Below are 72,089 nucleotides of genomic sequence, written 5' to 3'. Positions count from 1 at the left end.
AACAGCGCCAACGCGAGGTGGTGCATCGCGGAATTCCAATTAGCATGCTTCCTGCGGTGGACTTCTGTTTTGCAATTATTTTAATTGACACAATCGTTTCAAGGTCAATGATTCTAGGGGCTGTCATATTACTTAAAATTATATAAGTCAAGTAAATGGATTTAAAGGTTGTACAGTTTTAAAATCCATTTCGAGTCTTTCTTGTGAACTGATGAACCTTTACCAACGCAGGAAATGGATTGCTTATTCAAAACCTAACAAGAATTACTTACTGCCTTTAGAAAACATTACATTGTAAAAACCAACATAGTTTTTTATATGTTGAATCATAAAATAAAAGGTTCCTGTCCATCGGTTAGAGAGAATAAATGGTTTTTGTGACGAAAGCCTACATTAAACCGTAGATATAGATGGATATATTTAATTCCTGTAAGTCGGGATATAATCTGAGCTATTCAATGATAGTTATAACAATAATTTATTGAGATCAAGCTCTATTTAATAAAGAACGTTTACATTCACCATTCCTAATTGTTCTGCATCTTTCAGGCAATAATATGTTTATAGTTTTATCTGTTTGAAAGCATCTAAATCTTAAGGGATTTTGTAGAAGTTCACAGTCTTTTGCATGAAAACAAAGATCGTTAAAGCCAGTTTGGAGCTACAAATATTGAATTGCAAAACTTTATATGAAAATTTCCAAATACTTTAAAAATGGGTGGAACAACTAGGATTTGTTAAGTTCCATGGGAAATATTACATTAAACACAGCAAGAACGTGTATGTTCATGGCTTCAGAACTGAAGCCAAACTGGTACCTAAAACTTGTCTAGGACAGACCATAAACCCTATTCTTTATTTTATTTACTCTAAAACATCATTATACTATAAACTTATACAATGTTTAATCTCCAATTAGAACACAAGCCAGAAAATTACGTACTTAAAAGAAAGTTGTATGAAGGCAATTTCCACTAGGACAGTGGATGAGGCTTTGTTTGTTTTATATGAAAATACAATATTGGAGGGGAGCTAATTTCCTAGGGCGAGGTGTGCGGCTGTCTACAGTTAATATCAAAGTGTTTATGTCCCAACCGAGCTCAATTTATGGCCTTATTACGTCTCAACAAATAAGGCCTGTGAAAAACACCTCACTGCGGGTCTGAATTTCCCGGTTTTAATTTTCCCTCCTTTTGCGTAACACGGCAAAGTTTTATCTAGCCTTTTAGTATTTAAGATAGTTTTCTATGCGTATTCGAGTATATACTAGACACAAATTTTTTTTTTTAATACAGTAGACTGTTTACGTTTATACCCGGAGAGTATTTGATATTCTGTTTTATTGATATGGGTTAAAATTTATTTCAAAGCTGAATATGATGATGAGGTCAGATTATCATAGATGGAAAATAGGAATAACATTTTTATAAAGTACATTTACATAGCTGGGTTTATCAAGGGAATTTCATCGCTTTGATGCAAAAATAAACAGTATATTGAATATAATTATCGTATTGGGTATAATAATTAGTTTCTTAAAGTTTATTATTGGTGAAGGCAAGTTTATGTTTTTTTAAAGGATTATTAAGGACATTGTATATTAAATTGATTAGTAAAATACCAGTTTGATTACGTTTTGAAATTTGTAAGCTAACCTCATCTTCATATAGTGAAAGAATGCCATTTATCATGTTAACATTAACAATATTGATGATGTTTAAAGGCAAAACAGAATAGATTGGAACTAAATTATGTTCTATACTCACATGACCTTCATGGGGGGGGGGGGTAGCTTCATTTTATACCATGATTTTACCACCCAATCGCCTCCAAGTTCAGTTACCTAAACATAAACGGAAGAGTTTATGCAATCAATTTGGCATTCCACGTGCGACGGTGTTTGGTGGATGAAAGTGGTCTGGGGTGGAGTTACTAGAGCACGCATGAGCCATAACTCCTGAACGCACCGCTTCACTTGCGCTTAACTTAGTTAGGTCACGCCGCCACTTAGCCAAAACTGCTGAGTATTTCCTCAACTCATGCCTCCCGCTCTGCTCCAGAAAACTGCACGACTTGCGGCGGTTGCGAAATTGGCGTTGGCTAGGTGCTGCCATTGTTCTAGAGGATGAGGAAATCAGAACGTGTAAGAGTACGTAGAGGATAGTAGTTCACTTGTATAAATGTTTCATTTGCATGTACGAGAGCTCTATGAAAATAATCAATGTACAGGACAGGTTGTACAGATATGGTGTCTATTGGGCAGGTATACGGTAGGCTGTCTACAAACTGTTTCTCTTTGTGCCTCTTGGGTTTCAAATTGACGTATTTATACAGGTAGATCATTTTACTAGCAAAACATGGTGATACTAGAACCCATGAATGTTCTTAAAATCCCATCGGGCTACGCCCCGTTGTCGTCTAAAGTTCCCAAGTGACGCTTTTGGAAGTAAATATTGATTGGTCTCAATGAATAAGTCATCATAATTATAGAAAACCCGTTTTATTAAGCCTGCATGTTTTGCGGGTTTAAAGTAGATATTTTTCCCTAGTCATCAGTCAGTTATTCGCAAAAGACTTTAAGTTTAGTTTTTTAGAAAAAATGTTCAAAATTGATCATAAAATTAAATGTCGCTCTGAACTCTTTTACGAAATACCGTGTGTCTAGTTTGTTATTAAATGTAATGAACCGGTATTTCTTATTATATCAACGAGCTGATTTAAATCAGTACACGTTTTGCCTATGACTGCTGTTTATTAGTATGTTTTGGGGTTTTCGCTACTACTTTAGTATTATAGTGTTAGATTTTACAATACTCTATAGTTCGTAAACAACGTTTCTTCTACTAGCTTCTTACTTTCAAATGTACTTTTGCTATTGACAAAGATAATTGCCTTAAATATTGCAGAAAAGCCATTGACCCCGATTGGACCTCACGCTTACAACTGGATCAAGTTGTTCAAACGTAATAAGCTATAAATTAAGCTGGGTTCGGACGCAAACACGCTGCAACACCTTTAAATTAACTCGTCGACACCAGTGAAATCTTCCGCCTCTAGGAAATTAGCTCTTGCGCATATTTTGCAATTTTTATATTCCTTTTCCAAGTGTAAAAGATTGTTGTGACATAAAGGAGTTGCTGATCAAGAAGTCATATAAGAGTTGTGTATAGTTGTTTTTCATACCGTTCGCTAAATGATTAGTTTTAGCTTGGATGAAACAAATTTTAAAATTAATTAATACTTATTTGAGTATTTATATAGCTAGCTGGATTAACCTTAAGCCAATAGCTGTTTTTAACAGGGTTTATTATTATATGACATGTTTTGTGGTAAAAAATGTGAATACTTACTAGGCTCTAGACCAAGATTATTTTTCACATTACTTCAGGCTCCTATACGTTGCGTTATTATCACTCAGATAAAATCAATTGGTGTTTGGCATGATCTGAACCCTGGACCTCGCGACCGAAGTCCCGCGCTCTACCTCTACCACTAGATGACCTCGCTCCTAGGAAAAGATGTGATATAAGTACAAATTGAATGAGTTTCCCTTCAGATAGTTAATCCGTTACGTTATTGGTCATTTGCGATTATGCTTGTAGAGATTAATCTGTAACTGATTTAAAAAACTAAATCTAATGTTGCTATTCGCTGGGATGGCAATGCGGAATTGAAGCTCTATTTTCATCTTTTTTCCCGTCCACATGGGCATTTGCCTGAGTGAAAGATTGGCTATCAAGGTAAGGTGGCATATAGTCTGCATGACTGAACATGTTTCCTGATCATCGATATACCTGGGTCTGGGCTCGGGCCTTAAGGCACTAGCCATACCTCAGGTATTCGGAAGGTCAGGAGACATGTTTCATCATACAGACTATCTAAGTTATCAAATAGTGACATCACTGGGTTACCAACACCCAATATCGCTGCCTCGGATTCGTATTCGCACTACCAACCTATCGATTTGCTTTGTCCAAGTTCATGAAGAATAATCGTTAGTAAACCTAATACCCAATCCATACTTTCCAAAACTCAATAACGGAACAGGTCCACAAATCACTCCTACAAATCGTCTCTTCGACATTCACCGATGAATTTCCCAAGAGCCAAGTCGCACTCGAGGCTACACATTATCTCTCGGGCCGTATTTCACAAAATGTCTTCGTGAAGCATTCACCAGGAAGATTGCAGAATGACACAGACGGAAGGCCACGATCGGGATTTCTCACGACTGTTGGCTGTTGGCACGGCGAATAAATTATCTGAAACAGCGAAACATTTGTATAATAATGGTTTACCAAGGACGAGACAAGGTGGTTGGGTTAGGTTGTGTAATAATGCACCCACATCGGTGATGCAACTGGGTACCGGTCTAGTGACCTTGCCGAGGTGGCCTATGGGGTTCCCCAGGGCTCTAGGGTCGAGCCTTCACACCTTAACGTATCTGTTGGCCGTGATATCGGTAATGCGATAGTGCTGTGCTACATTCACTGTGTTTATTGTAATGCACTTTACGATCGTGTTGTGTGGCTATTGTTGATTGGAATGTGTGGTAGTTTTGAGCTTAGATGTATAGGTGATTGATTTGATTTTAACTGAATTAACCACTTACGAAGTGTGTGTCATACAATTGGTGGGGAATAACTATTCTTGATTTGTTCACATTAGTATTTTACTCTCATAAAATGATTGTTGCAAATAATCACAAATTATCAATGGCCATTTATTTTTTTATTTTTTTCTTGAATATGTTTGATTATAATATTTAAATATAGAACAAAAAAACGGAGGACTAAAACGAAGGGCCCCTAATCACTTACTTACATTGTATTTATATCAAAATATCATAATTACCTAAAAAATTAGACGAACAGTTCGAACAAACGATAAATAAATGAATATTGGTTTAATCTACTATCACTATCAGAATTTCAGAAATGTATTAATACCTTTAACTCAATCGGGGTTTGATTCGGTGATACAAGTTGGCATTCGTCTTTGGCAAATCCAATCAAAATATAATTATTTAGAAATAAAACTGCTCGAAGTCAAATTACTACTCCTACGATCGCTGATGAAACATCAATGAACACAAATAAAGCCCGATCAGAACATCGGATCCAATACTGATGATCAAACCAAGGCGCATGTAAGCCCGCGACTTTGATTACTAAGCGAATAATTAATCGTGTGTAATCAAAGCGAAAGCGAATCTCGTCTCTGACTTCCCGCGTCCCATCTAATGTGATCGCAATTGAGACGAATATTTAAAATGTCGGTGAAAATTTCCCAGGATTTGTGACGGAAAGATTCAGGTAAAAATAACTACCTTCAAAAAAATACAGCTAAATTTTAACTTTTCACTAAAAGACATGTTCGTGAATTTTCAAGCTTTTTTGCGTCGGATTTTTACACAAGAAAGTTGTAGGCCAATAAGATGATTCAAGCCATCGATAAAGAACTTTAAACACTTCCTTCTAAACAGATTTTCCTGTGTAAAATCCCCATTATATGACTATAGGATTGTGAACTAAAGTTTTTCTTGTAAAACTATACTGAAACGCTATAAGTATTAAAGTTTTCTCTTATGTGAATATCGCATTTCTATTCAAAATAAAGATGATTTGGATTCGAAATTAAATTGTATATCTTTTATTATTAAGGTTACATAGATTTCGTCTATAAAACTGTACTTTTATCTTAAAATACTATAGGATTTTGGATTGAATTTTTTGTATTGGGATTCAAACATAACCGGTAAGTTTAAACTGAACATACTATTTTACCTTCCCTCAATATAAAGCCACAACAAACAAAACAATTTCTCAATTTTATATCACAAAACGTTGCACCACGCCATTCGAACCCACTGAATCTGTATATTCAGTTAGTACAAACTTATACAATCATTGCGTATTCGGTAGCATATTATCAAAAAGAAACAACAACAAATTTGAACATGTAGTCAATATCTTTTTATTTTTTTTATAGGGATATAGCAAGGCCCCACTAGAAAAAACATAGACCAGTCTTAAATGCATTATAAATGCAGTTGGTCTATTAAAGATTATTAATGATAAAACTCCTCTTATATTATAAATGTAGGAATATTCTTGCAAATACTGAACACTGGGGAGTCATATTTTACTAAGCAGCAACCAAGAGTATACTATGTATTCTATGTATGATAAAACGTGTCTCCTCGCCCTTCTTTTACCTTTGGCCTGGCCAATGGTTAAACCGGACCAGCCCCAGGTAGACGGACCAGGAGACAGGTCCCATTATACAGACTATAGTGCAGCGGCTAATGTAAGGGTTTCCCAACCTCAATTGACTAGCAGTGAACCCGATCACGATACTGCCGTTACATGCAATTGAACCGGGATAGTAACATTAACATGGCGATAACATTACTAGGGCATGACTGCAACATAACTGTAAGTTCACGATAACGACTACGAAAAAACAATTGATTTAAATAATCTCATTTAGCCACATAGGATAACTCCAATTTGTATATATTAACACATGTATTGGCCTACGTTAGTTGCTGTTAAAACAGTTCGAATAAATATCAATTATGTTTGAAATACGAAAAAAATATTGGTAAGAATAACTTGTATATTTAAAAGGTTCTACGTTGAAACTTTGAAATGCGTTAATTTACCTGTTGTACTTTAAGACTTTCCTTGAAATGGATTTCTAACTAACCACCCCCTTACTTATGATTTACGACCCGTCCCTGTTGTCCAGGTTACTTCAATTCTGTTTAGCTATTTTAAAGTAAATTCTATTTTTTGGACTCTCACTGGCTACTACAGAGTAGCGTAAACATTTTTTTAGCTAACTTAACGAGAACAAAAATGTTGTGAAAATAAATATCGTCTCTCACGTATTCTTAATCTTCATATGCTAACAATTACTTAGGTATAATTGCATGTTTTTTATCTCTCCCAAACGTCTTCTAATTGCACACTTTTCGAGAATATATATCTACTTTATAGTTTGTAAAAAATCATATATAATGAACTATGTTCATCGTTTCGCCTTATTGCAACATTTCATATAAAGAAAGGTAAAAGAATATATAGGTCATTTCATATAAAGAAAGGATCTAATGAATTAATTTACTACATTAGTTTCATTTTTAATTTTATATTTGTTACTTCTATACATTTGTTTCAAACACATTTTGTATTTATTCAGTTAGGTATTTCTTTGACGCCTGTATACTAAAGTATAATGCCAGGGTGTATTTTTGCCACATTCATATTTCATATTTTATTTTAATATTTTATATTGATTCCTATAACTTGAGGGTTACTATAATAATTTTTACTATAATAAACTGAATCTCTATCATAAGCAGTCTGCTGAAAACATTAAGATGTACAAATAGGAAAATCTTCCTTTTTTGCCACTAATCTATATATATAATTCCGTAAGTCAAATTTTTGTAAAGAAATTGTGAGTGACTGGATGGCCGTAGAAGGATGGGAGGGGTCTTATTTTAAAGATCTTGACGTGAATTTTGAGGGAAAACTATTCATTTTTCTTATTTTTTACCATAAATTCGCAACAGAATAAAACTTTTCCCATTAAAACAACATGGGGTTTAATTTGTTTACATCTTTTGAAATTAAAACAGCTGTGCCACAGATTTGAAAACAGTGATCAATACACGCATTTGGTTTACTTTTAGCCAGTCAACTATGAAATGTATACTATAATAAAACTGAAATATTGAAGATTAGTCGGAAAAACGTCTGCATTCTTTGTTTATATTTAAATCATATACTCAAGTTTCATTTTTTCATGCTTTTACGTTATTGTCGTGTTAAAGGAATAAACGATATAGAATAAATATTCTGTATAAATAATCAAAGAGTCGAAATTAAATCTAACTTCTGTTTTGTTTTTATTTTTAAATCATATGTTCAAGTTTATTTTAAATGATGTTGTTTTCTTTATATTTCTACACATTTTAAGGTTAAGGTTGTGTAAATATATACAACTAAAATAACCTATAAATGTTATTGGTTCTAAAATGGTGTATTTGCATTCCTTCGTTAGCTGAAATTCTATTAGAAAATCCATTTGCACAAATTTACAAAAGAGCTTCGGAAGAAATGGTTGTACAAGGTGACAGTGAATTAGAACTTATGTTTGTAGACAGGATAAATATGGATCGTCGTAGGTATAATAAGCCTACTGCAGATGAAATTGCAGGCGTCTTCAATTCATCTGAAGGCGAACCTCCAATGAATTTTTAAAATTCCAAACAGGGAAGCTTTTATTTATCCTCATTAACCACAAGACCAAAGCTACCTTAGTAAACCAGTATTTATTCACAAACAATGATATGTTTGCTGCCTTTTCATGTTAAACCACTGGAGTGATTCAAATTATTTATTGAAAATGACATCAACAAAAGCAAACAAAGAAGAACAACAAACTGGTTTTTACACAAAAGATATGGTGTAAGGATGCCTATTCTGACACATAGATAATGTTATCCTGAGTTGGTTTAAATACCGGCATTGCAAAAAGTTGTTTTACATTTGAGCTTTTTAGGGACTTATGTCCCTACAAGCCACTAGTTAAACATTATATACTCAAAACCTTTTGTTTCAAATTGTTGACAATTTACATTAGCTCATATCTTTTACCTTGTGTAAGACATATAGTTCAATGATGGCCAAAGCCAACGGTGAATAGACGTATAATCAAGCGGGGTCCGAGCTAGCCATGAGATGAATATAAAGAGCTACGCAGTGGAGCTACGTTCGTTACCATCTATTGTGAGGTAAGAGTGGTCCTAACGATACAGCCGCAACCCTTCCTTTATCTGCGCCTTCCGAAGCTGACCATTCCTTGGAAAATATTTTTGAATTTCCATTGAAAGTATCTTTTACTATTGAAAAGGGTTTTGTAAGTTAGGAATATTGAAATATCTATTATAATAGGGAATGTGTATTTATATTTATTTTTGCAGATTGTTTGTACAGTTATAAATATGTAATTTATATTGACATTTCATCATATAACCACAAAGAGTAAGATCTAAGTTATGCTCACAATAACTAGACACAACAAGTATTTTTTCCAAGGGGTTGTAAGAATACGAATAATATAGAGTGATATTTCTTGCACTCAGTTGATTTGTTTAAAATACAGTATATGTATGATAATGCTTAAATAAAACGAACAACTAACTACATTTATAATAAACAATCTGCTATACCCGTGCTTTGTAACGGAAAGAAAATGTGACCTAGAGAGCTATTAAAGTGGTGCTGATGTGTGTTTTAAAATACAGCAACTCTATGATTTATTTTGAAAATATAAACTGATTTAAAAGCATAAACCTACTTACTTTCAAACCCCTACTTTTGATGTTAATATAGATCCATAAGAATATGACAACATACCTTATTGTAGCAATAGCATTAATTGATTCATATTGATGCTTCATGAATGACATATTTTACCATAATTATTCAGTTTCAGCCAAGCCTCTTCACATGTAGCTTACTATATAAATTAAAAAATGAAACTTTGAGCAATACTTTACAAAACGTATACAACCTCACTTTAAAACCAAACATAATCCTCCTCAATAATAGTATCACAAACATATTTTTTTGAGTAAAAAAAACAAACACCAGTTCATTGTACGGACCAGCTGTTTCATTAACTAAATTAAATTAAATCATTTAAACATTGGAAGCATGTCAGGCGTAGCCCTTTGGAAATCAGCCTGTGTGGCAGAGCCCTTAGAAAATTCGTCCATATCAATACTTTTCGGCAAATCTACACACTCTAAGCTTCATTTTGATGTGCCATATGCCTATAATTTTATTTGGTAAATGACCTTAACCGTTTACATAAAATTGGATTGTATCACTTTAATCCTACTAATATTATAAATGAGAAAGTTTGGATGTATGGATGTATGGATGTATGTTTGTGACAAGTGAACGCGAAAAATACTGGTCGGATTGGGCTGAAATTTGGCATGATGATAGCTCACATTCCCGATTAACATATAAGCATATTCTTATTTCAAAAATCCTTTCGGGCTCCGCCCCAGTGGCTCTGGAGTTTCCCATGTTAACCTTATGAGAAATGGAATTATTGAATCTTAACAGCTGTTTCAATTAAATAAGTTGGTTCTGTTCTATGATGTTCAATAGCATTAAAGTTACAAGGATTACCAACAGGATGCAGCACTATTATTTCTTTTACATTTATGACAACAGCTAATTTGCAACCTAAAGGTGAGTGAGCGTAGCGAACGAACTTCAACCTGGATGCGAGTTAGCGTAGCGAACGAGCTAACCTGAAGGCAAGTGAGCGCAGCGAACGAGCTCCAACCTTAAGGTGAGTGAGCGTAGCGAACAAACTTCAACCAGGACGTGATTGAGCCATGCGAACGAGATAATCTTGAAAATTAAGAAGTTAAACGGGGCAAAGCCCGCGGGTTACAGCTAGTAATATAATAAATGTAGGTACAAAGTTCGGTAATAAATAAAGTGCTATTATGCAAAATTAACTAATTGTGAAAGGTGAATAGTGATAGAAAAAAACAAAACTTAGTAACACTATTAACTGCAAAACGTAGAAAAGGTTTTAGTTATTGAAAGTTTTAATATTCTTAAAACATATAGTTAGACAGATGGTATCTAAAATGTATCTTTAAAACCCTATTTCTATATAAAAATCAAAGTCATACTCCTTTGACAATTTTATGAATAATTTTAAAGCATACTTTATAACATAGATCATATTCACTCAAAGTCATAATCCTTTGATGATTATGAATCATTTTAAAGTAGATTTTAAACCATAGATTGCATCACGAGTAAATAGAGTTACACAATCAAACATGATTATCAATTAGCAATACAACAAGTTATCGTGTAAAGGTAAAAACAGTACTTTGATAGGAAAATCCAGCAGAGGTGTCAATTTATATGGAATATTAAAACACAGGATCTATCATGGATTCTGTTTATGCTTGTTCAACTGACCATTACTGTCCAATCAGAGTAAAGCTTGGATTATAATATGCACTCTGTACTTGCTAATGAGGCTAGAGATGTAAACAGATTAACATGTAAGCAGATTAACATCCTCTCAGTAATTGACATAGCTTTAATGTATAGAGGCTAGAATTTATTCTTGGGAGATATATTAAAAGGCTACATTGATTTCATAGTAAATTGAATTTTAATGCAACTAGACTAATTGAATATGGTTTTTTAGGTTCGATTAACGTACTAAAAACATTTTTTAGGTCATAAATATGGTTAATAATGTGTAATAAGGTAAATTTTGAAATGTAACGAAATGTTTTTGTTAAATGAGTAGTATTTAAAATATGAACAAGTATTAAGTTAACTTTTTTAAACAAAAAATTAATTGAAATATGATTTTAAACTTATAAATCAACAGTGGCTACCAATGTTTAAATATATAATTTTCGAGATTTTATTGCTTCTAAATTGTCTCAAGTAAATAAACCATGTTACATGAGCTTAATTGAAGGCTAAACGAATTTCAAAACATCGGTTTTAGCAACGTTATAGCTAGAAAACGTAATTAATTTTAGTCTGAAAATGCAATGGACCTCCTTAAATGTTTAAGACATATTTGATATGTTTAAGTGCAAATATTCTGAAGTAAGCGTAGTACTTGAAATATAATCCCAATAGAAGGTGTATGTTAGAAAATAGTTGAAAATAGAATTTCCCTTCCTACAACAATAGACTTCTTTAACGAGTGAAAAATTGTACATATACAAAAACACTGAAAATGTATAATCAATAAACATTAAAACTATTTTTAGGGTTGCGTTTTTCAAAATTAGTATGCTGAAGATAAAGTAAAGTCTAGAGAAGAGGTTAAAACTGCGTATTCAGCGCTGACAATGAGAATGAGGCTTACAATACAGCTACGCTGAAGTGAACGTTGTACAATGTCAGGGCTGCAGAAAAAGTTACAGGTTTCACTCTGAAATACTCATAACAACAGTTTCCACTCTGAAATAGTTACAGTTCATACTCTGAAATAGTTGCAGTTTTCAATCTGAAATATTTAGTTACAGCCCCGCACTCTGAAAAAGTTACAGTTTCAGTTTTTAATAGTTATAGCCTTCACTCAGAAACCTTCACACCAACAGTTTCCACTCTAAAATATTTACTACTTTTATTCTGATAAAGTAAGAGTAGTTGTCACTCAACTGTTTTCATTAATTCTCATTTATTAACAGCTTGAAACAACAAAATAAATTCGCAACATAAGTAAATATTTATTTAGGAAAGCCAAAATCTCCGCACTCACCCTTCACTGGCTGATTATAATAGTTTTGGATCATCATGAGATCACAAACATTTCAATAGGTACTTCTACCATTGATTATCGTTATTTTCTAAAATACATGCATCTATTATAAAAATTAATTTATGATCTGCACTACTATGTTTATGGAAAGTTATTTCACCGAAGCACCATGGGGTTGAACCCGTAAAAATAATTAGTTTGCAGTTTTCATCATTTCCCGCAATGCATCTTTTTTTAAGACAAAGTAACCTAAATATTTTATTGGTTATCTTCTATTTATAAAATGTATTTTTATCAATTTGAAGACAATTTTTTTCATCAAATAGTCAATTGTTAGAGTTTACTTTAGAAATAATGTCCTCTAGGGATATTTCCACATAGTAATTTGGCAAGTTGTGTTAAAAAAGTTTAATTTTTTTAACGTTGTTGGCCATTCTGGTCCGTCTCTCAAAACTTCTTTAGGTAAATCTATTTTTCTTTTTTTATATATAAAAAAAATTGTTTGACCAATGTTAAATTTTGAAATAATTAATATTTGGTACGATTTCCCAAATTTTTTCCAGGTTTAGAACCTCAACCAGTAACCCCAGCCTTTTCTGGCTTGCTGTATGATGTAGAAGTTGTGAGATTCTTTCATACTTCTAACTTTTTTCGAGGCAAATCTTGATTCTTTTATTTAGCTAGGTCCTTGAAATATTTCGTATTTATTTTAATTTAAGAGCGAGGTATATTTCAGCATTTAAGTATACTCTTTAACCACCTCAATGATATCTAATTCTCTATATCTCCTTAAACGTTTGGGACAAAATTCCAGCATATTTCTCAATTATAATTTATTTTTTTACTTTTCAATTAAATGGCGACCTTACAAAGTAGATATTTTATGCCAAGGTTATTTTATGACCTTCAAATTAGTTATGAAGAGTTATGTGTATATTTCAGACGTAGAGTAATTGCAACCCCTTTATCATTATTTGTACAATTTTTAGTAAACACACAGTCAACCGACAACAATTCAAAATCATAGTAAGCTTTACTTTATTTTCCAGTCTAATAGATTTAGCTGTAGTAAGGTGAAATTAGCTAGGTCTTTGTTAAGGAACCTAGTGAAGGCGAACATACCTGGTTGAGATTCAAGTCTGGTCTACGTAAGCTTATTGAATCTTGCACGGCAATACTGTCTGTAAGGCTTTAATGAACACTTCACCGTCTTGATTGTATATTGTACCTTGAACCGATTCTAGGCGATGCCAACGCTATTGCAATTTAATAGAATTGCGACAATGAAATCGGTTAAGTTTTTTGAATTGTTTGAAAGGATCAACTTAATTGCGTTTCAAAATCCCTTGTTAAATTCGTGTAGGTTCAGTTACGTTCTAGCAAAACAATTTCTTTTTAGTTTTTAACTGTTTATGAGTACTTTGAAAATATCTATATGTATAGTTACTATTGGAGACATGTTACTAGAGTGTTTTAATTGTTATATCCTTGTTTTATGAGAACTTTAAGCTTCATTCAATCAGAATTCATATATATAGATGTTCTTGTCTAGGGTAGTATAGGGTGAATAGTTATGATATGAAAGGATTTTGTAGAAAATTTAAACTCATTTTGAAATTTTAAAAGTTGATGTGTCCTGTGATGTTTTCCTATTGCTTTTGGAATAGAACTATGCAAACATCTTTTGTTGGGAATGGGATCTGTTATATTTTCCACGTATAATAACAAACATATCTTAATTTTCTTTGAATATAGAGCGATGTTGTTATGATCACACGGTGAAGGTTAACTAATTATCTTCAAAAAGTTGGTTCCTACATCATTCTAAGAGTTGTTAGTTATACATTTTACACATTTAGATCATTACAGTATTGACATTTAATAATATTATTAATTAATTGACTTCCTTCTCTAATAAAACACACAAAAACCTTTACAAATGTTATTAAATTTACTTAGCAATGCCTTGAAGATTGAAGTGTGTAGGTTGTAAAAGGAAATTCATAAAAATACAAACCGATTCTTTAGTATCCTCCCCTAAACAATGGCTGTTAAATCGGCTGTTAAGCCATACAAGAAAACTGTTACCGGAAGTGGTTCTTCTAAGCTGTTCTCTTCCGGATGTCGATAAACGTTTTACAGTGTCTTACACACGGGCAACGCTTCTGCGTGGACGACTTCAGCGATTTTGGGGGAAATGTGGTGGAAACCACACAATATCTTACGAGTACATTCTTAAAATAGTGCAAACACTAAGAATTCATTTTATACCGTTAATAAACGCTGGGAAATTTAAACCCAAGCTAAAAAGTATAGTTAAACTAATTATGATTAGCTTAATTTAAAAATATATCTTTACAATTATCTTTAAATTATCTGTGTGTACAAACACAGCATACCATTCGTATTTTCCGCTATACCATAATCTAAAAAATACACTTAAATCATAAAACTTCGTTAATTAGGACGTAAAATTGATGTTACAGAGTAAACCTTTATAGTATTAGGTATATTTGACAATTTAAAGTTTTTTTCTTTTTTAAATATAGTCTTTTAAAAGAGAAGACGTTTGTTTTTATAAATACAGGAAACAAGCAAGTGACATAGTGATTTTATTTGTTTTCTGTACATTTTCTAATGAATCTAATGTGACAGACTGGTTAGCATGCAGGAATACATTTTAAATGAACTTATTATCAATGCAAGCCTTACGTTGACTTTGTATTGACCAATAATTTCACATAATTCATGGAGAAAAAGAAAGACGATTTCGTATTGATTTAGTAGATTCTCGAAAACATAGTGAGTTCTCTTTAGTGTGACCTATCATTGTTGTATATTCTAAATGTACAGCACCACACACTACAACTTAACACAACTACCACAACCACAACCACAACTTATAGTTATCTCATAGCTAAAACGTCTTTTTTATGTGATTATCGGGCTCTGAACCCGTCAAGGTTTCGGTCTCAAGGACGAAAGTTACGCTCTTCCAACCACATTGCTCAATTGAATAAAAAAAATCAGCATTGAATAATCGTGTATTCAAACTATTAATAAACATAAATTTTCAGTTTGTTTTTAGGTAAACTAATTCAGTTAATAAAATCAGCTCGTATTTAAAACAGTTAAACACAAGTTTACTCATAATTTAACAGCCATTGCTGTAGTAGGTGCGATATAACTTTGTTGGAAAGTAACTTAGTTAGTTGAGAACCTTTTTAAAATGCAGTAAAGTGCAATAAAGTGTGCCTCTGGAGAGGAAGCTATAAAACGCCTCTTTAGTGCTGATGTTTGCGTTTTAGGTTCATTTGGTCTCCTTCTTATGATACAGCCTTCTACTCGTTCTTCCATAAATATAGAAGAAACGATTTTTAACTCTTAAAACATTTTGCCGGGTTAATACGCTACAATTTTAATATTGTTTTGTAAAGATTTTATAAATTTGTTCTAACTGATTGTATAATTATGTGCTCGTTATAGGAAGTTTAACGATAAATGTGATGGGTTCTCTAAACATGAGTTTGAAATACTTGCTTTATAATTAAATTACTTGGGAACAACAAATGTAAATATTAGACTACTCACACAGTATTTATATTAGAAAATATATTTCTTTTACTTCGTTAATGGGATTTCCTCTCTTCTGGGTTATCAAACTTAGAAAGATGGAGCCGTTAAAATCAAAATTATAGCCAAGTACTTAGAAGGAAGCATATGATAAAAAGCCAAAGTAGTTTCAATTTGACTTTTCTGTCCACCGTAGACATTTAATAAAACTTTTTCAATTTTTTATGGTTTCTTATGAAGTATTCTTGTAGGATTATTTCATAACAGATTGATGGTTTAGTAGTTAATTTCATAGATTAATAATCGACCTAGTCTTGTAAATTGCAGCCTGGTGTGATTTATACCACTATTTAGAGCGAGCATTTACATCGTTTTACGATACACTTGTCAGATTCAAGGCCTTTCTACGTGTAGAGATTGATAGACCAGGTGATTAATCTAAATAAAATATGATACCATAAATTATTTTAATACTTAAGCTCAGTGAGTGGAGCTCTTACTTGCAAAACGCTATAAAATAGCGCACTATATTGTCTTCTATCAGAGCGTTACATGAACTACTCAATGATCGCCTAGGTAAAAATAATTATATTATGTATGATGGAACCTGTCTCCTTGCCCTTCATCTATCTGGTTCTAATCAGGATCTAATATAATTGGCCAGTTTTCAAGTAGGCTGAGGGTCAGAAGACAGGTTACATCATACAGACTATAGTTTAATGTTTTGCTCTATTGTCACTGAAACTTAAACTAAAAAAATCCAATATGAAATAGTTTTACAACTTTTAATGCCAATAAGAGGTAGAATAAACTATAATACATGATACAGTACTTTGAAAGTTAACATAATTTGGTATAAGACTGGCAAACACTTAATTTAATAGATCAAACCGCAGACAATAGACATAGTCTGTGATCAAACCCAGGCAAGATGGATAACAAAAACGATTACAAGAAATTTGTTAGTTATTTTATTTTTGCGTAGTTTCAAATTACTTAAACATATAAATTAACCTTGATTATGCCCAGTGGTTTCTTTACCTTCTCTAAGGGTGGATGGTTTCTGTGTCTATGTTGATATCCTTGACAGGATCTGAAGAAGACGATATAGTCATCGGAACGATCGCTATCTACTCTCAGACAAGGTTATGGAATTACTTGACAATATTAAGATGAAATAAAAGCTTACATTTTGTTAATTTTAAAAATCTATAATTGTTTCTTTCTTTCCCTATACATAGTGTATGTAGAAAGTATTGGTTTCGTCAAAACTTTCGAGTGATTTAGTTTAGATGGAATTTGGTAGGAAGGTACTATCCACGATCTCTAGGAGTTTTTTTCAGTGCAGATTGTAAAGATTATGTTCGATTTTCATACAGTAGACCTACTAGAGAGCACATTTGATAACGAAGTAGAGTTAAGGGTGGTTGTTGAATTACTATTTTGTGATGGTAGGTTTCTTTAATTTCTATTCATGTTTTGTTGTTGTGGTTTTACTTAAGGTTTAACTTTTAAAATCACAAGTGTACGTGCAAGGTTTGCTTGAGATCGCAATCTCGCCCTGCTAGGTCAGCAATGGTTGGGTAACTGATGGGGATTTATCCATAAACGCAGGCGCAGGTCCGTTCCCTTCCAGAGTGGTATATTGCTCGTTTACGTGGTACAACGGAGCTGCAATTATGAGGGGGAAATTGCACTTTATTGTTTATCGTTACCATGCAGCCCGGTGCGGAGGAATGCCTTGTGGGAAAAGTTTCCAATCTGGAAAGAATTTCTAACTGGATTCAGTAATATTATGTAAGGTATCGGTTGAACAACGTTAAAACAAGATTTAAACTATTATTTGCGCAGGGTTAATGAGGCTTATATGTTGAGGTTTTCAAGCCAATCCCAGCCTTTGAAAAGAAACCACTCAACAATTAAGTATGAATAAAGATATTAACTGAATAATATCTACCATACCATTAAGATCTGGTGTATTTCAAAGAACAATAATTACAGTATATATCACTGAAATCCTTCTATTGTAGTGTTTAGCTGAATTTAAGCTTAAGCTGTTTCTAGAAAAAGTTCATTAGTTCTTGAAAAGTATTTCAAAATTATCGCATGACATGAACATATAGTTTTTCAACTACGAGTCAAGTTTTAGTTATTTTCCTGTATAATCATCAATATTATAAAACACGACGAGATTAAATGAAACCAGAATTTTATGTATACAGGCATGAGAGTAAAATGTGTCATTGTATTAATTTAGTTAACATGTACTCATTTGTTTCTTACAATTTTATTGCAATAGTTAAGCGCCAAATCATGTTATAAGATACTCCAACTATACAGAATAAACAACACCTACATTTTTAACTCGCCTTTCCTACAGATACTATCTATCAAAAATGCCTAGACACCTTATAATTGAAAATAACCACGATAAATTCAATTCACATTCCCACAATTTCCCGTTAGAGTCCCCCTGTATAGATGTTATCTATTTCCAATCACCGCACACAATCGCATATAACAGCACTATTCTAACATCCGTGGGCTTCCTACGCTACTTACTTGTTTACTCTACAACTATCCCTCCATAGATAACCCGAGTGTGCCGCAGGTGGGTATATTCCCGCTGATTATACGTCATTAACTTTTACAGCTGTGTGTTAGCCTCCCTCGCGGTCACATTTTGGCGCGAACGCCTCCGAGAGATACAACGGTGTTTTATGGCTTCTGTTGATCCTTGCGTTGATCTATGTTCCAGTGGACGAGAGACACTATCTTTAATGGAGGCTGTGAACTACTACTACTACGTCATCTTCTTGGATGATGAAGTAGATTTCGGTTTTGTTAAAATATGTTACAGATAATAATCAGTAACGGTTATACTGTAGTCGAATGAAAAAATACTCTTTGGTCTGTGGTTTAGAGTCAGTGTTCCTACATTCCTCACAAGTTAATATGTTTGAACATAGGATGGAGTTACTCAATAAAAAAATTATAATTCTCCAAAGAGTTCTGGTATTTTTCTTTTGAACTTCACTCAAAAAATGTATTGTTCAATTAGATGAACGTATCAACATTGTAATTCTTTGTTACTAGAACATCTTTGTCTAGAGTGTAAAACGCTTTAGATAGAACCAGCAAGCTTTACATTTTAAAGAAATAACCATACAATTTTATTCTGCACTTACATACAGACATTATAAATACCGTTCTTCATTGGTAATTACAGTTTACTAGGAGTGAAATGCCTTTATACCTATCAAAACAACTAATGGAACCCTTTTTGATAGTTATTTTCCAATATTAATACTCATCACCCTCCAAGTATTCAGAATATTTTCCCAAATCAATTAAAATCTTTCAAAATCCATCGACAGCGATTCTCACGGTGTCCAGAGGCGAGTATGACGCTTTGTTTCCACTTCGTGCTTTATCAATAATACTCCGGCGAGCGACAGCAGCTTTTTAACATACAAAGCACAATATTATTTAGCCGTGGAAAGGGCAAGTGGGTATAATGGCGTTCGCATCACGACCGAGGTGTTCCGAGGCAGGTTACTTAACTGTTCCAGATCTGCTGGGGCTTCCTGGAGCGTTGGCAACTTGGTTGGATGTCGCGGGAGTGGAAATATTCATTTCATGAGCCGGAGATATTGTAGCGAGATATTTGAGGTTTTGTACGTTACTGTAGATTACTTTGAGGTTCACTTTTATTTCTGAACACACAGGGTCTCCAAGAGGTAACCAGCTAGAAATAAAAAAGAAAATCAAGAATGAAACTGTTTCCATAATTGGTTTGTTAACTAGATATCCAAAATTTTGTATTTTTACATAACATTTTTATCCTTTGATTGTTCTAACTGACATTTATTGACACTTTGCTGTAGAATTGACTCATGTTGGAAAAATACTTACTTGGTGCAATTTAAAATTTCTAAATAGTGACTATAATTATTATAATTTAAATTGATAAACAGTAACTAATCTTATGGAAAACACTTTTATTTAGAATTTTAAAGCCCCTATCAAACGATATCAAGCTAAAAAAGTCAATGAAAATAGCTTAAATATTAAAATTTTTAGAAAATATTTTTTACTCTCTCTTTTTGAATCATAGAACCGTTTCCCGGAGTTTGGCTGTTCACTTACTGGATACCCTGTATATCAGTGTTATACGGGGGCCAGTTTTATGAGTGTAGAATCATTGGAAACAGACATCCCATTCATTTTAAGCTAGCTGTGATGATTTGTTTAATTCAAAGAGAACCTAGTTGAACAAGTAACTCATAGAGTGCAATAATGTCGAAATTCTATTTTCCTTAACTTTCGATACTTTGATAGTTGGATATGACGAAAATTCTATAGTTTACATTAAACAGAATTTTCATTTAGGCTCGATAAAAATAATTAAAACTGTCGTATTTGATACAGAAAGGCAACTGACATACTCCCATACTACACTTTCTATCTATATACCTCACTTCCTAAATTTGATTAACATAATATAATTATAAACACTTGATTTAACTTTGCAACGTTTCCTGTATAGTTAAGTTTCACCAAAATTCATTATTGTCTAAAGTACATATAGAACATCTCAGAGGTTTCAGAACGTAGAATGATTTTCAATAAAGTCTGTTCATGTTGAACACATTCCTCAGTTTCCACTCTAATTGCGAAGGAGAATCATTCATGATTGTCGTCTCATCTACAAACAGACTAGCTGAGTTGCTTGCATTACTTTGCGCTAGTTTTGCCTTTGTTTTTGATTTCCAAACGGAATAACACTTTATTAAAGATAGTTCTTGAGCATGATTCTCTCATGATTTAGTCCTGCGTGTTTGATTTAGTCGACTAGAAAGTAATTGATTGGTCAACCATTAAAACCTTTGAGTAACCCATCTAAAGATATTAGCCAACTATATCAAACGTCTGATTTATTTCACCGTTTTTGGTTGTCTGAATTCAAATTTTTTTTCAAAAGGACAAATGCTTGCTGCCTGTATTTTTTGCCTGGAAGCCAGATCTTAATTCCTACTAAACAATTTAACTTTATTCAATGTGTAAATCGAGCGAAGTCATGTTTTAGATAGAGCCCATACCGTATATTTTTTGCGTAACATAAACACTTTGGGAAAATACATTAACAAATTTAGCCACTAAAAGCCGTACAATTGTTAGTACAGTATTTGGTTTCCTCAATTAAATGATAGGTTTATTTCGGTCAATGTATTGTCAACGCGATGTACACATAGCGTACAGTAGGGCAATCAATGTAATGAATTACATAAATTGACTCCTGGAAGTGCTAAGTCTGAAACATTAGCCTAATTTGCTTGATGGACAAGATCATTATTGAGTCACCTTACTTACTTCTGTGTCTTTGGGACGTTATTTCCCATTTATTATTGAAGTACTTTTTATCAACCTAAATAACACATTGCATGCATAAATATGGTATAATAATATTAATAGTAGTTGTTAAAATATGTATACAAATAAACTTAATACATGACCAACATTTGTGTAAATGATAACAGTTACTTTATGTGGTTACGTTAATCTTGGTGATTTCGTATTTTACGATGAAATGGTGTTGCTGGTGGTTAAATATCTTTTTATGATTTTAAAACTTTTACCACTTTTGACAAATGAAGTAAATTAAAAGTGCTGAATAAAACCTACTACCAATAAAAAAAATATACAATTTCAAATGATGCCATTTGAAATCTGAAATATTTATTTTTTTCAAATTGCAATAACTGAAGGAGTATTAATCATAATATTCTTCCTGGTAGTAATTGGTCGTAAATAACAGTAAACTAGCAATTCAAGGAGGCATGTTAGATCATGTACCGTATTAAAGTTCAAGGATCTGCTTACGTGCTAAATCTTACTCCTAACTATCCAATGGCAGGGTATGTTTAATTTGAACTCGAACATACATCTATTGCATGAGGTAAGAACATAATCGTCCTTGAATGAACTGGTACACAATTGACTTTGGAAACTGTAATAGACATACCATGGTATTTTTCTTGGAACTGGTGTAGTTTTTCCTCAAAGAGATTATTCTTTGAACCGTTAATAGAGTGTGCTCATGTTAAAGTTCTGTTTGATATTCTTGTTTATTTTTCAAATAAACTAGGTTTTAAGAGTTTCTGGTTCGGTGTAGGAAAAGCAAGTAATGTGGCTATAAGTTTGCATTGTTAAACTAATAGTTTTTCACTATACAATGTCATATATTCTGCTTGAAGATATTGCTTTTACAAATTTTAAATTTTTTCATCGCCTTATTTTTTAGAGTGTACGACAGTGACATTTTCCCCCTCTCGTACGTAAGAATGAGACCCTATTTACTAGACCTCCACCAAAACCAAAATCAATCTTTATTTAGTCAAGTTACCTAATCTTTAACATCAGGTCTTGATAATGATAAAACTTTGAAGAGAGTAGATAAATCTATAACATCATAGTACTGGTTAGGTTAGTGGATGTAGTTACAGGTTTAGAGTTGTCCTTACGATAACATATTTTCTAATTGTTCACATACTACCCTAGATTTACCTCATTACATGGAAGAAATGATGCAGTCTATAACTTAAAACAAAATAATGTTCTACCTCAGAATTCGTTCCAGAGCGGAGAGCGCCCCTCCCATACTCATCTAAGGCAGTTTCTCATTCAATACAAGGCGCCTATAGATTACCCATACATAGTGGCCTGTCATACTTATAACTACCAAGACAGATGAAGGCGTCAACACAATAAAGCAATGGCAGCAATATATCTGGCGGTGATCTGGTACTACCAGCTCTATCTGGTACAACGCCTACTGCACGATAAATAACATCAATAAGGCAGCCTCTCTATCAGATAGCCGCTGATCAATGTGTTAATGTAAATGTGAGTGCCTCCGACCCTACAAGGCGGGGTTTATGAATATTGGACCTGTATATCCTGCCAAACGCAATTATCATTGCTGCCATTAACCGCTGAATATTTACATCATTGTTTACAGACCCAGATGCGCATGATGGGATAAATTGCTAATTGCGCAAGGCAGGATTAAATTGCAAATTTCTTCTAGGTTATCGGTTGTTCTCAAATGCGCCTACGCAATCTGATAGGTTGTGAGTTAGATGAAGAACTGTGGGAGATGAGATAATGGGTTGGAGATGGCTTGCTTCACACGGTCTACTAGTAGTCCAGTACTAGTATTATGGTAGTAGGTGGTAGTGTCTCTCATAGGACGGTAGAGAGGTAGGCATGCGTTTCTAGTCGGACTCTAAAAACTGTAAACGAAATTAAAAATCATTATTAATCAAGTTGGTAGAATGAGGACCTGCACGTTTTGGTTTGCTTGCCAAATAAAAATTAAAATAGTAAAATATCAATAAAGTGATGTAAATTTCATCTATTTATTTACGGTAATTATTTACCATTAGAGGTGGTTCGAGACATATAAAGATCCTTAAGATGTCTTGCCAAAGATGGTTTCGTTCTTGTTGACACTTCCTATAAATGAATTTAAACTGTACAGAGAGGGACAATGACAGAGTAACCAGACATATTACTAATAAAAAATATATATATTCTAATAAAAGTTGAAGAAATAACACAGCTTCCAACTAGCTTCCACAGCTACTCAACAGATTAATACTTACAGATTAACACAAATATCCTTTTTCACGTACTACGTTTACACAGCTATATGGACGTAAAACAGATACTACTCATGTGAAAAGCAATAAGCTCTTCAACCTTGCAATATCCACCCACTTAACTTCCTAAACAGCAATGCTGCAATCCTTTGTACAAACAAACTCATAATTCATACCACTCCGTTGTTCCAACGTATCTCGATTGCAAATTAGTGTTGAAACAGTAGCGTCACGACACACGACACTACAAGTGCAGAACGCAACAAACCTTTCCCAACGGAAAGTTCACTGGGATCACGCTTATTTCACATTCTCCAAACTCTCCGTGCAGAATGCGGGGAAGAGTGTGCAGAATCATCTGGCTGGTGTAGTGTTTACCCAGTTAACTAGTAAGGCACGGTCGGACGATTTACATAGTCCAACCTATACTTGTCTCGGCTTGATAGTTTCATCATGAACTGACGTCAGAGATTTATAGGGATATCACGAAGACTTTCTCCAGGTGAGGGAGTACACCACATGAGCGCGAGCGTGCGCAAGTTGCCCCACATGTTACACAACAGTCGCAGATTAAATCGACACCTATTCAACAAGTCGCCGCTTTAATTAATCAGATCTTTGGATCTGAGATAAAGAACTCATTCCCGGGTTTCGTCACTTCAATTGGCTCGTTTAACTGTTCTCCTTTGAGGAACGGTTATTGCACTTTGTTTCACCGCTGTTAAGTTGTAATTGAATAGGCTAATTGATTAATATTGGTTCAGAGAATTCGAGTGGAACAATGATAAATTTTGAATGGAAACAGTGATAGAGACTTGTGCGGATACATAATGCCAAATACATTTCAATTGGGCCCATATGGAACACAGGTAGGAAATACCTATTACTTTTAGCTTAGTGGTGGTTTCAGCGCTCACCGAAAAATATATTTTATGATTGAAAAACAAAAGAATACATCTCTCTGACTCTTTTCTTTGGAACACCCTTTAGTTAAAGTCACGTATGTATTATTACAGTACAATCAAGATTCATTATCTAATTTACAACAGCAACAGCAGTTCTTTAAACACCGCTACATAACAATGCCTTGGACCTGTTGCTCATCAGCTGTTACGTTATTAGTCGCCCTTCACCAGGCATTTCCTGATACAACTCTCTTGTGATGCTGAGACAGTAGCTCTGCTTATGCAATGACAGTCAGCGCCCCTGGCGGCCAAGCTGTACAGTACACCCTGTACTATGTAGCTGGTACGTGCTCGGAGTATACACCAGTGTGCTCAAACATACATGCAGCCCCTGCTGGCTGAGCTGTGGTTTATGAGTGCTATAAAAGGGACTTGAATTTGGATTGTATACTTTACTCACTTTTATGAAACGATACGTATAACTTTATCTTTTAACATTATAGTGGCTTAGAGTTTCTTAAATGAATTTCATAACTTCCAAATTAATAAGTCAAAGTATTGTAAGCATTGTTCCAACCAATCAACATAGTTCACAGGTTTTGATAATAAAATATGACAATCAACATAGTTTGTGTACTAATTTAACATATGTAGTTAGCGAAATCCAATAGAGAAGTCACATTTGATTAAATTGGGTATATTTAGAGGTAAGCAATATAAAAAATAACTGAAAATATAATTTACTTGGTTTTTTAGTTCATTACTGAACTGTTAATTACTGAGTCGTAATCAAAGGGTGAACTGATTACATGATATACCTTTTACTTCTAATTAACTGTCCAAGTTAACTCCGGATTATTCCGTTTTGGTATATAAATAACTATCTCACAACAGGAAACTTGTCATTTTAATACACTCTAGTCACTTTCTGTAATAAATCCTACAATAACTTTTGGTTTAAATCGCACACAATCAAGTCGGTTAGGTTTCTCACATCGAGAATGATTTTAATTAGAGTTTAGAGGTATAAGTTTAATTTCGAACCAGTTCTCGGAACTAGTGGAAAATTTATATCTTCATTCGATTCCCAACTAATAATTGAGATAATCACTAGATCTGATCACGTGTATAAGTTATCGCAAATGTATAAATGTTCACAACAGGGGTTTGACAACGCAGTTGCGCACTGCAGTCATAACCCGTGGCCTAATGCGCGGTTACCTGACATGCGCAGTGACATGCCCAGTCGCGTGTCTGCCACAAATTGGCGGGAAACGTCAACCAGAACGCAACCGTATGTTTAATCGCATCAAATGTTTCTCAATCCCAGCCAGCCTCGCCAGCGGGCTTGCAGCAAGGCGTGCTGAATATCATTATAATTTGATTAAATTAGACCGGTTCGAACGTAAAACTGTTTCCTCTAAACAGTATCCGGCGGCAAATACTTCGGTAACTGGCCGTAATGGTGGGATTGTGTGATATCGAGGAAAATAAAATAAAATATTTAAAAAAAAACCTTTCAATTGCTACCATTCTCAGAACTTGTGCATATTTTTTACTCGGCGTGTTAGTGGAACAATAATGTGGATTTCTTTTGGATAAAATATTTTAATATACACATTTTATTAGGGAAATATAATATATACATTTTTAATATAGGTTCTAGAGGGTTGAATTATCTACTACAGTTATGAATGTGATTGTATAATTACTGAAAGGATACCGCCTAATTGTCAAATTACTGATTTCGGTGGGAATCGTTACACCAATCAACTTTTACAACATCAATATTATCACTAAGTTTATGACGTTGACCAGGTGTAATTTAAACCTATAAAATGAATATTTAACATCCGACCCTAATAACAATTATTGCCTGATCGTTAAAACAGTTACTATTTATGAAATATTCATGGAGCATTGTCGTTAGTAACAATAATGAATAATTGTTATAGGAGACATAGGAGACTCAAATTAACCTATTGTTTATAGATCGTGTGGATCAGGAGACGAATAGATTGTGGCAAGTGATAGTATTGCTCAATGTTAAAGGTGTGGGGATGACAGACAAATTATAACAAACTATCACGAGGATAGAGGTATTAACACACATCGCTTTGCTGTAGCTATGAAGTCTTAGCTCTGACAATTAGTTTAAAATAATTAGTTATTTTGATGCAACAATAATTATTTTAATGCTACTTGTTGTCTACTTGTAGTTACATAGTAGCTTAAACCATTACACCTATAAACCCAAAAACGTAAATATCCAATAGGCCTATGTGAAACTCGAGTCACAAGTATCTTTTTAAATATTTATTCATTGCATAATATTATAACCTAATAACACAATATTACACATTAATATGGTTTTAACAATCATGCACCAATACAAATACAAAAGGAACACAACTGATTAAATTGAATGAAATCATTAAGAATGGGAATGGTAACGTAGTTTTGCTCACGATAAATTCTTATCAAAACCTTTCTGATATGCAATAATAGTGCCTGAAATATGCGTTATTATATCCTCGATATTCAGCTAAACAATTGTTCTATCGGTAAGGAAAATGTAATGTAAACATAGCGTGGATGTGTACAGACAATTGCTCGGTGGAGATGATTCAAAACGTAAATATCTAAGTGTGTAGATAGTCTAGTGGTTAGTGTGTCAGACTTTGGTGCTGGAGTAACGAGTTTGACCCCCAAAATGAAAATAAAAACATTTTGCAGGCTTACACAGATTTTTCTTAAAAGAATTAATCTTCCTAAAACAATCACTGGAGGAGACCAGAAAAATCTTTCCTTAATGCAAAAATCCAACTTAGAATATAATATTTCCTTGTTACGACGTTTTTGCCTCAAACCTTGAGTCACGTGACAGTCCTGACCACTGTGTGCGCGTGTAAGTGTGTGAGTGAGTGTGTAAGTGAGTGAGTGACGGGTTACGGAGGTTACAACTCCAGGTTAGTGTCGGCTGAAGCACGTCCAGATGATTTACTGCCCACTGGTCAGACCGTCTAGACTCCAGCTGTTCCTAGCTTTAGCATATGTTGGCCTCTGTACCGAGGACCGCGAAAATGCCAACCTGACATTTCACGGGGAGTTATTAAGTATGAAAATGTTATGGATACACCACACGATGAATATAAATCTATGGTAAATGTTCAGAAAATTATACTTGAATTTGAAGTATGTTTCAGAACGTCAACATCTCTTAAACGTAGATTCGTATTGTTAAAAGTAATGATTTGGTTCACAGAGAATTAAGGTACAGAGGACACACTAGAATGTATACCTTGCTTTAAGCCAAGTTTACGTAGGAAATTAATAGAAATACACGAGTGAATCCATCCGTATACCTTATTGTATGTTTAAATGTGTACAATTCAACCAAATACTAATGCCTTATCACCATCAGGTCTAGTAACATACTAGTGTAGTTTTGGACGCATACACGTTGCATCGCTGCATTCCTTTCATGCACACGCGTGGTTATATCCTACTAGCTGTGCGAATACCATAGTTTATGCCAAATTCATCGGTTACTGTAATCGTGTAACCATACATAATTAATCTCATGAATGGTTTTTGTCTAGCAAAACTGTCTAGCCTAATTAAGTTAATTCAATGTTTGTATTGTTAACGTATTAAAACCTAATGAATATAGAGAGAATCTTGAAATGCCATTCACACTTTTGGTCTAAGGCCAATTTTAGAGTTTTGTTGTTGAAATATAATTTCCATTTTGATTTTAAAACTCGAAGATTTTGGCTCGCCGGACTGTGGCTCACAAAACGGTACATTACTAATGTTTGTAAGCATTCCCCTACTAAGTAATTGACACACGTAAGATTAACCTATTCATTAGCTGTTCACCAATGCATAAAACTACTTAAACCAACACAAGTACAAAGAGGCCTTGGACTAAAGCTCTTCCAAAAAGATCATGTCTTTTAAACACCATACACTGACGAAAAAACTGACATCCAAATCTATTATGCAATACCAATTGAATAGCAAAAACATTCTATAGGCCTGCCAAACAATTATTGTGAAAAATTACATACTTTTACATCATTTCCAAACCCCCCCATTCCAATATGAACCTCCCCTTTTCTGCAGTAATACTGTATTCATTAACACGAGGATGACATAAAACAAAAAATAATTATAATTTGGTCACACATGGTGATACAGTGACTCACGCAGCTAATAACTACCAAACTGTCACTGCTGGCTCCCTGACCCATATCAACATAATCTATATCACTGTTATTGAATTCGGGTTTTAATTGGTATTTCAACACCTCAGATGTATAAGGCCCGAGTTACGTCATCAAGGACCTCGGCTGAGGCAACAAGTAGTCCAGCCTCAACTTCACTGTCTCCCAATCAACACAATATACAGCTGTGTTATTTATTGGCGAAGAAAGTGAGAGGTTCATTATACGGGTGGGAGGTGCTGCTAAATCACTGCTAGAAGCTGATAGTGCTGCTGCTGGTGTATTCTAATGTCTGCGTGCCTCTGCCTACTCATGCTCGTGTTTCACTTGCCTAGTTGCCTACTTGGAATAGCTAATTTAAACTGTTTCTTAGAATTATCTGATTTTTTCGGGAAAGGTTGGTGTTGTGATACATCTTTACATTACACACAATTTTTTTACAAAGAGATTTGATTACAAAGTCTGATATGATACTTAATAAGTTGAAACATCAGATTTTGCTCATAAACACACATGTCGTCAAGGAAGGCAGCTTTAAATCGTCCTTTTGCACGTGCTTGTGCACTGTTTCAATACACTTTATAATTACGGAAAGTAAATAAAATAAACGTCTTAAAACATATATTGACGCTTATACTGTTACTCACAAGATGGTAAATATACAAAAAAGATGGTAAGTGGTGATCGATTTCGATTAGACACTCCAATCATCATTATCCAATCGTCTTGTGAGTAACAGTATAAGCGTAAATATATGTTTTAAGTGTTATAAAACGTTTCTTTTACTTACTTTCCGTAAATTTAATAACACTTACAATGCTGATCAAAAGTTATTTTATAATTAATATTATACCAGCTTTTCCAGTGTTAACACCTTTGAATTTGGATTCAGTAAATACTTTATTTTACCAATATATCACAAATACATATACATTTCTTCATAACAGAATATGTTATGGCAATCGGTTAAAATATTTTATCCAAAAGGAATCCTACTGGAGAAAAATCAAAATGATATTCCCCAGTTATTCTCTTTAACCGAGTACAAAATTTGCACAACTTCTGAGGAGGGTAGCAATTGAGTGTATTTTTTTAATATCTGTGGGAAACTGTTAATTATTGATCTGTTACCTAGTTAGTATGAGATATTTTGACATTTTATCCCAATAATTCGTGTGTACATTTTAATAATAACATAATACACCATCAGATATTTTGATTTCTAAACAATGCATCCTAAATATTAACATATCCCAATCAGTCGTTACGTAACACCAGTAAATCAACACTTTTTGGTCACCGTCAGATGACCTTTGATGCTAATTTGCGCCAGTAAGTCACAGATGTGATCTGTGGAAGTGGCGGGTGATAATTACAAATGTAAATGTTGTAGGCAAATTAGGAGTTATGTCGACACAACGGCTACCAAAGTAGGGCAGAGCTACCATGACAATCGTAGGATAGGTCGGTTACCTAACTGGGCTTGTGTTGGACTGGTTTTGGATTGGAATTGTGACACCATGGAAGAACACATGTGATTCAACAAATCTTCACTAATTTACAATATGAATGAATTGGCTTAAATGACCCCTGTAAAAAGTCCTTGTGTGTTAGTGTTATTACATATAATTTCGTTAATACTGCTTTAAATCAATTTATAAAGAAACCTCTTTGTGATGACAATTGCATCATCATAAAGGGGTTTCTTTATAAATAGATTTTCTTCAAAATTCTCTAAAATGGGTTATATTAACCTATTTTATTATAAGGGGTTTTGCAGATGATTTAAAGTTTGCAGGTGTATTTTTGCAGATATATTAACGCGTCTGAAACTGATAGTAAGTTAATGATTTCTTCTTAAAATAATCAAACGAAAAGCGTCTTAAGATTTTCTTAAGAAAACCCATTGTAATACGTTAATCGGTTGGTAAACCCTCTTTATTTTATTTGAATTTTCGCTAAGCTTTAAAATAGGCCTTGTATGTTTTATTTTTGCATACGAACATACAGATATTGAAAGGTCTATGAGCTCATTGAGAATATTAGTAATGTTGTGTACTTCTTGAATAGACCCAATGATAAAGTATATAAATGACTACAAATTATTGCATTTTAAAGTGATTCAAACAGCATTCATAATACACGTGTTGTGGGAAGAGATAAATGAAAAACATTTGAAAACAATTTTTTCCAGCGTGGCACTAATTCCATAATGTTATATCACAGATTTAGGGGTTGAAGATTTCTAAAATCTTACAATGATTTAAATTTGCAAAATATTTATGTTCGTTATCTCCCCTCCTTCTCTACAAAAATCTCAATTTTGCCAAGTTTTTTACTGCGATTTAAAATTTTTCTCAGCCATTATTCCCAGAAAAGCGTCATCGGTTTAATCCTCTACACTCTAAACCTTAAAACCCTTCTAAGCCTCAAGTGATCACAGTCTTATCACATTACAACGCTGGACCATGTCAGTGAAGTGACGTAGTTGATGGATATCACTTTACGTTTCACACTAGACAAGTGACGTTGTCCAGCTAATGGCCCTCTCAAGAGGTAAACATTTGTAGAGAGTTGCAACAACTTAGGTCATCATGATCCATTTGCCTCCTAAACTGTCTGTGTACTTTCACGTTGATTATCTTGGGAACGTTGTGTAAGGGTAAAGTGTTGTCTGTATTGTTTCATAATGAAGTTAGGTACACGTAGGTAATACAAGATTAGTAATGTGATCTGTCTAGTTGGGAAATGTGTTTACTGGCTGGTGTAAGTTAAGGTTCATAAACTTAAATGTCTCAACAGTAAACTTAAACATGTTCAGGAAAAACTAGCAGCTTTAATTGTATGACCAGTACTAAGAAATCACCATTCTTTCACCGATTGGGTTTTATTGCTGGTATGGTACTAGTTGTCTAGTAATGCTGCTCTAGTTGTAGAGCTCGAGGCTTCGGAGCCCGAGGTCTCGGGTTCAAATCCCACCAACCATCAATAGATTTTATCCATATGAAATGCCGCGACCCTTAAGAACTAGCCTACAGTTATGTTATAACAGTTTCTGGCTACAGTCTATGCCCTAGGGGGTGAAGGTAAGACAAAACAAACTATTTTACCGATTAGTTTGACTGAGCACAGATTATTTTATTTAATTAAGTCATTAAGTTTACTGAATACAATTATTAAGCTTATTTATCTTGACGATTATCCATCCACCCCTTTAAACATGACTGAGGGCAGAAGTAGTTTAAGGTAAGAGAGCCATTACTATTATAGCTGTGATAAAGTATTAAGGATCGCACCCAAAAAACCTATACGCTCTTCATAATCTTGTAGTAAATATTTCCCCTGTATTTCTTTGTTGAGTTAAGTAATTATTTTGCACATTAAAATTAGGCCTACCTTTGATTCCAAGTTTCTTTTTATCAGTACCCACTGAACATCCTTTCAAAAGCACCCACGTATGTTACAAGCTCATCAAGATAAAACTTGTTCAAAATTCAAATTCACCAAACAATGGCCAATCTCAGTAGGTGTAAAAATAAACAAAACGTTGTATTATCTTTGATCCTGCGAGGCTATCAAATTTCACACTATTGTCTATGATTGCGACCACTGGGAATTTGCATAGAAATTGAATCCGGCATCGCTTCCATCAATTTCTGTCATTTAAAAACAGCGGAGTAAAAATGATTTCATTATAAATAATTAATACCCTAAACTACCGTGAGTAAGACCGACATAACGCTAATAACACTTATTTAGATTGAATCTTCGCTATTCAAATTTTGTTGATGGTCCCGAGCGAAAGTGCTTTTCCATCGGGAGATTACATCTTCTTCGGTGGTTATCGTCTTAATTCATATCCCGTGTCTGTCCTTCCAATTATTTCATTGACAGGGTTTAAATATTCCCCAGTCCGCGCCTGGGGCTAGGGTCGATGTTTGGGTAATTGGGTCAAACCATCTGTTTACCCCGGTCAGGTGGGTTATTATCCCTGACGGCTCACTGGGACACGCACCCCTGCCGAGGGCGGTGACGGGGAAACTGGGTAAAACTGTTTTGATTAGGGTCTGGAGTAATATTTATTCAATGATGCAATTTTACAATTTAAGGGAACTGTCTCCGCTATGTTAAGGAATGCTATGGCTATCAGGATATACATAAAGGAACATTAAAATTTTTTGAGTAAAGTCGACCCAAAATCCTTTGCTACTTGATCGGTGATTTTACCTCAAAGTTTGGTCATCGGTGTTTGTTAATGGTTCTTGATAAACAACAGCTTTCACACGTTGTACTGACGAGACATCCGGGGTTTCAGCGTTTCAGGCGTTACAATATTGGTATAAATAGGCTACTTTCACGAACACGAAAATATTTAACAATAAGCGGTTACAGCAAAGACAGACATTCTCCCGTTAGGCCCCTATTACACGAGGTAGCCTGGCGACGTCGCCAGCGGCAGTAGCTGGCGACGCACTGGCCACCAAACCTATAACCAGTTGAGTAGCCAGAATTTTACCGCCGTGGCGCCGTTGTTGTGAGTGCTTGTCTTGCACTTGTACTTGTTATGAGCGGTGTTTACAGTGAATAATGAGTGATTATAAGTATCTTCTCCTTCTGTTACTTCTGAAGAAAAGGAAGCAAAGGAAGAGAAAAATGTACGTTCATCCAATGCTTAGTGCAAGAGAATCAAAGGGTTATATTACACCCTTTTTGATGAGCTCTGTGCGGACAATAAAAAATGTTTAAACTATTTTCGTATGTCACAATCCAGTTTCTTCGAGTCATAAAGGATGATATAGACATTTTATCAACTGAAGTGAACAATTCACACACTCACAACACAACAGAACGCAACACAACAGTGTGCAAGTACCCCCGTGATATGAACTAACCGAGTGGCGACGTGATACTGGCGACCTAGTGTAATAAGCTCCATATGCTACAACGCAGCGTCGCCAATATGGGTAGCCAGTGGCTACCACAGTGGCGACGGGGCTCGGTAGCCAGTCGGTCGCCAAAGTGTGGCTGCGTCGCTGGCTACCCTCGTGTAATAACATCCATAAGAATCAATGCCCCATGACAAGCTGAGTAGCCAGTTTGGTCGCTGGCGACGTCGCCAGGCTACCTCGTGTAATAGGGGCCTTAGATTAAGCGGTGGGAGTGACTGTGATATTTTATTGGGAAAATTCCAACTACAATTGCAATATCTTTTAAACAGGACATTATATAGTATTGTTAGTTGTACAGTTTAGGGTGGGTGAAAAATATTAAAACATACCAAATTGTAATTAATTAACATGTTCAAGGTAATTTTTGTAGACATTTGATTTTTCGATTTTTTATGTGAAAATTACTATTAAACTAAAAAAATATAAAAAACCTGGAGATACCATTGATTAGTAAACTTTTACCAGATTTTTTAAAAATGGAACGAAAGGTAGAGTCTGTAGCTCTGTGTACATATCAACACACACAGACATCCCAGAAACCTCGTTTTGGGTTCAGAGTGGCAGAAAACTGAAATTTCCACTCAAACTCAAAAATATTTCCGAAAACAATACTTTCTCCATATAATACGTGGGCTAGTAAATAGGGAAAGTTTACAAACGTTTTCCAAATTGTGTTAAGTAATGTATATAAACGTTAGGAGGCTAAAAATGTTTAGATGTAGGTAAATATCCCAAAGCTTTGATCAACTACTATAGTCTAAACTCATTCTGTTATCTGCTTAAATCACACAGAGCGCTTTGTGAATTAATATGAATAACTCCGTTGCAGCAAACCTATTGACAAGTCATGACATTATTTCTACAAGATTTCAACATGTTTTTAGCATCTTTTACCATTTTACAGAATGCCACACACGTTAAAGCTGAATTTCAACAAGGCACAGCGTTAATATTAACATGCCATTTACATTATGTAAAACATATTACAACATGCTCTTGAGCCATGGCTTTGTTCTAAACCAGGTCAATGGTTGTAGGTGGGCTGTAGACAAATAGTAAAGATAAATTTGATACTCAAAACCACGGTATGACATGAAGGTTATCGGTTTCGTTCTTGATTTATTTCATTTTTGATCCCTTTGTCTTATAAGCTAAACCTTGTTTTAACGTAGTCTTTCCCTCAACAGGAGGTTTTATTCCACATATTTTATGATAGAAATTGTCCAAAAATATCAGAAGGATGGCATAGAATAATATAACATAAAAAAGTCTTCTATATTATTATAAAATTGACGTGGTGTCTGTCTCTCTGTCTGTGCGGCTACCACGACTAAAATACCAAACTAATACAGCCAAAACTAAGCCAAAAGATGGTTCACATGCCATATGCCTATTCATTCTCTGTGTTCCTCCCAGGCTACGCCCCTCTGATGTCCAAAGTTTTGAGGTGCGACTTTCAAAAGTAAATATTGCTTGTTCTAAATGGAAACATGAGATAATTGACAATCTTTGTTTACCTTTGCGTTGACATTTCAATGTTAAACGTGTGCTAAATGCTTTTTTCACAATTTCAGAAAGCTAATCCAAACAAATTAAATATAATATTTTACACAACTATGTGATAGCTTTGTCTATTCTAAAACTTTGTCATTGTTTATTTATTCTAAAACTATTTAGTTTATTATGGAAACACAAAAATAATCTATAACCGTTGCTGTTTATACCCGTAGATAGTTTTAACCATCAATATACATTATGATGGTAAAGGGACCCTCCATTTTCTGAATCTGAATTCTCTCCCCGTTGTGGAGTACGGGTACAGCAGCTAGTATTATGATAAAATAATCAATATAATGAAGTTATGAGTTTCAGGCCGAAGAAATAAACACAAAACTTGTAACTGTTATTTAAAATTAAGGTTTGTGGAAGTAGCAAAGACGAAACTATAACTGTGCGTCTTCCAGGCATAATGTTTTACTGTCCTTTGCTGATAGTTTCAAAAGAAAATGTTACTTACATCATCGTTTTTTTATTTTTATTTGTAAAACAAACCCAAATAAAACCAATACTCATTCAACCCACAGAATGGAGTAATCAACTTTACCGATAAACTATTCGATATAATCGCAACTATCGAAAGCATCCATTCAACTGAATGTCATAACTAACATGCTTCATGGTTACGCGCCGCTGTTAATTGTATTATAAAGTAGTCGATACAAACGAGTAGTTCAATCCGGTCATTCCAGCAGATATACGATCCGGGATAATTCCAATCTATATGTAACATCCAATGACCAATGCATGGCATCATCGCTTCAGAACACCTTGTTGACTTAGCCCTGTTGTGCTGCATTCCATATACAGTACTCGAATTGGCCTGTTGAAGAATGTATTGGTAGATTTTATGTAGCGAGAAATATGCTGTAATATTATTCTTCTTAATTAGCTACTTAATCACTAGTTTGGTCAAGTGAAACTTCAGAAAACTTGATATTGAAATGGATAAGAATACAAAGTGAAAGGGGCTTAAATTTAAAATAAAATTTCCTACAACTGTTTTTAATTTTTTAGTGATAAAACGTCATTTTAATTCGTTTTTCGTACGGCAACTGTCTGTACAGTAGTTGAAATAATAGTAAAAATGCCGTCTAATATTGGATTTATTAATAGCATGATTAAACTTTAGACAAATTACAGATTAAAGCTAGATTCAGCATCGATTCCACTGGGGTTGGACCCAAAACCTTCAGCTTTGAAGCTAAGCATAACTTTATAACTACTTACTTACCTGGCATACATTTTTATAATCTTTACAGGTTGTTTCTATTTAGCATTTATCCATTCTTGTATTTTTCTTCTAGTAATTTGAGATTTAAATAGATAACATAGAATTCCGATTTGATGCCGTACCATCTTGAACAGTTAAACTGTGTTACTCTAAAACGGGTCACATGTTTTAGTTTTACTATAAAACATTGCTGAAGAATAAAGTACTTTGCTAACTAAATGTAGCATAGTGTAACTTTATGTAAGTGTTAATGTTGAAATTTAAATTATTTGTCATTTACATGTGTATTTCAAGGTACTGTAACACATAAATAATTATTTAAATTTACTGGTACAATATTTAATGCTAAATCTTTAATTTGATATAATTAATTTGATAAGGAATCAATCGATACCCAAGCCTTTCTTTATGCTTTGCTCCATATCTAACCGGTGTGTACAAGTAATAAAAGACATTCTATTTATTCTATAACTCTGTTTTTATTGCTCTAATAAACTAAACATTACGACATTCAGACGTGAATTATGTAATTTGGCAACTTAATCTGCAATAAAAACGTAATAAAAGAACACGCCAATCTGCACCTCGTGGTTTGATGAAGACATTTCGTCGAAGTCACGCCACCTAAAGTTAAAGCACCAAAGCAGTAATAAAAATATATTATATGGGGCCAGTGAAATCGTAAATATTATGCTGTCCACCAAACATTGAGGTCATATACTGTTTTAATCAACTATAAATAAATGCAAAAACTCTTCCATAATTTTAAATTTGAGGAAAATACCAATTTTTACTATTGGAATATCAATTAAATTTAAATATGTTTAAATGATAATTTATTGTACCTTATTACACTTATTAAATTATCATTGACTTGGGATATAAATATACCGTAAAAGTAATCAGCAAATAAAAAAGGAAGTACAATAGTTTAATTTATCCTCGAACAGAGTGCGTTGATGTAGATTACTATTTTCTGTCAAATACTCCAACTGAATCAAGACAAACTAAAGGAACAACTAAGTATATACTATATCACCTTTTACGTCACATAAACTATCAAAGTAACTTATACTAAGGAAGAATAGAGTTTCGACCTTGAGTAACTTATTTAAATAGATCTTTTCAGCAAAAAATTAGTTAAAACTGTTTAAATTTTAGGTAAAATACCTCTTGTTATACCAAGTGTATCGACTGCATCACGTATAGAAATATAAGGACAGCTTTAATTTTTAAAGTGACCTAAATATCTACATTTACCTCATTGATTTAACTAGGAAAATTCGAGTAAATTTAAATATTTAGGTCACTTGAATTTGAGGTGTTCCCTTACGTACTGAAGCGTACTGTATTCAAGGGATTGTCATTGGAAAAGCCAATATACCTTAAGTTGAAATAGATATCCTTCACAATTGTTAAGTTTAAAACACGGTGGCTACAACTGGTCCATACGGGTGTAATGCCTAACTTATAAACCAAAAATCAATGGAAGCAGCTCTCCAGTTTTACAAAGATTTTATATAACATTTCAGCAAATAATTTGTTTACACAACAGCTGGCCGTCCTGTATGGTTAGCGGTGCAGACCACACGCTTGCGAGCGCCTAACCATTGTAGAGTCACGCCATTTTCCCATCCACTTTCTGCAAACTTGATTAATTTCAGTTCTTATCGTTCAATTTTCTTGTTGTCACATAATTCCAGCTCGACGTTTATGCGATATGGCGATTCCGTTTGTAAAATAAACCCTTAATTAGATTTTCGCCTGCTTTTCGCAATTGGTTCCCTAATTTGTCGGAACGCTTTGTGGTTTTGTTGATATTTTTATTGTCTTTGTGGATATAAATAATTCAATTTAAGACGTTGCGTTTTATAATTTATGGTAAAAGGTCCTTACAGCATAGCTATCTAGGAATTGATTAAAACGTTGTTTTAAATATAAACAAGCGATTTAAAAATAAAAATATAGGCCTATGTAGATAGAATTTTACTTTTTTTACTAAACGAGTTATAATTAATAAGTAATTTAGATTTTTTGTCTGTTAACGTTGGCTACTTTCCCTACCAATATTATTTATCTTTTAATCTACTAGTATGCAATGCTATTGAAGCTAATGAATCAACATATAATAACGCAATAGAGGTTAAGTTAAATAGGTCTACTAAGCTGAATCAATCGTAGTATTGCCACCAAAACCAACTAGTAGTAGTAGTAGTAGTAGTAGTAGTAAGAAAACTAATATTTTGCTATTTGCATATACAGTTTATAATCTTGTCAGTACTTTCTATGAATAATACACTTGGGCCAACTAAATGAAACCCAATACTAGGTTTTTCCACGATAGAGACAATACATTTGAGTACTAATATGAAGTATTAATTCCAACATGCTAAATTAGGTTAACCATAAGAAATGTTAGCCTAAAAAGTTTACCTTTTATATTAGCTTTTAGTAGCTAAAGTTGTAACCGATTCATATATAACAGTTTGCTAGAGAGGAACGGCGTCGCGTTCTCGCAAAGCACGTCCTTAGTCTCAGGTGCGAGGACTTAACTTTGAGTTGCAGAAATTCTAATGGAGTTTAACGAATTTCTCTTACTGTTCCCGATGCGATAATGACTTAAATCTAACACTGGATTAAAATTATATCTCCAAATCTTTCGTTTAGTATCTGAAATATCTGTATTTGAATTAATTGCTTCAAATCGATTTGATTTGGCAGTTTTTTTGCTGGTTTGAATATCTTTAGGTTCTAAAAAATTTTTGTGTTCCTTAAAAAACATTAACTTGATTTACTTTCCAAAAATAAAAATGTATACTATGTATGCCAAAGTGACACTCATAAAGTTTTACGTTATTTATATTTACGAAATAAAATTACGTTATTAACAAACGTTCTTTGGGTAAAACGTTTGGTATGTTTGGCCGGACAGTACTTAATTTGGTTTGTCCTTTAAAATCAGCCATTTAACAACATTTCATAATTTAAGATGTTAGTTTGCCTTACTAAAAAAAAAAAAAAAACTAATCTAATTCGTACAATATGGTTATACTGTTATACTTATCAGTGATACCGTTTTGACGACGAAGTAAAAACTACCATTGATGACATTGATTTAAAACATATTACACATGCCTCACATAAAGAACATACCAGAAACAGCAATGCTATCCAAAGCTTAGATTATTCTTCAAACATCTTTCAAATCGCACACAATGCTAACTTAACAATCGTGTTTTGGATGCATAAACATTATGAGTACACAGGCTATTTAATATTTTCCTTAACGTATATCTTTTTTTTTTGTCTGCAAATAAAATGTCCAACTAATTGTTCCCTCAATTGTACGATGGTAACGACTGCCCTAGGGAAATAGGCCAGGGTTCTGAGATATTGATAACACGTTCAAATGGCAACCCTGTCAATCAAATGTCAGGTTTGCCAACCCTTCTGTTGTATAACCGTGCGGCTCACTTAGCGAATTGAATCGTAATTAGTTCTGTCTTTTGGCTGACCTGTTAGGAATTGTTTAGTATAATTGACGAACAAATAAGCGAAACGGGTTGTGAACTGCGTTATTAGTATTTTGAGATTGTGATATGTTTAGTGGTTGTAATTAAGAGTTAACCTGAGTAACAACTCAGGTGATTTTTCAGATGATTTTCAAACATGAAAACAAATAAAAAATATTAAATACAAGTTTGAAGCAAAAAAAAATTACAAGATTTAAACATTTATTTTATAGTTAATCAAAGGAGATTATGAATTTGTTTGTTCAGCAAATCACTGAATATAGGTTTTCAACCAAATAAATATTGCCAATATATTTAAAGATAAGCATGATACTGAGCTGCAATCGTACTTTATATTAATACTTTATATTAATACCATGAATACCAAATAATACGTATGTTTTAGATCCTCAAAAATTAAATTATAATAATTACTGGACAAACAAAAAGGGGGAATTTGAGTAATATAGATAAAATCATTAAGTATTTGCATCAAAAAATTATTTAAGTTGTTAGTAAGACAACAATATAATTTTTTACCCATGCTACAATTGTATAACATGGTATTTTATATTTAAATGCGCTTTTTGATGATAGTTGCACCACCGTCTCTTTTATTCGGAGGACAAAGATAACAGGGGTCGTCTAGGAACATCACACTCTCACCACAGAAAGGACAGTTTGCATAATCCTGCGATGGAGTTTTTTTAAAGGGCGCCTTTTCATTGTTTTCATTGCCTGAACCTAAGCACAGCGGTCTCCTTACATTCATAGAGGTGGAAATATTATTTTCTTTGTAACAAAATTTATTTAAAGATAAATTTTGCTGTGTTGGGTTTTCACCAAGAAGTTTGTGAGATAAAAATTACCATATACTTAACAATGATGAATTTACGTCCGCATGAAATGCTAAGATTATCAATGGACGTATCAATACAAATGATCTGATACTGAAACCCACCCTAGAGTGTGTATATGCTGAATCAGAATGCACGATGAGTGAAGAGTGAAAAGAGATGATTCGAGTGGCTTTCTAAGAACATCAGCTGTTTGATTAGCCAGGACCATTAAAGCCTATTGATCAAGAACATATATACTTGGGGTCGGATTTATAAGGAGTGAGCAGGTCTATTGGCAGAGCGCGGGAATTCACACCCCAAGGTCCCGGGTTCAAATCCTACCAATCACCAATTGACTTTAAGATAATGCTGCAACTCCTAGGAATAGCGTCTAGTTAGAGTCTAGCGTCCAAGGACAAAAAAGGAAAGCTGCATCCAATTCCGAACCATCAAAAAGCTACTGTTTCACAGGGTTGAACTAATGACCCCCCCCCCAACAAGGACATAGGTATGTCTGTAGTGGCATTATTTATTAGGCAAGCAGTATTACTACTTAAACCAGCTTTTTTTTAAATATTCTCTGTAGAGTAATATACTGTATTTGCAATAAACCACATTTTCAACTAAAATGAACAACGTCCTGTATTTGTAAACGGAAAATAGCTACGCAACCATTATGAACCGACGTGTATAATACTAATACATTCCTCAAATTATTGTTCCTTATATTTTAATACTGAGGTGGTACACATAAACTTATATAAATAATTTACGGTTGAAACAATAAAAAAAAATTATTTGCATAGCTGTCTAATAATCCAATTTTCAACAGATAATGATAATTGTAGCCCAGCCTCTTTACAATGATTGCCAACGTCAGTCAATTGTCAATTTAGAAGTAACCCTTCCAAACGCCGTGTTTTCCCCTTGAGTACATTTCGTGATCACTGTTTAGTCAAGCCGTTGTCTATAAAATATTAATTTATAAATGAGATGATAACCCGACTGAAACGGACGAATGTGTATTATTAGTGATATAAATATCCCCACCACAACAAACCTGAAGCCTAAGCAAATTTCCATTTGTTTGATTGGATTGTTTACTAAAATTCCTTAAACTTGATCGTAAAAAAAAACTATTCAATATAAAAAATCATGTTTTTAGCTCTACATTACTAAATTATGGTTGTAATGAAAATCAGGCATTTTATTTTTGAAGGGTGAACATTTGAAAAAATTAATCTTTGAAATATTAATAAGTAAGAGAAAAATTCCGGTATTGTGCAACCAGGGTGTTTCCATGTCCTCTTGATAGTGATTTGCCTCTCGGGACATTAAAATGTAAAAGTATGTCTTATGGTGCACTTATGGTAATAGACTTATATCTATAGGGTAATTAGCTAAAACTACAGCAATGTAAAACTCCCCAAAAAGGTAGGGATAAAGTAATTTAAAATTTTTTTGTGGAATCTAGGATTGTCAAACAAGTTTAATGTGGATCTGCACTACCAAAAAAAGTTCTCATAGCTCCATTATTGTGGTTTAATGTTGGTGGTTGGTGGTTTGGAGTATGGTTCTGTAATTTTTACTTATATTTACATATGTCTAAATGTTATGTTACAGATACGAATTATTTATCTTTTATATCCATATATAAATACCAAAGTACCAATGAACTTTTGAGAAAACTACAAGTCACACCCCCATAAACAATATACTTAAAATGTTCGTCACGACGAGGAACCTTGCGCAAAACTATCCATTATTTCATAAATTGCCCTTTAAGGTCGTAATTCCTTTCTTAAAGGAACTTTCCATATACCTATAGTGTTAAAAATACCCCAGCAATATTTGTTCGTTAATCTTTAAATTTATTACCTTATTAAAAACAGGTGTGATTTTTTGTTTGTATTACTGTATTCTGTTTTGTTTATTTCAGCTTAACATAACCAATCAATAGTTTTATAAATTTTTATGAAGTCAAACGGGGTGAAGCTCTAGGGTAAAAAAAACTAAAACAGTTGGTATAGTAAGTGTTAAAACTTAAAAGTTTCCCCTAACCTAGACTGGATTTAATTTGTAAATATATTGTATTCAAAGACAAGTACATAAGGTAGTGGTTAGGATGTAGCAATAATACAATAGGAAGGTGCACTTTAATATAACCCTACCTTGCATTATGCAAACACCCTCCCTCTGTGGGTCTACAAATGTGGGCATTTCACGACTGACTTCACCAAATGTGTTTTGTTTAAAAGGTTTCCGCTGGAAAATATATTCCCGTAGACTTTTAGGATACAATTAATATTTATAAACGAAATTTCACTTACATTTTATTTTTTTTCTTCGTTTCAGCTTCACCTAATACGCTAAACTATAACACGGAACCGTTTTTTGGGTTAAGTCTAGAGTATCGTGGCGTTATCTATACTTATTTAATACGCAAGCAGGTTTTTTGTGACAATTATGTTAATTGTAAACAGTCAATGTTTAAATTATCTATGTTGTATTAAAAAAGTGTATAGTTTTGGATGTTGGTTTGTGTTTAATGATACATATAAGCTATTAATTATTGAATTTTTTATAAGTCAGGAAATGTTTGTGGAAAACACAAAAAAATAATATCAGCTTAAGAAACATGATGAACTATTTACAGGAAATGTTGATTACAGTATATTGAACTGTTATATACATCGTGAGTATTTCCATGAGTTACACACCGGTAATCTTTGAGTTTACCCATTTAAATATATCATTCATCAACATATCATGACTGTTAGTTATTCACTTTGAAATTACTTCTGCAATACTTTGCAATTGCTCGAATTCGAGCAACATGTACACTAGTACATTTATAAAATGCATTAGTGATTTGTGGGACTAAGACCCAGGACTTTAGGAACCGAAGCCTTTCACCTCACCAAGTCAAAGTCTTAAATTAAAAAGTTTCCAATTATATTATAGCATTGACTATTAATATACTGAATATTAAAATAGTCAATGATTATGGTTATTGTTATCAATACATATTTAAACACTTAAATCGTTGTAGCATTGTTTTATGATTGACTATGGTTTTTGACGTTCGTTACAATCAATTCTAATGATTTTTGTGAAAAATATTTTTTGTTATAAGTTTGTACTGTGTTCATGTTCAAAAAATTAAACAAATTTATATTTATTAATATAATAGAGGATACATGGTTTAATTGGAGAACAATGATTTATTAAAATGTAATGTATTGTTTAAATAATAAAATAAGATTAACCATTATAACTTATTTATATCGTAAATGACTATTTTCTATATAACATTGAATCTGTTCTAAAAAATAAATACATGATCAGTGTCCTTTCTCACAGTTAATCTCAATGTTACTATTAACAAACATTTTCTTGGAAAATATTATAACTTAAATACAAAATTTGCAAGTGGTTATCTTAATAAATATTATCATTTTAATCATCATCACAGTTTAAAGTGTACTTGTCCAGCTAAGACTGTTGGTGGAAGGATTGTTTACAAATTGACATCTGACTGACGGCCAGTTACTGGAGTAAACCTAAGCTATCAATTGCTAAATGTGCCTTTGGAGAGTCTCCGAAGGAATTATACTGAAAGCACTGAAACCTTGAGGGATTTAACATACTACTTTATAGTATAAATGTGAAGTTCAACAGGAAATCATATCACTTGTAAGGAGATAATATTGGAAGCATTTTCGATTTGTATAATTCTTTTCCACATCAAAAGCAATTGAGGCGTCGAGAGGCCAAGGGAGATATGTGACTTTTTAAAAAATGTTGTCATGGTAACGGGTTTTGTTAAAAAAGGGTGGAATTTCAACAAATAATTCACTTATATCCCTTGGCCTCCAAACTAAACACCTAAGAGCTGGAAGCCAAGGGGTATAAGTGAATTTATTTTTATTTTTATTTTATTTTTTATGACTATGAAAAAAATACAATTACATTTTTTAAAAAGTCACATATCTCCCTTGGCCTCTCGACGCCTCAATTATGAACAACAATTAAATATGATTATTTTTGGCTGAACACAATACTGTAATTTACAACCACAAACAACTTTGTTTATAGAATAAACATGAATAATTTGCACGTTATTACCCATAGAGATTATTTGGATAAACTAATACTCGTCTATCAAACAAACCTTTTCATAAGTAAACAAGCAATTAACACGGTAAATCGTTTCAATAAATACAATTGTACACGATGAAAATAGGGTTTGAAATAATACAAAATAATATACGTAGTAAGTCTAATGCTCCTCCACCATCAAATGCACCACATCCCTTTCAACTTACATAGTGGACAATTAAGATCTTGTCTTCATTAGTTTATATGTGTATCATACATCTCATATTTTATAAAAATAAAATGATAATTACTAAATTAAAGACAATATTTTAGGAGACCACCATGTTGTGGATGAACTATCAATTAACACAGTATAAATCCCCGCAAGCAATGTATTGGTGGCATGATTTAACTGTTTGTTGTGTGAATAGTATTATCAAGCAAAAGCAAACAATACATGCACGGAATAGCTTCCAGTTAGCTGTAGGATATTAACTAGATTTCCGATTATTATTCTTGCGGGTTTGGACTGTACACGTGCTGTTTATGCTATTATTAAGGAAAATCACAACAAAACCGAAGTATCATAGCTACGAGTCTTGTATGATGGATTCCGTCTTCTGCCAATGGTTTAAGCCCGGGCTAGTCCAGGTATACATAGGGTCAGGTGACAGGTTCCATTATACAGACTATAGTTGCACAGTTTTGTAAATTAAATTAACATTCCAGCCAAAAGGCCCAAAAAGTATACTGTTTACATAATTAACACCTCTTTTATCTTTTCAAAGGCTCATTATGTTGACAAGTTTGATGGGACAAAATATTTTATTCGAAATAGATTGATAAAATATAAAGTTACACTTGGTATTCTATGTATACAGATTTTTAAATGCCATACTCATTTAGGATATAAAAATGGCTGAGGTTTTTAATAATAGGTTGATTAATTTGACACCGACGTTACACTGCTTATAATGCTGAGACGAGTATATAACAAGTGTTGAATGATATATTAATTCAACAATTATTTATTCAAGCTCGATTATTAAAAACAGCTGTGTCCGCACACAAAGCATCTACAAGCTAATGCATTTTATTTGATCAAATCGATGACCTTTTGTTTCTTAGGTACTCTACCAAACTAGCTATTCAGTGATTTTTGGCAATAAAAAAAACAATTCCTTTGACCCTAGGCTCCAGCCAGGATTTTTTGTTCATATTACTTCAACGTATGCCTAGGGACTGAGGCATTATCATTCATATAAAATCCATTGGTGATTTACAGGATTTAAACCCGGTACCTCAGGGACCGATGTACTGCACTCTCCCTTTTAGACCACTTCATACTCAATCTCGAAAGTATTTTTTTCACCCTAACATAAATGAGCAGTAATTCATCCAATTTATAATTGATTACACCATTTGGGGTGAAAGAAAATCACTATTAAAATTTTATTTGGGCGGCAGCTAATTAGCTAATTTGCAATTGAGGGTTGTTAGTTGGCATTTGACTGACGTGGTCGTATGAGAACGTGAGTTATCTAATAACGCTAACCTCTAGCATATTCGATTGCAATTTTCATATTAAGCAGAACGAATAAACTAACTGGTTGTATTGTTTAGCGGACTTTTTATATCTGCAGTTTTACAAGCGATAACAATACTAGCAAAGTGGAATGCATTTTCCGAAGGACACATTTTTATACAAAGAAATGTTCGTTGAAGTCAGTCGTGAAATGCCCACATTTGTAGACCCACAGAGGGAGGGCGTTTGCATAATGCAAGGTAGGGTTATATTAAAGTGCACCTTCCTATTGTGTTATTGCTTCTGAGGCAGTTTTCTTGAAAATTCAACTTTGAAAAGCAAATATTTAAGAGTGGAAATATATTAAAAGTTAATTTTAATCTAAATACATTAAACATAAATTATTTACAGTATCTTATGTATTTAGCATAACAAATCTTCAAATACTAGCTCTTAACTTGTCTAAACTACATTAAACATTCTGTATAAAGATCCATTATTATTTAAACATAAATAGAAAATATTACTCAATTGAAACTGCGTATGCAATGCAATTATGTTATGTGATTATGTGGTTATGTAATTGTAACCTCTTTGGCACACGCTATTTTTATATTAAATGTCATTGTTTTTAAAAAAAATAATACTACACAAATTTGGAATATTTATATTTTAAAACTGGAATTTTTTTAACTACGGAATTTCAATTTTTTATGACAAAAAAACGCATACACACACTGCTAGCAGAAAATTCAGAATAGATGTCTGAATGAGGATAACATTTTCTTTAAAATTTTTATTCCGACGTAATGCTAGTACAAAAATACAAAAGCAGCAGGGTTTCAGAAAATATTTATGAATATTACTAGAAACAATGTCTAGGGTAAAATGTCTATGGAGCTCTTGCCACTTAACCTAACCCGCAAAAGTACCGTTTTGCATAGAGGTTTTGTAGAAACAGCAGTTATTTAGTGTTTTTCATTGCAACACCAACAGAGTTGTCTCTTAATGTGTTTTTCTGTAGAATCCCAATGGACATGTTATAAAAGAGTATGCAAACTGGAATAACACGATGTATGAAAATGCTTAGTGTGTTTGCAGCAGGGGTACAGTGTTTATTTTTTTTTAGAATGATAGCAATATACAATAAATCAAATCAAATCAAAATCTCTTTATTCTTGATACACGTTTGTTACAAATTGTGTATTTACAGGAAAAACAGTTCCCAAGTAGACTATTCGTCTGTGTTTGGGGAATGAGTTGCTAATACAGGTATACACAGGTCCATAAACATTCAGGAGTACCTAGACACTTAATGATGATAGTAAATAAAACATATTTACAAGATGAAGAGAAAAAAAACCTAATTTCATCGAAACCTCCAAAACTCAAATTTAGTGATTGTAAGTAGTATTTAGCAATGAAGGAAAAAAAGTAATTTTGTGATGCATGAAACTGCACAAAATTATGAGTACAATGATTTGAGTAATCCTTGATCAATTATAACATTACATTAGAACATCATATAATTGATATGTAATAAGATAAATTATATCAATTATTGAAGATTGGAACGCCACTGTGTGCATATTTTAACCCAAATATGAGTGAAGGATGAGTGTAGGATGAGTTGCGCGATCTTGTAGTCTTGTTAGTGTCTAAGGCCGACATTTTACTTAGACACAGCTGTTAATTAATAGCCCATACAGCTAATGGCAACGAATAAGGGACCTACAGTTTATAGAGGAATCCACACCACATATTTGCCTAACGAATTGGTATAATTATCAGGATAGTACTGCGGATAGTTGTAGTACTCACTAGTGCGATCTAGACATGAATAATATTATTGTACAATCTTATATTCCTGTAAAACAATTTATATGATGAATAATCAATTTTAAAGTCAATTTTGTTTAATCAATCTTATGACAATGACCGTGTCAGTTACCATAATAAAACAAAATGTTCATATAAATTGAATATTCGTTATGTATAGGCCTAATTAAATCATAAATTACAATTTGTATTGCCCTTTTATTTCGATTTGCTTATTAGTATTTTTCTAATAAAATATTAGGAAATTTGCCTTGAATTTGTTCACATATTGGTACAATAATACTTCTAGGAACAAAAAGAGCAGTGATGTTAATTTAAACCAGAATTGTCCTGGTGGGCTGGAAATGCCAGCATTTGTATACAACCGCGACGGGAAATTGTTGCATAATACTGGAGACCTAGGGTTTATTAAACGATACACATTTTAGAATTTTGCTTAGTTTAACTTTTAAAGTTTTGCTGTATATATTAACTTAAATTTTTTAAAGGATGTGAAGAGAAAATTAGATTTACCTATTATACCCTATTTTAAGACGTGGTGTGCTACAAAATATCCACAACAAACTAAGCCTTTATATAGTTTGCTCTTGAATGGTATTGTTAGTAGATTTAGAGTGTTTGTTACAATAAGCTTTTATTCAACAGTAAAAAGATACAAATTCCGTAAGAGAAGAGTGGTATTTTTAGCTTAACGAGTTCAAACAAAATTGTGTATAAGTCAAGATTAATAAGTATTCAAATGAAATAAAATGGTGTATCACTTTTCTTAGAAAGAGATATATATTTGAAACAATGGACTTAAGTTTTTTGCGGCTATCAATATATCTAGCCTAATCTTCATACTATTCTGCCGTAACCGTTGTACACAAGGGCTTGGGAATTCATATTAAAAAAGCGAACGGAGTAGGGGTAATTCATACTGCAAAGAAGTGAACGGATTTGGGAAGACAGGGTAATTCATACTGCAAACAAATAATTGAATTAGTAAAGGTGGGGCAATTCATTCTGCAAAGAAGTAACGTAGTATGGAAGGAGGGGTAATTCATACTGCAAAGAAGTTACGTAGTATGGAAGGAGGGGTAATTCATTCTGCAAAGAAGTAACGTAGTATGGAAGGAGGGGTAATTCATACTGCAAAGAAGTAACGTAGTATGGAAGGAGGGGTAATTCATACTGCAAAGAAGTAACGTAGTATGGAAGGAGGGGTAATTCATACTGCAAAGAAGTAACGTAGTATGGAAGGAGGGGTAATTCATACTGCAAAGAAGTAACGTAGTATGGAAGGAGGGGTAATTCATTGTGCAAAGAAGTAACGTAGTATGGAAGGAGGGGTAATTCATACTGCAAAGAAGTAACGTAGTATGGAAGGAGGGGTAATTCATTCTGCAAAGAAGTAACGTAGTATGGAAGGAGGGGTAATTCATACTTTAAAGAAGTGAATGAATTAGGGAATACAGGGTAATTCATTCTTTAAAGAAGTGAACAGAGTAGGGAAGGCAGGGTAAATCATACTGCAAAGACGAAAAAGCAAGGCATTTTAGAAAAAAAATTAGGATAATAATGTTAACCAATTTAAAAAAGGCGGATACCTGGCCAAAGAAGCGTTTTTTGGGGGAAAATAACATTATTGTTTTCTCTTTACTTCGACCCATAGAAGCATTTTCCAGACTGACCCTGAAGACCCTGAATGCACCTTTATCCCTTACGTTTATATTCTAATGTAAATAAACTCGAAATAGACCACAATGTAATTAGTAGTATTCAACCCAAACACAGCTCGTGTGATGAACGCGTGCAGGAGTTACCATTTGTCTCTGTGCCAGTTATTTGTAAACAATATACAAATATTTATCAAATCACGCGCGGGTTCGTGAGTCTGTAGCGTGTGATGTTTGCGTTGGTGAGCTTATACTAACATTGCCATCATGAAATATCGCGATCCACGCTGTTTTATTTGGTTCCAATATTCACATGTATCATCGTAGTTTAAAACTTACATTTTCAACTGCGAAAACTCTTCAAACTTGAAGGTTCAATTGGACGTTTTCAAACTTGTACCCATTTTTTTTGTTCTGATATTACCGACGGTGGAATTTGGACGAAAGATTTACCCAGACATACGAAATGGCCTACAACTTGAAATGCCAAGGAGTAAAATTTCCGAGCACATAGCAATAAGTCACCTTTATATAAATTAATTTGTTATTGATGAAATATAACCGCAGCTAATGATTTTATCTTCTGTGAAGATAATTTGTTCAAATATTTATTGAGTAAAAAGTGCAAATTCTAGTAAAAATTAGAAGCTGAAAAAATATTCAATGTTAATTACAAAACACGATTTATTTTTTCATCAGATAACATTACTCTGACGGCATAATATGGTTATCGACTTTCTGAATTGTGTTTTATAATACACATTCCTATCATTTAGTGCAAATCAAGCTATTCTGTATAAAATAAAGTATTCATTCCACTGTAACATTAAAAATGCCTTCAAAACGTGCTGCAAATATGTTTTGTTCAGTTATTATATAAGCATTACAAACCCTTTTTTTATGTATATAGATACGGCAACAACAAAATTCTTCCATCGAGCGTATAGACATACTATAAAGCAGTTTTACCAATGAAACGTATTGAAATCAAACAAAATGTTAAGTCAAAATGAACAACAAAGTAACTGTAATGTAGATTGTGAATGGAGTGTTTCACGTTCACTTTCAGTATAAAGGTCGTGAGGGAAAGTGCGGTAGACGACCCTAGCGCGGGTAGTTACTGGGTTCTCCGACAGAATGCGCGGGCTGTCAAGTAACGTTCAAATATTGCTCTGATGATGCTAGGATGAACATTAATCTTGCAAATATAATCAATACAAAAAAAGTATGTAGTGTATATTTCCCTTGTATTACAGTAGTTACTGAGATTTTTTTAAAGTTTCTTGAAACTACACAGAGTATAATTTAATAGTAGTGAATTTCGTGTTGGCTTTAACGAATTAACGTTGGTTTGACAAAAAGCGTAACGTTGAAAGATTAATTATATAAAACTATAATGACAATTGAATACAGTTTTACGTACAAAGTGTGAGTATATTTTTTATCAAATATTTCACATACACAAACTATTTTCGATAAGCCTCGGGTGTATTTTTATATGAATTTATCATGCAAGTTTATAAAGTGAATGGAAAACTTGCGTTAGTTTGGGTAAGATAAATTATTATTGTTCTATATAAATTTGCCAGCAATGTAAGAGGAAATTCCAACTTAACTATTATTTAATTTGGATACTGCACGTAGACTTTCTATCATATTGCATGTTTGGATTTGAGTTTAATTATTGGTTAATTTTTACTGATATAGATGGTATTTCTACATTTTTTTGATAAACTTTATGGTGCGGGTTTTCCTCTTTTGTTCAACCATGTTGAACAATAATAAAAAAAAAAAATTATTTGGTTCGATTTGTTTTTGAATTGTTAACACGAAAATTATACTGAACGTAAAAATACCAAAACTAATGTAGGGGGTTTGTAATAATGAAAAATAAAAGACAATATTGATTCTGTTCGTAATACGCTCAAGTTTTATAGGGGAAAACCTTTAGCTATGAGCCAAGTAAATGCAGAAGACCTATACATGTTGCTACAGATTAAAGAAACTAGCAGCTTTACCCGTGCCTTGCAACGGGGTCAACATGCAAAACAGGCAATGTTGGTTCTTTGAAAATGGCAAAAATGGTTTCACACCTACCATTTTATTTAGAAACGAAATTGAACTGTATTATTTAACTTGAAAATAGTACGTTTTTGTTGACTCAGACTGTGAACACTTATTTAGGCTACCTAGGATAAAAAAATCAATGATAGGTTCTAAGGTATAATCAAAAATATGTTGAATGGTTCGTACTAGTAATGTAAACGAAAAGCTGTTAAGTTAAATTTCTTGAAGTAGGCTAAGCCTTATATTCATAAAATGGAGAGTTCTCACCAGGTTATCACAATAGTTTCAAACCTGTCAATAGTGTATTTTTCTAACATATTTTAATGAAATTATAATCAGGCAAATGGAAATTAGCTTAGTCTGCAGGTTTGCTGCGGCAGGGGTATCTTATTACTGTTCACACAAAAATATATCTAAAATATAATTTTCATAAAACTCAGGATAAGAGTCTAGGTTGATAGGGCAATGATTATAGAATCTTAATATTATTTTTATATCCATGAATAATTTCTCTTACAATAACTAATTCCCTGTTAAATATTATTACAACATTTCAAAAATATCAGAACAGACTCAGTATGGATCATAAACATAAAACATAATCAAATGACATAACTGAAAGAATCTTATACTAATAACATTAACATAAATGGTTAGCCAGTTCCATTTGAGTAATGTTGAATAATGTTTACATTCGGGCGAGTGACATATTTTTTCTATGTTTATGATCCATCCATACCCTTTCTGTTCTAATATCCGTGCAGTATTTAATATGTTTGAACCAGCTGTGTGGAAATGTGAAATCAAAATTCATTATTGACAGTTTGTTTACATTTAAACTTTGTGAGATAGTACTTTGTTACCATGGAGACCAATCAATATTTACTTTTAAATCTCTCACCTCAGAACTTTGAAAGCCCGCGGGGCAGAGTCCTACATCAGCATTGAAGCTGGAATAGTTCTATGTAACCTCGGAGCGGTAGCTTTATTTTTATCCAATGGAGCCCAGTCGGTTCAGTTGTTTTTGAGTTTATCTCATACAACACACAGACACAAACCCACAGACGCACAGACACACAGACAGACACCACCTCTTCTTTATAATAGATAGATAGTAATCGGAGATTCGAACCCACTGAATTTAAATGGCACAGATTTATGATTATTAACGATTTTACAGCGGACATCAAAATGTTTACATCAGATTATTTCATTCTGTGTTAAATATGAATCCACAATATGCGGATAAGCGAAGGGTAGATACGACTGAAACTCAATTTGCACTTACAACTTTGAACGTTATCACCTTAATAAACAGAGCCATTAGAGTGACGTGATTCTGGTCATAAAACTATCCAATGTTGATAAACTTCAATTATGATAAGGTCTGGTAAAATATTGTAATCATAAAGAATGATATTTTTATATTTTAGAGATTTAATGTGTGTTTTAACAATAGTGGAAAGCGTATTTAATTTTTGAGTGCAGTTTCATCATAATTAAATATCGATTTCCAGCACTATTTTGATTTTACAGGGGAAAACGGTTAAAAATATTGTTTGCAGCCCGGAATCCAATAGTTAAGCATTTTTAGATGTCGATTATCTATGCTCTTGGTAACAAATTACGCACATTTATCTGCAAATGTTCACCAAACCAAATTTACTGAAATTTAAAATTAAAATAGCTATCATACAGAGGAAATTCCTTCGCTGACTGCCGTTTTCATACTTGATTGCCCCAGGCTTTCAAAGTTTTGGGTGAAACTCTAGTGAGTGCAAATTGAATTGTAAATTTAAAAAAAATTCTTAAACTATTTTTACTGGTTTTTTGTTTACTTTTTTGTTTTACATTTGGAAATTTTTTGTTTTCAAATTCTAGAAATGCTATATTTTTAAATCACTGATAAAAAATATTAATATTACTTGAAAGTAGTACAGTCTATTTACTATTGCTATCGGGGGTTTCTGGCTAAGGAAGGGGCGTATAGTATTGGCTCTATACATTTGTTTCGAAGAAGAACGAACTGCAAGACAAATGAACATTTAATACGTACTTATACTTTTGATAAAATTAAAGACCTCTCTGCTAGGCTGCGTAGTAATGCTGTATACTTTCTTTCTGAATTACAAAAAAAAACTACAATACTTAACAAGGATGAAAAATTGTTTAATGTCGTAATAGAACTCTTCCAATGTCGGAATAAACAAGCTTGATATCCGCAAACTGCACAAATATGTGGAGGAAAATTCCACCAGGGAAGCAGTGATATTGATAAGCTCCATACCGCCTCCGCACTTTAACAACTAGGTGTAACTATTACAAGTATGGAGGAGACGTAATTAGTGTGTATTAAAATAGGAATGACAGGTGATTGGTCCGTGGGTGTAGAACAGATTCTCAAGCGATGCATTTAAGTTATTAATTGTAGTCTTCCAGTTTTCATTTAAGAATAGCAGAATTTTAGAGGCTTAGCAACTCAAAATAGGTTTTGCGAAAAGTCATATTTTTCGCACTTAATCGTTTTAGCAAAGTTTACAATTGTACTCTGTAGAGTACATATTAGTATTGTATCTGGCGACTAGCTGAATTAGCAACACGACAAAGATGGTTTATAAAAATGAATTTATAAATTACTCGTATTTATCACGTGCTATTCCAACAAGGACGACCCATTTATACAGTGTAATTGGTTGGAAAAATGTTTATCCAGTTCAATAGTTTATAGGACAAATTAAAACGTGCAGTAGAATTCTAGGTCACTAGTTCGACAAGTATTTATGAGGTGACTATTAAACATTCATTATCCTTTTATTGATATACGATATTGTTTTCTCATTACATGCTTTGGAGGTTTATTTGATATTTAATAGAATAACAATATTAGTTGCGTTTGAATGTTAAGCCTTAAAAACAAATAAGTTAGATGCTTTGATAGGAAAATAACATGCATTTTATCCGTGTATAAGTATAGTGAAAAATAAACCTACACAAGCTTAAAACATTTAACATACCTATTCACATTGTATAGCCTACTAATATACATAAATGTATATTTTATTTATAATTCAATGTGAAATTGTGATCGGTAGTTAATTTTTAATCATCAAAATATGACATGTTTAATCATTTTCATTGGTCATTTTTAAAAGTTCATGTCATGCCTCAGTTGGAGTGGACAGGTTTGATACCCGCATATCAACAATGAAAATTTTTAGTTTGGATGGATTTACCAAAGGTGTTTAGTAGTACTACAAAGAATCACCTAAGTGTAATTAGAACTATGTAGGTCTAGGTCTATATTATACTTAAAAAATCTATCCAAATAGTAGGAATGAAACGAATTGCACAAAGGATATTCTTTGGCAACTTTTCTTTGATTAATAATAATCAACTTTTCACTATTTTAGTCATTTTAAAGTTTTTGGGTACAGTGCTTATATTTTATTTATTTAGTGTAACCAATAAATTGGCTATTGTTGGTACAAAATGCTGGATATTTCTGTACCCGCAAATTTACAAGGACAGAGTTATTACAATTTTTATTTCAATCGAAATTATGAACGTGTGTACATTTTACCATTGAACCTCTATAAAAAATAAGACAAACGACTGATTTTCAGACTTAAAATAAACAATAAAACAAACAATACAACCTAAAACAACTTTGCATATAACCCAAATTTTACTTTCATACAAAAATAAGAGACGAAGTTTAAAAGTTGACAAAAGGCTTGAAGTGTACAATTTAATTATGACCTCATACATCAATTTGTCTAATCAGCTGGCAGCTTGTCATCAGCTGATAAATTGACGTCGGTTGAATGATTTCGCGTCCGTAATGTCCTCGAATGATTATCAACCCTCATTATCACGACAGTGGACTTTATTAGTTTCCATGACGACGAAAAAGTGACGGTTCATCATCAAAACTGATTTCCCGCTATTTTACACTCCATTATCAGTTTGCAGTTACTTTGTTTTCACCAAAAGTTGTCTTTTGCAGATGATCCAGTGACTTCCAGAAAAACCCTTGTAAGCTGTAATTGTGAAAATTGCATCGTGATTAAGGTAACGTAACAGAATTACGCTAACATTTGCTAGTAAATAAACTAGTTTTATTACATCTCGTATATATGTTCAGTGACGATATGTTAACCAAAAGCGGTTATGTGTTTTACCTATGTTTTACACATCTATGGACTAACTGAATGTAAGCCGAGGTTTGGATGTATATTGATTTAAAAGGCGATTCAACATAAGTACATATATTTTTAAATAAAAAAAAAACTATTATCAAGTTTACAAAAAAATACGATAGTCTGTTCATTATCAGAGGTGGTCGTTGTACGCTTATCTGTGAGTACGTCATCGGTGTAGCTTATCTTCCTCCAAGTTAGGTTAGGTTAGGTTAAATAGGCTTCGCATTGGCATTACTAGCACATTCAAGCAATCTACCTGTTTATCAGATTGTAGAAAATTAGAAATACAAGGATATTCTGAAAAATAACAAATCGATCCTTATCTCCTTTCCCAGTTATTATCCCTTAAGCCAGTCGTAAAGCAAAGACAGGAAGTTGACTCATTACAGATGTAAAAATGACCGGATGTTGTTTCGACGTAAAACGTCAACGTGTGTCTTTATTTACACGATACCGTTTAAAAACTTGCCTTAAGCTGACTCTCACATCCGGAGATGGCGTGTTGAATGTGACACTTGCACGCGAGAGCTTGCAATAGTCTCGGCTTCTTTGGTAACGAAGTTGGTAGACTTCCGTATCTGTTGGCACAACAACCGAATGAAAACATTGATCGATATATTATATGGTAAGTTAGGCGACCAAACGATATATCGAATGAATTAATAGAATAATCGACAACAACCGAATGAAAACATCGATCGATATATCGATTATTCGATGTATCGTATGGTTAGTTAGGTAAGGTTAACCTAACCTAACTAACCAAACGATACACCAAATGAAACAATCAAATAATCGATATTTTCATTCGGTTGTTTGTGCCAACAGATACGGAAGTCTACCCAAAACAGTTTTAATGTAGACTGTAGAGTGATGTCTATAATTCTTAGATTTTTGACAGTTCAAAACTGGACACAACTGTCCTTCATCATTGGATTTTATTGGTCCTTGCTAAAAAAAAAAAAATACCATAATCAGTTAGCTCATATCGTAATTCAATTGTAGTATTGTATTGGAGTAGTCATTGGAGAGAGTATTGGAGAGTATTGTATTGGAGTAGTCATTGGAGAGTGTGTTGGTGAGTATTGTATTGGAGTAGTCATTGGAGAGAGTATTGGAGAGTATTGTATTGTAGTAGTCATTGGAGAGTGTGTTGGTGAGTATTGTATTGGAGTAGTCATTGGAGAGAGTATTGGAGAGTATTGTATTCTAGTAGTCATTGGAGAGTTTGTTGGAGAGTATTGTATTGGAGTAGTCATTGAAAAGAGTATTGGAGAGTATTGTATTGGAGTAGTCATTGGAGACGGTATTGTCACAGACAATATAATACTGTAATACTGGTTTCCGTAGTCTGTGGTATTGTATTGGAGTAGTCATTGGAGAGTATTGGAATGAGTATACAAACGTGTGTAGTGAGATATAGAATAAAATTACGTTCATCTGGTTTCAATAGTGCATAACATTGTATTCCTTGTTAGTTAGTTTTGGATTGTTAGGAGGAGTAAATTAAATAGGTAGGCCTACTACTTTCCCTTGAAACGTTGACCATACAAAGAAGATTATCAACCCTCATTATGACAACAGTGGGTTTATGTTGGTTAAGGTATTTTAAGCCAAGTGGATGAACGGAGATGATGAGTGGAGCGATCTTGTATTCTGGTTACTGACTAAGACTGACATGTTCCTTAGACAGGACTGTTAGTTAATAAATTGATTACCTACCTTACTTTTTAACGATTTGAAACAGTTTTTGGCCTACCCGACAATGCTCCTTCAATCTATTACATCTTCTGCTGCTTGAGTGGTGCCAAAACTGTTACAAACTATTGATGTTTTTAACCAAGTGATTTTACTGAATTATTTGACTGTAAAACAGTTTGTTTAAAACAATTATATACCGAATTTAAAAAGAGTAAAAAGGTCCATATTTATCTTTTTTCACCCTCAAGGATTGTTATACGTCAAGGATGTTGTATGATTTTAACCCATCATTGATCAATGGCGACAATTATTTTGTTCGTTGATCTTTAGGTTATATTAATTTCTTAACAGCGTTAAAATTGAATTGGTTTATTGCATAGGAATATTGTGGAGATTATCTAAAGCTTTCAACAGCCTATGTAGGCATTAATTCTGATTTATCGTTGACATCGCCTGTTTTGTATGTTTCAAGGAATTACTTTTAGTTTAGCAAAAACAAGGATCTCAACTTCAGTTCTTATGATGAATAATGAAAATATTGTGGTAAAAAGAGTTGTTACGTATTAGACATTTCAACCAAACCGTATATTGAGGGTGTGTTTTCAACCCCAAAACACACATACACATGTAATAATTATCTCGCAGGTTTTATTATTCCCACGTTACTCTACCCACGTTTTCCATAACCGTAAATCGTCCTAAAGATAGCAATCAATTCAAATTCGACGGCGACACACAAACTCTTACCTCAATAACTTACCCTACATGCAGGGAGCAAACTGGCGACAAAAATTGAAATATACACTCCACCGTATCGCCGATCTTCGGGCTGTTATTCACCGAACCAACACAAAGGAAGAAAAATCACTTGTTTCAATTCCCAGAGTTGATATATTCCCGGTAATATTCATACACGGTTTGTTAGATTTATAAGCGGCGGATCGCCCCCCACTGGCCGCTACAACCGCCGGCCGACCTCAGTATTCAATAATACTTGTCATATTTATTCTAATCCCGGCTTTCGACAGGCCAAATATTCTTTTCTTTATGTTGTTGTCATTCCCTGTTGCACGTCAGATTAGGCCGCCTGTTTGTTTATAACTAGACTCACGCCCTGCCCTGGTCTGGACGTTTTAGATTATCCCACAATATGTTAAGCGCATTATAGTGTTATGAGGACCTCAACTGACGGCGTTCTTCGGTTGAGGAGGATTTCTAGTAAACAAGTCCCACGGTTATATGTGAGGTAGGGTGGGTGACGAAGAATCTATGAACAGGCGTATGAAATATACTTGATATAAAATTAGGTCCTTAATTTTTCTAAGTTATGTGTTTTGGGTCCAGAGTGATCTCTATACTATTACAAAATTAAGATGATGACTGTTTGTTTGTGCGGCAGCCATGACTAAAATACTAAACCAATACAGCCAAAATTAAACACACCAATAGTCCACACATCTAGAAATGACATAGGCCTATTCACTTCCCTGAGTTCCTCTCGGACTACGCCCCTCAAACTTTTGAGGTGATGTTTTCAAAAATGTAGGTCATACCTTTTCGTATAAATTTGGCGGCTTTTTGTTTATAAATTCGAACTACTTAACTACTGTTTGGATTAGGCGGTATAGTCTTCCCGTTGCGATGCACGGATACAGAAGCTTTTTAAAAATAAAATTGAGACTAATAGTAATAGGTAGAAGAAAAAGGCACACAGACTAATAGGTATATTAGTAATTCATCTAAGCGTGATACTATATACGAGTATGAAATCACGTTACTTTCTCTTTGCTTAGTCAGACCACCATTAAAACATCAGATGGTAAAACGTGGTATAATTTCAGTGTCTGTAACAGTTAATACAATTTAAGTTTGATATTGACAAATTATTTTATTGTGATTCTTAAACATGATGAAAAATGTTAATGTTTTTATGAATTGAAACACTTTGAGCTAAACATATTCTTGTTTAACACTCAGTCGCGTATTATGATATTTATGTTTTATAGATTTATGTAGAGTATTCAGTTTAAAATGAACCATTCACAGTATTATTTATTAAGGAGGAAAAACAATTTTGCAAAAAATATTACAAGATATTCCTCCGAATGAAGGCACAAGTTTCGTGAACTTACTTTAACCTTACACTAAGAAACAAAATGCTATTAAATATACACAAACCACTTAAAACTTTACAAAGTTTAAAAAGCACACATTACAAAAATGATAACGCGTTCCAGTGCACGCATTACCGTAATTTGTCCAATTCCGTAACAGCCTGCAGCCCTTAGGCGAAGTTTTCCCATCAATGTATTTTCTACTTCGTAACAATGTACTGTAGAGAAGTTTAGCGATAAATTCATTTGCGTTGAGCGAGGAATGTAAACCAAAAGACTTTACGTTGAAACTTGAGAGATACCGTTCTAACCACTTGTATAATTTGTTTCTCTGACATTCTTTCAATTATATGCGTGTTTCAGACTTTCTGTCTTGACTTCAAAGAGGATTTTCTTTGTTTCGTTATCTTTGGGAGAATGAGTAGCATTTGTTATCAAATGCATTTGATGTTCATGCTTCTGCAGATATTATTTGTTTACCAAATGTGTTTTTAAAGGGCAATTTAGTTTCAACATTAGTAGCGAAATTGTTTATCACTAGTGATTTGCATTTAAAAGTATCACTATGTGTCACTGTATTTATTATTTGTTTCATACCACACCTCATATCATGTATTGTAATGACAGTAGAATATCTAATAATCATGGATAGACTTCCATGGTCGGCGGCACGTTTCGGCGGCTTCACACAGTTGTCACTTGCTATGAAAACTGTGCTGAAGTCAAGCCACCCTGAGGATGGTGCTCTGCATCGAGGCCGAAACTTCGGTGGAGCAATTTTGCGTTGTTTTTGACACGGTCACACGTCGACCCTAGATATCCTCGAAACTGTACAAAATCTACTTAATTCTACCATAAAACATTCATATAGTTATTTAACATCAGTTTATGAGAGGACAAATATCAATCAACTAGGATAAACAGTTCTGATTAATAATAGTAGTGTTGTCGGTACACGAACCAACGACATCGGTGCTTATGTTGCTCACAGTAAGCACTGCCGATTGAGGAACAGACTCGCTAATGCCACTATTTTATGCCAGTCAGTAGTATAACCTAAACCAAAGGGAATAAAACCTTTATTTAGCACACTACTGTGATTTTCAACACATTTCCATTCCTGAAAAGTCCTAAATCCGCAACTCAGTACTTCTACTTAAATTATCATAGTAACTAACTCATTCTCTGCTTACACCAACTATAGACCTGAACTACGATTCCGTGTTACCCAACTCATAACCATATTCAAATCACCTGAGCACCGCTCGCTGATTAACAAACTATAAAAACCTACTTTGTAATGCTATCTCTTATCTGTTGATAAACAGCCTGCGATCCCTCAAAGACAGGACACTATTACCGCAGGCGATATGCATCCAGCCGATCTGCTTATGTGGCTGTACGCGGTAATACGGTAATGCCGCATAATAAATCGATTAGTGAGAGTCTGGCGGACTATTTGTCCGTCTTAAGCAGCCATTGTGTGGACTGTCAGATGGATTACTTGCTTCCTAGACTCCACGGCCGGGAGATTAGAGATTAGGCGGAAGGAATTTCTCGTTTTGTTAGTACTTAGTGTGGGCGTGGGGGAAATTAAAAATGCCTCGGAAGTTAGGCCTACAGGTATGAAGCGTGGGACCTCTATTCTGGCGGACCGGGTTCGAATCCTACTGATCATAAATTTATTTTGGTTAGGGATTATTCGTGTAACGTGTGGTTAAAGTCCCACCATAAGCTGATCGTGACTGCTTTACTAGAAAAAATGAATACTTTTATACCTAAATATAATGCTATATTAATTCAGCATGATATTATTTCTAGTTATGTACGAAAAACAACTGATTCAATTACCACATCCACACGTTCAAGAATTTCAAACGCCTAATGCATTTTTACTTTTTTTCTTCATCATCCAATGGGCGTAGAGACACAGAAATCACTGTGATAAAATAACACATTTGTTTCTAGTTAAATTGCATTATTAATTATGGTGTTATAGTTAGAATTGTTTATTTGTGTGCTCATTATTATATTCGCGTTATGTCTATATTATATTTTGTAGTCAAAAACTTTGGAGGCTAAAAACTATATGTTAGGATTGTTCAAGCAGTAGAATGAGTTGCCAATGACTTTTTCTCAAATGGATTCTCATTATTGATTTGTAGTCAACGAAATCTAATCTATGATGACTATGTTAACGAAATCCGTTTAGCTGATGAAGAATCCACTGCCCAGATTCAACACAAGTTATTGTATTAACTGAACAAGTAACATCAACCTTTATATGTTTACCCAAACACAATTTTACACAATTATCCCCCAAAATTACTAATCACAATATAAACACTCCTGTCTTGTTAAGTTAGTGAGATAAAACCCCCCAACCACAACGAATGGTGATTGTATTTTGTTAATTGCTACTCAACTGTGGCCCAGTCCACAAACCACGCTGGTCCGGGTACGAGACTACACGAAATTCGATAGTTGTCAACGTCCTACGCGGCCTACCCGCTCGTTACTCACGAGAGTGAGAGGGAAGATACGCGCTCACGTGAGCAAGACAGAGAGGGAAGATCTGATTAAGCTGTTGCGCGGTAGTACCTGGCTGCTTTATTACCACCGCTTGGATGTTCTTAAGCAATATTTAGCTGCTTTTGTTGTTGCGGACGAAACGTCAAGCCTCTGTTATTTATGTGGTGCAGTTCCAATTGGGGAGAAGATATAGGCCGCCAACTTTATTTGTATGCATATCGTATAAAATTAAATTCACTTCTAAATGCGCACAAGTTGGTGAGTAGTAGTGGATACCTTTGTATCAGTCTTGCGTAAATTATATTTTAATTTATTTTATTGAGGTCAATTAGACAATTTAAGTTAGGGAGGAGTATAATTCAGTGGTTTCAGTAGTAAAATCAATTATGAATAGTTTTCAACAGTTATGTAGCAAATTTTAAAAATATTTCACCTATTGAACAATTTGACGAAAATAAAGAGGCAGGCTGTTGGCTTTCTCATACCTTTGTTTAGCACAGGTTGTGCATCATTATGAGGGTAGAGGGCTTTTTGGGTTTGGTCTTTCATATATCTCTAATTATAAAAGAATATTTTTAACAAATTAGTAAGTGTAATATTGAATAAAAATGTATACCCTTCCGCACGTCATCACAATATCTGACTTTTGGCTGTAGTAATGGAACTAACTCTAACAATAGCTTTATCTTCTTCGCATTAGTGCTCTATGATTATTTAAAATTTACTGTGTTATGAAAAATCCAACGGATATTCTACCAATATGCCCTTAAAAACTTATAAAAGAGAATGATACCCTAGTTTATGAATTCCACACAGAATTCTGAAATAATCAAAAGTAAAACATTCTATGGTACTTTTGATAAAAATATTTCCAATAGGTACTAAAAATTACATTAGTAAAACAATAATTATTGGCCAAAGTTTAATTTTTGGTTATGCCAATTTATTTATGTTAATATAATTTCCAACACGATTAATATAAAACACTTGAGTTTTCATCTTGTGCAGAGAGCCCATTGCGTTCGATTATGATATATTTGTGCTAATTGTTTTCATTCAGAAATATTTTGTTTCATCTTTTGACTAACGTACAGATTTCTGTGTGGGTTCTCTTTTGTGATTATCCATATTTCAGTAGGTTAATTAATCATGTTATGGTTTGGATACATCACCTGAGGAGGTTTCAGAATCAGAATCCAACGTTTTTTCACTCATTTCAAACAAAATGTCCGAAATAATCCCTCGGAGCAATTACATTATATGAGGTCCCCCCCCCCCCCGGAGTGTTGTCAGATGCCACCCCCGAGTCTGCCCGGTGGTCGAGGGCTCGTCCCGGTGGTCACAAAGCTGTGGCCACAACCCACATATCAGTCTGCCATTGACACCTTTATCTGCTCTCCTGGGACACCAGACATGAGGGGACCGAGGACGATTTCGCACGCTTAGCATCTGTGGACCACGACACCGCGCCGACATATGCGCCAAAAGATGCTCCCAACTCCCGCCATTTGTTTCGAGTTAGAACCCCTTCTAGAATATCCTAAATGTAATCAAACCGTAAACTCGCTACGGCTTAATTGAGTTCAGCTTTAAACCGCGGCGTTTTTACAACGACTGGCCTAAGGCGCCGAACTTGGAGACATTAAACGCAATTTAGGGCAACTTTAATTACAACTTCGACTCGTGTTAATAGCTGTATAAAAACCCGGGAAATTGGATGTCTCCAGTTAGGCTAATTTAAACAACCCCCGACTCTTACGCGGGTTTCTCCAGATTGGTTCTGTTTAGTGATCGCGTGAAATAAACTTTTTATCGTCCGTAGAAACACATTAAAGTAATAAAATATGGTTGTAAAATGTTAATGGGGCAATATCTCTAATCTGTTGCCGCATAAAACAAGGAACTTCTCTTTCAATTAAGTGTTTTGTTTCGTCAGTAAACTTATAACGATTTTCTTATGTCAGTTAATAAAGCTTCTGAAATCTTACTTCGTAATGGAGTAATTATATAAAAGGGTAATGACTTAAGTGGATCTGGTGAAATATTGCGTTGTTATGGTTGGTAATAAACAGTGTATATTTTAGAATTTTAATGCCTTATTATAATATAATATAAACTCAATTATCATTAAACTTTTACACAAATTAAATACATAAAGTATGAAATATCACAATGAGCAATATTTGTTGATTTTTAACTATATAAATTATTTTAATCTTACATATTAGAATAGTCAAAGATATTAGTAAGTATATTTTAAGTAAATTAGTATCAAAATTCCAGAAAGGACAACAAGTAAAGCCAAACCATCTACGTTTTTCACCAACTACGCCATATTAAAGCTTTTATTTCATACTTTTTAGCAATAAGACAACTACAATTTTTAAACAACAATTTATACATTATATACACGATAGCAAAACTGCTTTATTATCGCAGTAATTCAGTATGAAACATACTAAAAACATAAACGAACCCATTACAAAACCGTGGAAGTTTTCAATCGACAATTAAAGCGTTCCAAAGTGCTCTTAATTAGGACAACAAACAAATTAAAACCACAAACCTCCATTCAGACACCGTGTATAGAGCCCGACAGCTCAGTTGCGGTTTGTGACACACTGTCCATACTGGTAATGGAACGAACTGTTCACAAATTAGTTATTGATTGTAACCAACAGCACATGTTTACTTAGAATTCTCTATATTTGAAAATATAAAAAAAAACTTTATGAATCATACTAATTTGTTAAGAGACTATTGACTTCGATAACCTTATCCAACCTACTCTAACCTAAGGCTAACCAATGTAGGTAAGATATTAAAAAAGCGATGCTCCCTGGTGTGGATTAACGTCCGCACTAGTGAGTACTACGACTATCCGCAGTACTATCCTGATAATTAGACCATTTCGTTAATTACAAGGAAAATGTGGTTCGGATTCCACTATAAACTGTAGGTCCCAGTTGCCATTAGCTGTATGGGCTATCAATTAACAGCTGTGTCTAAGGAATATGTCGGCCTTAGTCACTAACAAGACTACAAGATCGCGCCACTCATCCTACACTCATCCTTCACTCATATTTGGGTTAAAATACGCACATAGTGGCGTCCCCATCTTAAATAATTGATAATTGATAATTGATTGAAAACACTTTATGTACCATACTGATTTTTAATAGACTATCGACCTCGATAACCTAACCTAAGGGTAACCAATTTAGTATGGTTGTAATAATACCAAGGTACTTTGTTATTGTACCAACCACGCCTAAATCGGTTTAGGTCACCACTAATAGGTTAGGTTAGGATAAAATAACCGGGAGATAACCTAACCTAACCTAAGGACAACCAATATAGGTGTGGTCGGTACAATACCAAAGTACCCGACCTCTTTTTAATCTTGAGTTTTTTTCCAATAATACTATACTACTACTTATACTTATACTTATACTACTACGTCTGTGAGTGGAGAGTATTGAACGTTAAACTTTCAATAGTTAACAAATTGTTGTAAAATTAATTAAGTCTGAATATCTACAAGATTGCTTGCCAATAAATTTTGAACCTTAAATAAAGTGATTCAAAAGAAAGCTGGATTCCAAAAGATCGAATGTCAGGGACGCTTTAAAATTACTTCAATAATAAGCTTTAGCTCTCACACTGTCCCGATGTCTATGCAAATCCAAACCAAGTGACCATTCAATTTTAAAAACAAGTATGATTTTGAACATTTAAAAAATGAATAATTCACAGATTTTTTAAATTTTGTAATATGTTTTAGAATACATAGCCCAACAGTTCCGGGGGAAACGATTTATACAAGCCTTAACTCAGGTTTATTTCGACAAAGTTAGATTCAATTTTAATTATTTCCATTGGCTATGGATGTTGTAGGCTTTCTATCTATATGGACCAATATGTTAATGTTGTTTTAAATCGATGAAGAGCGAGTAAAAATTACAATACTGACAATGCATTAATTGCTCAGTCATGGTTTATAATATGTCCTATAAACATTTTTAAGTTAAAAAGTAGTTGTTAAAGAAAGATAATAGAATATTTCAGAAAACTCTATATGTGTTTTAATTAAATCGGATATTATTATTCATTTCATAACCTCATGAATTTCACTAAACTACACCTTAAACATCGGAAAAGGAGGTCTACTTTATGTTATTGTATCAGGTGGACTATTTATAAGCATAGTTTACTGCCTAGAGGTTGTCTACAATTGTTTTTAGTCAGATTGGCTATAGATTTTTTTCGTGTTACAAATCCATATAGGACATTAAACATAATAAAAATTCCCTAAAACAGCCCAGTAGTTAGTTTCTACGGACGACTCAGGGGATCGAATGTGGTTAAGGGACTAGTGAAACAGTCTATTGTTGACAATTAAACCTGTCCAATTATTGCTCTCGTATATTATTTTGGCTGCTAAATAACGATATTTGTTATTAAAATAAGTTGAGTTTGTATAACCAAAAATATAGGCAAACGATGAATTAATAAATGTAGTATCTAGTATATATTTAAAACTTTTACAGGTTAAATACTGAAAATATCAAAATTAAATATTTAAGCTTATATATTATTATGAAGGAAATTTACATAGCTGTGAATGGCCAAGGCTTTCTTCAAAGAGAAAATATAATATAGTGTCAATTACATTAAAATAAAATAAAATGGAAAATTAGTTATACAAATACAAATCGTATCTTCAAATAGATATTCGTAAAAGATGTTGTACAATAGTTCAGGTAAGTCTCAATGAAATAACTAGTTATGTCGTTGTTACTAATTAACTAATATCAACTTATGTTGATGAATGAAAACCAAGGCAACAATACATAATCAAACTTTAAAATAAACAAGATTAAGCATCAGTGTATATAAATTACTTTCGATTGCGTCAATGTTGAGCAAATTACTTAATAAATAAAATTAAAGTCCTGTTGAACTAATTGTCTTACATACAGTTCTAAAACGAATACCATAGTTATTAGTGTTAATGTATTATTGCATATTAAACGTTAGTGAATTATGAAATACTCGTTGCAGATTCGCAACGTTACAAGACAATATTGTTACGCGATTGTAACAATGTTACAGATAATATCGTTAAAACTTGTGTCGCAATGTAACCATTCATTTAATTACTGCATTAAACTGATTACTCACTATTACAACAGCCTGCTTCCTACTAAAACCTCATCAAACAGCTTAATTAATATTCATGATAACATACTTAGTAAATTAACTTTCTCAAGTACCTTTCGAAGTGCAATTTTCTAGTATTGTTTGTCAAACAGATTGAATTCAGATGGAATTTAATTGCTTAATTTAGTGTTTTGTTAATTGTGAAGGTTAAACTATGGTGGCATCAGTTAAGATTATTAAAATATTTATTTGGTTGTAACTTGTATATGATAAAACATTCTTTAATTGCCACATGTATTTAAACATGTTATATAATTTGAAACTAAAACTTAAAGTTTAAAATGATTTATTAGAGTATTTGTTTTTTGTGTTGAGTTTTTCTAATTTACCAAGCAGTATGAAGTTTCACTGTAACCTCAAAATAAGTTACTTTATAACATAACATACATATAGTTTGAATTTCAGTTTAGGCGTCAAACTGTCTTTCTCGTTATGACCAATCATAAATTCAAACAAAATTTTGTAAAATTCTAAAAGTTAAGTTTACAACTAAAAGTATGATATTCTTTTGAAAAGATACAATTTACAGTGGCGAAATACAACTATAAAGAAATATCCATTCATAAACAAGCATGACTTTAGTCATTAGAAAGCACTCGTATTGTGTATTGTCAAGCCTCGTCCACCACATCTAAAAATACATATAACTTTTTTGAGATATTTTTTTCAATAAATTAATTGAACATCTTACTAACCATAAATAAATTGTTTTCACAACAGATTTATTTCATTTCAGACACTAATCGTAACGAATTAAGATTAATACAAGTATTTATTTCATAAACACCTCATTGACTACTATCTATTTTAATCATAATTTTATCTCAAGTTAGCCAAAAACATTTCTTATAAAAAGTCCAACCGACACAGCTGATCGCAGGCTGTCTGATGACGTAGAAGCGTTCAAAATCGGAGCAGATGCCTTCGACGTCTATAATAGAGGCAGCTTCAGTGACATACAAAGAGAAACTGAGGAACGGACTGACTTCAGGATGTAGATTCGTTCCACGGCGGTCCGCGAGACTTGGGTATTTACACCTAATGACACCCAAACTGCCAAACACCTCTGGGGTATTGTATGGGCCACCCCTAGCCTGGGTCGAGGTGGTCCATCCATTCTACCGCTCTTTATTGACACCTGATAGAACAGTTTTTGCTCCTTTCCTTCTATTCAGAATGGGAAACTATTGTGAATGGAATGAGTTTCTATTGGGGTGAGGTAGCGTTTTTAAGGTGGTAGTTTTATGTTTAAAATGAATTTATATTAAGGTGGTGAATGCATCAAGAAATTAAATTAGTATTTAAATGACAAAAATTTATTTTTTCTGACCGATAGTTTGCTTCTAGTTGCATACATAATCTAAACACACCAATCATCTGTACATCCAACACTCACGTTTACGGTAATGAGTTTTGTTATGCACTAGGCCATGTGGCTTTCAATAAGTTGATAGGGAACATTATACACATATCTCTTATTGATCCAAAACATTTTATCAGGCACTAGTTTAAGTTGTGGTTGCAATTATCTGAAATTCTCGTATGAAATATACCCGCAAAAGGTTACAACTAAAATGTATCCAATTTTAAAGAAGTATTCTTTCAATGCTGGGATAGTGATAATACCTTTAGTACTGAGTACAATATTAACCATCTCAATATATCCACTTAAAATCTATTAAAAAAACACTAAATTTTATATACAACACAATAGTAACAATAGGCCTAAATTTTTCATATTTGAAGTAATTGTAGGCATACTTATATAAATAAAAATACCAAATTATAGTAATTAAATTTCTCAGTATTTTCAAATCAAATCCTCAAAGTTTTATATTTAAAAACAAAAGACAACATCATTCCGCATGGAATATTTACCCGTTATTTACCTGAAATATCAGAATTGTTTCATCGCAGTCAGTCGGGGATCATCCCGTCGCAACGCATCTAAAGTTCATCACTCATACAATAAGCCAATTCCGATTAAGTTGTCAATTCTACTCTACAAATCTTTAAACTGTTTCTCCAACATCAAAGGAAACTTATTTGTTTGGAAAGCTCTTCTTATTTGCTGCATTTTTAGCGAGGTATTTATTGATAGTAGTGGGTCTAAAGCATTAGCTATGGTGGAAGATAGTACAGATTTTGGCAAAGTGACTAGATGTTCTGCATAGTAAAACGTTATTGATGAAAATAGAGTGAAATAATAAATGAACAAAGTAGGAAATTAGGGTTTTTGTATTGTGGTGTTTAAAGTTAAGTATACTGCTTACTATGGGTCAATTTTTAATATCAAAATCAAAACCAACCTGTCTATCCGAAAAAGTGGGTAAATTAATGAAAGCTATGCAACACACAAAATATCAAAAATGTATGGATAGAGACAGAATAATTTAGAATGAATAATACAACTAGTAAGTTCAACTAATTAGCCAGAATGAAAGATAAATAGGAGTGGGAGTAGCTCTGGTATTTTATGGGTAAAATACGAATATTTCAATAACTTTTGAACCGTAATTTTAAAGCATTGGGGGTTTATAACCGTGTTCCGTTTTTTAAAAGGGCCATAAAACATAAGAATTATACAAAATATAATAAACAAAGAGAATACAGTATAAAAACTGGATGTGGTTTCTATTTTCGTGGGAAACCTTCTACAATAATTTCTACTGGAAAAGAAACTAAAATCATCTAATGAATGTAATTTGCCCTACATTTATCACTATTTTACCACACACGTGAAAAAAGATAATATTGAGGCAATCACAGGCAATAAAAGAAACAAGAAAATACTTTAATTTCCAACTAGAAAAAAACAGACACCTCAATATCATCGGAATGGTCGCTAATTACAACTATCTGGAAAACCAGGCTTAATAACCAGAAATGCACACTTGGGACTTTTTAATAACCGAGGAATGACACAACTCACACAACTGGAGAAATTTAATAAGAGGTCTTGAGGAACAGTTTCGCTTTCGGACAAAGGGAAAGGTTAGCCTGGAAATGTCGCTTTCGTGATACCGTGAGCAAGGCTGTAATGAACCGCCAGCCGATACTTGTAATGATCTTTACCGCACCGGGACGTTCACGATTTATGGACTAGGCTCCCCACTTGTACTTTTATTTATATACAGTAGCGTCAGGCAAGTAGGTGAATTATAGTATCTAGGTTTGCGAACAGGAGTGTGTGTTAGGTTTCGTAGGAGAAGAGCTAATTCACGTAAATAACCTGAAAAGAAATACATTTTAATTTCCTTTCTTTTAGATCCTGATGTTTCTTTGTAAATTTATTGTTGTAATTAATGGTATGGTTAATGTCATTACAATTGTTTCTATTCTTTGAAAATATGCTTTTAAAACTAATTAAACATACTTGATGACTAGTCTATATATTTAATACACAGTTGTAACACTGTTTTCTCAGTAATTACTGGACCGATCTACAAGATTTATGTCTCAAATTAAAGAGGATAGTGTGTAGATTTGCCGAACTTCCTTAGAATTTACGTTTTTTCTAAGGGCTACGACCTACAGCCCTTTAAAGGTCGAGTCAATACAATTCTTATTGAAGAATATAATACACAGTTTATAAATTATTCGTCAGCTGTTTAATGTTTGTCAGACATTTGTTATTATTTTTATAACCTCACTTTCAGTATGCAATTATTAAACTTGAAGTTTCTGTTTATAAACACACGATTTTGATCAAGGAAAGTGTATTTGTTAACTTATTTTTGAAATGTTTTAGTTTTCCTGCAAAGTGAAACTTATTGTTTTGATCAATATAATTTATTCTCTACGGCCACCAGAATAACCATGGGGAAATCCGCTTGCAAGTTGTACATATAATTGCTAATGAATGGGAAACATACAAACATTTTATAGTAGGTGACGAATCTTACTCAAGATCAGTGTTAGACGTTCAGTGGTACCAAACTTTTACCCTCTCGAGATGGCGAGTGCGCTGGGATATGTGGAACTACAATATATCAGTGAATGTTTTTTCAAGTACACAGGGAAGTTGCTTGAGAAACTGTGACTTACCATTCGGTTCTGGCGAAGAAGTATGTGACTTGATGTTTAATGGCAATGTTGACTCGGGTCATTATAGCGTTATAAAACTTTATCATTAACCCCAGGGTGTGAAAAGTACAAAAAGAAAAAGAAAAGGTAATCATTAACCGGGCGTTAAGAGACATACGGAACGAAAACAAATGTAGAAAAACATCAAACTAAAAAGGTAAAGAGCAGTGTTGGTGTTAAATGTGCTCTGGAAGTCCCTACAAAAAATACCAACTCTTTTGAATTGGGGTCGTT

At 33.4% G+C, this 72,089-nt stretch overlaps 1 protein-coding gene across 1 annotated transcript; it reads left to right on the top strand.

Annotated features, from left to right (window-relative positions):
* The first annotated feature begins 33,676 nt into the window (after window positions 1-33,676).
* On the top strand, window positions 33,677-57,534 carry LOC128992810 (uncharacterized). Its single transcript, XM_054416550.1, has 2 exons — window positions 33,677-33,763; window positions 57,205-57,534. The coding sequence occupies exons 1-2, from the start codon at window positions 33,677-33,679 to the stop codon at window positions 57,532-57,534; spliced, it is 417 nt and encodes a 138-aa protein (XP_054272525.1).
* The last annotated feature ends 14,555 nt before the right edge of the window (window positions 57,535-72,089 follow it).

The sequence above is a fragment of the Macrosteles quadrilineatus genome, unplaced genomic scaffold (assembly GCF_028750875.1).
Source record: "Macrosteles quadrilineatus isolate MER2022 unplaced genomic scaffold, UCM_ALF_1.0 Scaffold_4__1_contigs__length_99947679, whole genome shotgun sequence".
NCBI lineage: Eukaryota > Metazoa > Arthropoda > Insecta > Hemiptera > Cicadellidae > Macrosteles > Macrosteles quadrilineatus.
This window is presented reverse-complemented; position numbering and strand designations above follow the sequence as displayed.

Coding starts and splice junctions, on each gene's coding strand:
- LOC128992810 (XM_054416550.1), top strand. CDS start 33,677: ATGGGTAGCCAGTGGCTACCACAGTGGCGACGGGGCTCGGTAGCCAGT. Junction 33,764..57,204: donor GCGTCGCTGGCTACCCTCGT/GTAATAACATCC, acceptor ATTCAATTGTAG/TATTGTATTGGAGTAGTCAT.